At 37.7% G+C, this 64007-nt stretch overlaps 1 long non-coding RNA gene across 1 annotated transcript; it reads left to right on the top strand.

The window, feature by feature from the left end:
* Positions 1-22036: 22036 nt before the first annotated feature.
* Positions 22037-60396, top strand: LOC308657668. The gene is made up of 3 exons (XR_014024033.1): positions 22037-22205; positions 58610-58680; positions 59634-60396. It is a non-coding gene; the product is annotated as an uncharacterized lncRNA (long non-coding RNA).
* The last annotated feature ends 3611 nt before the right edge of the window (positions 60397-64007 follow it).

Below are 64007 nucleotides of genomic sequence, written 5' to 3'. Positions count from 1 at the left end.
CATTGCTCATGCCTGTCCCCAGTCAATGTTGCAGAAACTGTTCCAAGCCAGAGTGGCAGAGAAGTCTGGGCCTCCCTCCTCCACCAGCACCTACTGGGAGGGCAAACTGAGAATACTAGAATCCAGTCACCCGCTCCTTGGCTCTCTCTTAGGATGGAACTTCCCCACCAGGAGAGAAAGCTGAGAACAGCAGACACTACTAATTATCCCCTGTGCCTACTCATAGAACAGGACTGACACTAAGAAAAATGAGCCCTTGACCCCATCTCTGACCTCTGTTCTTCCCAGGGACAGAGGCAGGCCATTAGAACTGAAAACTCTGTAGCTCTCTAGGGAGACTTTATTTGTAGCAGAAAGAGGTAAGTTCAGGTCTAAGGATGGTTTAAAAACAAACATGGTAATCTTAATGGTGAGCAATTAAGAGAAGGCTGATAATTTGGGGATAGACCCAAGGAAAATACCAGACATCCCATTCCAGAAATTTAACAGAGAGAACCCCATGGAAATGAAAGCTAGGTAGAGCCCTCCTGGGGTTAGAAAGGCCTCTAAGACTACTTGGACAAGACTTTGATGGGATTAGATGGTTAAGCAAGTCCTATTGCTAGGACATTGTCAAAAACAATACAGCAATTGGATAGCAGTACAAGTTAATAACTGGATGGGATACCAATAGAAACAGACCATCTGAAACCTTTATGAGAAAGGGAACCTCAGTGAGTCAGAGAGCCTGGCAAAAAAAAATAAAATAAAATAAATTGTCATCCCACTGAGTCCTACCATGCTCCCTAGAAATTCAGCCTCACCTGCTTTGAGTTTTTCAGAAACTCATCTGAGAAGCATGACAAGATGCCATTGGTGAAGACTGCCCCGGAAAGCAGGAACCTTGAACTGCACTAGGAACATGGCTGTAGGCTTGCACTTAAAAGTAGTATTCATCTTCCCAATCTCTAGTTCTAAAAGTGGTTGATAAAGTTAAGTCTCAGTAAGTTCATCATCAGTAACAAAGAAGGCCCAACCTGATAATTGAATGTGATAGCAAACATAAACCAATGAAAGCACTTGAAAGGTAGCTGGGGTAAGGGTAAGGTGTTGTACTCTTAATACAAATTATACTGGTGTCTGGACCATATCTAGTAATTCAAGAAATAAGATCTAGATTCACCTCTAATCCTCCATTCATATATGTACCACACTGCTATCCAGGCTAAGAAGGGACCACATAGAGCCAAGTAAGCTGATACATGATTCCTACCAAAGGGGTTAAAACAACACTCTAGCTCCCAGGAAAATGGCCAAGAATGCTGATGTGGAAAGTAAGACCAAGGACTAGTCAGTCAATTTAATAAGGAAAATGTAGATAAAGAATTCCTAGCATGCCAGAAGCATGCCCATGACCTCTTGCTCCTCCAGAGTTCCTGCTCTCTACCTTGTACATTAAATCTATCAGACACCCAGATCTCAGCATAACCCACACTAGTAATTCCCTGAACACATAGTGCTCTCTCTCCCTTTTGTTTTCCTGTCTGTACAAATCTCTGCTTAGAAGGCCCTTCTCTCCCTCCCCTACTCCACTCATCTGGCCAATTCCTATGATCATTTTAAACTCTTAAGAGCTTTGCCTTCTCTTCAAGTCTCCTCTGATATCCCCACTCTGATTGGGGAGTTTATGTCCCTTTCATGGCATCCAGAGCCTACTTCTGTTGCAACCCATAGCAGAATTGTTGGCTATATATTTCTGATTACAAATGCATTCAAGACAAGAACTAATAAGACATTTCTTACCAGTGCTCTTAGAGATAATACTTGGCACAGTGCCAGGCATAGGGGAACTCAACAAGGAAGTGGAAACCAATGAATGAAGACTGGCAAAAAACTGCTGAGAAGAAGCCAAGAGGTTCCCCAAAATTAAGGCCTGACCACAAAAACAACCCAGATATCCTCACTGGGCATTCTGAGTCTGAAGGTTGCATGAATTGTCAGGACTTGATAATGAATGGACAGAGCTAAGCCTAAGGGTTACAAGACTTTCCTTGAAGTTATCAGGGGCAGTAGAATAATGGTGTCTCATAACATGAGTCCCTGGTAAATTAAGTCAAATAATGTGATCATGTGTGATGAATTTCCATTTTAAAAAAGACTTCTTGGTTGTTATGCCTTAACTCAAAGAACAGTGTAACAGTAGAATATCAAGCATAAGAGCAGCCAGGGAAAGAAGATGTTTTATTCATAAAAATTTTCCTTGAGGGCCTGTTCAAGCTGCCCCCCAATAGGTGGCTATCTATTTAGGGTTTCCAGATTAAATATAAGATACCCTATATTTTAGTATAAGTATCCCCCAAGTATTGGGTGGGATAGACTAATCCTTTTTTTGTAAAATAATTTGTTGTTTATCTAAAATTCAGATTCAACTTGACATCCTGTATTCTTATTTGGAAAGGGAAAAAAACTTCCAAAAAAGCATTATACGTTATTATAGGAGTTTTTCCAATTAATTTTAGCTTAGCCCTTTACATTAGCAGTTACTTCCTCATCATCTCCCCAGTGTGTTGGTTGGTTGGTTGGTTGGAGAACACTTTATATTCCACTCAGTGATTTACGCCTTTTTTTTTTTTATTGACTGTTCTGCCGAAACTCCATGATAACCACTGAAATATTGTCTTAGCATGCAGCTGAGAAAGCAGAGGCTCGGAAGGCGGGCAGCAGAGAACTCCCAGGCTGATCACCAAGCTAGCCAGCTCCTTAATATACTCTGTCACTTTAATATGAGTGTTACTAGTCACAATAAAAATAATTATATTCTCATTAAAGAAGACTATTTCTCATAATAGTATAATTTGATACTAATAAGGAAGTCATCCAGCAGTGACAATAGAAGGCACAGGGCTGTCGATCTCAATGGCAGTTTACTGGACACAAGGTACAGAGAATTCAATTTCCCCGTTCAGCATCACCACCACCTGTGACATTCCTAAGGCTTCTTTTGCAAAAATTAAATCTCCTGCTCTGGCTGGAAACAGTTCTATTCATAATGGTTACATATAGACACTGAGGAGAATCAAAAATCCCCAAATTTCCCCCTTGTGAGGTTTTGGGTCTTTCTTCAGATATATTTTATATAAAAGACACATCTTCATATTTTAGCCCCTGGTTTTAACAATAAAGTCACACAAGTACAGCTACCATAATCTTTCTAACATTTTTAATCATTATAAATTTTTCAGAAACCTAAATACTGTCTGCACACCCCTCCCCTCCCCCCAAAAAAGACATGTCTTTTGAATTTATCCTTAAAAGCCATTGTAGCACATTAAGAATAAAAGAATCAGTTCTGCCATTTAAAATTTGGTGGTAGAAGTTAAAGTGTTGCCAAAAATCTTCATTTGTACTTTTTTTGTTTTACATTCAACTCTACTGGTTATAATTTTAAATGTTCCTTTTACAAGAACACTTCCACTTCACCCAACTAGAGAGCTAAGCCCTGATATATATCCAGGTACTTCAGGCATTGTTTCAAAATCACCATGGTAACCCCTCATTAGGGGAGGCTGTGCTCACACAACTCGTTTTCTTTCTAAAGAAAACCTAGCACACCCATCTTGATTTTGTTGAGATACGTTTCAACCCCAGTAAAGTCCCTCCATCCCACCAAGTTCACATGCTGCCTCTTGCGTAACTTCACTGTGCCCCAAAGTGTTAAGCACATCCACCCTCTGTTTGGGGGCCATTAAAAATGGAAATGTCCACCAGGACAATTTGAATAGGATACAGCAATATCTGGGCACAGATCCATTCCACTTCTGCTATTCAATTCCGGATGACCTACAAGCACTGGACTGTAGTAGAATGTCCTCCCCAGAGAATGAAAAATATGGCCAATATGACTCCTCAGAGTCACATAATCCAAGGACAATATCTCTGGACTCAGCTCCCACACAACCACTGATACTAGCAGTCAGTGGGATTGGACAATTTTTCAAGCTAAAACTGACTCTTTGCATGAGGACCACCCAGGTCTCGTTTCATTCAGTCCCCAAACACCTTCTTCAAGGACACACCTTGTCCTCTTTCTCACTTCCCAGATTGAAATGGTTTCGGGTTTTCCTGTTTTTGCTTGTTCTCAACCCTCATGGCACATTAGGAAAATCCAGGGAGTTTTGTTTGAATGGTTGGCCTTTATTTCTGTTTTTAAGTACCAGTGCCCTGTAACCTTCCTGAGAGATTCTGATCGATTGGCCCAGAGCGAGGTCCAGGTACAGGCCTTTTATTACCACAATCCCACCGTGATTCTAATGTTCTGCCAGGGTTCAGAAAATCTGCCATTTTCGTTTTGTTGTCTGTTGTTCTGGCTCAAACTGTATATTAAGCTTCCTTCAGGGACTGCCCTTTGGAATCTCAAAAGGTTTGTCTTGGCTTTTACAGAACCTGGATCTGGAAAACAGAAAGCTTTGACTTTCACAGCACTGTTTCTCTTGTGGACTTCAAGAGTCTGTTTTGGAAATCACAAACACAACAGTGGTTGTTTCTATTTTGCTTCCTGCTATCACAATCCTAATTCTGGAGGAGAATGGCTGATCAGGAGTCATTTACTATGAAGGACTGAAAAAAGGAACACAGATGAGTATTTTAAGACATTTTGTCATTTGTTCCTTTCGTTTCTTAATTTTTCTTTCCTTTAAGCTCCTTTTAGTCGAGAACAGAATACCTTATTGATATTCCTCCCAGGAAGAATTATAAACTTAGGAGGGAGGGCATGACTGGTTCTCTCCAAAGGACATATGAAATGACCAGTATCACAGGAATTATTTAGGAACCTTTGTAAGGGTCCGGCAGAGCGTCGGAAGAAGAGACCACACAAGAGACTGACTTCATGCAATTGGCAGAGGGGATTTATTAATTCAGCATGCTGAGGTTCCAGGCTCACTCAGGAAGATAGAGCAGCCCAGAGCCCCGAGCAGAGGTCAAGCAGAGCTTAAGTACACTTTTTGGAGAGGGCGGGGGGCTTTGCAATCAATCATCATGAGGCGCGGGAAAATTGAACAACAACTCTGAGACATGATTAGTACATTCATTGGCGGGAACAGTCTGGGCAGGGGTGATTGGTCACTCCTAAGCGGGGTACACATTTAAACTGATTGGTTTGGGGGCCTGGATGCTTATGTGCCAAGCTACTTAGAGCCCTTAGCTATTAAACAACCAGGGAATCAATGGAAATATTTACTGGACAGTTCAGGTATTGTCCTAACAGCTACAGGGATTACAGGTTCCGGGGGTAGCAGAGGAATTTTAACAATACCTGGTCTTTTACTTTTTAGCCCAGGCCTTGCAATTTAGAAACTTTACAATGCCCAGTCTTTTACACTTTAACTCAGGCTTTTGCAGCTTAGAATCAGCTTAGAAATTTTACCTTTACACCTTGAAGTTCTGAGCTTTAGTCTGGTTACTACAAGGATCTCTGAAAAAGAAAATGAAAATATTATTATGCTGAGAGCCATAGCCAAGTAGGAATGACGCATGTTCTTTGTCATCCTACCTAATGTTGCTTAGAGGGAGGACTCTCCATTGTGGAAATGGGCTTGCCTTGGACCCAGGTCATTTGCAATGACATTGCATGTATGTTTGAGAAAGGTGACCCTGCTCAAGGACCAGGGTGGATCCGGGTTTAGGGAGGATCCTGCTGGATTAGGGTGGGTCCAGGTTTAGGGTGTATCCTGCTGGGAATAGGGCGTATCCTGCTGCCTCAGGCACCCAACCACTCCTTGAGTTCCCGCTGAGTTCTCGCGGGATTCAGAGAGTATTTTGGTATGCAGAGCCCAGTGGAGGTGTGGATTTTCCCAGAACGTGCATGTAGAGTGCTGGTGAGAGTTCAGGAATAAAGAATTGCTGTTGGAATCTACAAGGTGTGGTGGCTCGTGATTTTGTGCCCAGCCAGACTGCGGCATTATTACAAGCTTATAAGGAATTGAGCCTTGCCCACAACTGATTTTTAATCTATGCAGCAAATGGGAACCTGTCCCACACATGGATCTAAATAAAATGCCCTGCCTCATAAGTTTGGAGTTCAATTCTCCTCGAACATACCAATGGTTCTTAATCCTCCATTTGCTATCTTAGAATGTCTTCCTATGGTAACTCCAAAATCCCTAAGGACTTATTTTTTTCCATGGGGCATCTCCCAGAGAAGAAATGGAATATCAGTTCTCTGTTTCCCAACCGTCCCTGTTAATGTTGCTCTGTGATGTCACAGTGGAGAACAGGTGGTCCAGAAACTGCTGCAAAGAACAAAACTCAGGCTGCTGCATAAACATGGCAGAGTTTTCTCAGGTTCCCTGCAAATGTTACAATCAGCTAGTAACCATGCCTGAGAACATTCTACAGCAGGTATGAAGTCTGCTATTATCATCTGCCCTTAAAAAATTTAAAAAAAATGTTGGGAACTTTCTCCTCCTTCCTTCCCCATTTCCAGCTATCAAGGAATCATGAGAGGCTTGCTGATATTACAGATTGCTAATGACACCATGTTTTCAATTGAGACACAGGAAGCTATTTCCCTCAGTGTGTACTACAGACCAGGATACCAGGTTAGAAGGAGTTTTCAGCTTTAAGCACCCCTACATCCAGACCAGCCTTCCCCTACAACTTCAGAGAAGGCACACTAACATCCTTAGAACTAAACGGCCAGTCATGGTTTCCTCTTTGAACTGTCTCAGAGGGCTAGATCCAGTCATGCTTTGTTGAAATTGAGGTTCAAATTCAGAAGTTAATTCCTACGCTATTGGTGTCCAAGGGAAGAAAAAGAGATAACACTGGAGATTATGTAATAGCATTCACTCCAAATTTGCTTCCTCAAGACCTCACTCTACCCCAATCTGTACCTGGCTAATGTCTCCAACCCCAGCACCTGAACTAGAAGAAGCTTCCCATCACCACTCTCATTTCTACCCCAGGACAATGAAGCATGTACTACTGTTTTGTTTCCAAGGTCTCAAAAGATAATCACACAATAAAATAGACTGAAGAGTCTAATACCCAGACTAGAAACTCCACCACTGTTACCTTATTGCATTTCAGAGGACCAGTAAAATGTAGAATGGAAAATACTGATTTTGGTCCATGCCTTTAACATACAGAAGAGAAAACTGAAGCTAGAGATTCTGTAAGCATGGGTGAAAATTCACTAGACTAAACCAGTAATTTTTCATCTAAAAATATAGCTGCATGTCTATAAGAAAATTCCCCTTCAATTGGAAATTCCCTCACTATGGAACATGGATACACCAATAAAAATCTTACTGCTCTCAGCAAATGGCTTAATTGGGGCACAGAGCGTTAACCTGTGCAAATTTTACACAAACCCAAGGTGTGATTAACAATATCATCTGTATCATAATCAGCCACTGGACACACAATCCACTGAGATAATTTTACTTTTTTTTTTTTTTTTGGTAACCCTCCTATGGGTCAGTGAGAAAGTACAAGCACTCATTTAGAGTCCCTGTTACTTTGGACGTGCATGCCTCTATTTGATATCATTTCAATGTAACCTATTTAATTGTAAATTACGGGTTCTATGACGAGAGCTTTATTGCATTTCCCATTTGCAGTTGTTTACACTTTGCTATCAATATTTTCCCACCAATATGCAATTCAGAGGCTGTTATGCTGACACTAATGTTAATGGGTTATATTATGCTTCTGTTCCACTACAGTGCACGTTTTTTAAAAAACATAAAGAGCCCATTTTGCAGATGTTCATATAGCCTCACGGCACAGAGTTGCTTATATTCTGTGAAGAAAATAAGCCTAAACATGCTTTCTCCCCCAGTCAGTTGTAATTCAGAAATCTCAGAATTATCTGAATTAGTTGAAACCTGACCCCTTCACTACATATTCATGATCCTAATGAAGGATGAGTCTTGGTAGCCCTGTCCATGCAAATGAACAACGTGTGTTTACAGCAACAGCAAACCAAGCAGCAAAAGCAGAAGAGCAGATGTCTCCAGAAAGAATGAGCCCCAAGATCATCATTACTGAACTGCCCAGTACTGTGATGTCAGTGCTGATCACACACACACAAAAAAAAGAGGTTGTAAAGATCCAAAGCCACAGGGGCAGCACATCTGTCCCAGCAGCATAACTCAGCCTGAGACCTGGATGGGAGTATGACAGCTTGCTTCTAAAGGGAGAAGAATCCTCAGTGGAGGCAGAACAAACTTAATCTCCTTGGAGTTCAGTGCTAAGTCTAGAGAACACTACTTATTGATCTCATCCCACAACAAGGCACTTGTATTTTATCACCGGTAAATAGCCCTTGTGAGTTTCAGGGGCTTGAGGCAGCTAAGAGAAGAACACATTTTCCCCTAGTCCTTTTATTTAAGAATAAATTGTAGTTTTTCAAAAAAGTACACATACTGTAGAAAACTGTGAAAGCAGAATGTCCCAGTAGCTGGGTACAGAGCAAGCAAGCCTAACGACCACCACTGAGCTTTGTCCCAGGTATTGATCCAACATGAGACCTAAGGCAGGTTTCATCTCCTCCCGTCTGGGTGTCACCAATGGCAAGACCAGGCTGACAAAGCTGACATCATACCCCATGGGGATTCCGCAGAACTCGTAATGGGCGGAAATGTGCTTCGATCAAGAGGATTGTGCTGAAATGCTTGGAAACAACATGACGAATTAATAATAAACAGAAGTGAATTGACAAAGCTGAAGAGGCTATGGAGACCCAGCCATTCTGATTATGCCTCTGGAAAATGACACTTTCTTGCCAATTTTAAGTGACTGAGCTGGGGTCCAAAACCCCACAAGCTCTGGGTTTACTGCCAGTTCTCATCTGTTTTGTTAGCACTTGATGCACTTTACATTCACACACACAATGTAATGTATTTTCTTTTTTCCTTATAGTGTTTTGCAAGTTGTGATGACTAATTTTAAAAGCTCACACATATATCCAAAACAGCAAGCACAGAGTCTAGCTTCAAATGACATATCACCAGTTTGTTGGCTTAAAATAATTAAGGCAGTATCACAATAACTATTAGTCATTGCTTTCATCACTTGTTTATTTGGAATTATGCAAATTACAGAACCAAAACCGGCCAGCTGAAATCTGTCTCCCACCCCTTCTTCTACACCCAACTCCCAAACTTCCCTGCTTTGAAATAGCTGCATTTAAAATTGTAGGATGTCAATGAGCCAGATAAAACTAACACTTAGCATAGAGAGATCACTAAGAACTCCTATATATTCAGGTTTTTCCTTTCTCTCCCTCTCTTTTTTTTTTTTTTTTTTTTTAGGGCAAGAAGTTAAGAGTAGATGTAGGCTTTGTGGAGCCTATAGATTTATGCAATCTGGAGGGTTTTATGGAGAAGGAGAATACACAAAGTTTTTCACAATATATATTCATGGCAGTATTTTACTAGAGCCCTAAGAACTTGGAAGGAGCCTTGCAAATGAGAAGCCCTGACACTTCAAGTAAATCTGCCTCCAGCCCTATGTAACAGAGCTGCATGAGGTTTTCTGTGTCTCTTTTTTCCTTACACAGTACTGAGCCTACTTTCCATGATCCTCTACCATTTTTTTCTCATGATCCTTTCCTCCTTACTACTTTGTTCTTGAGCCTAGGCCATGGATGCATACAGCAAGCGTGTTAGAATACACCCTCTTTGTAGAATAAAGCCTAACAGGGACCAGCACTCTTTCCAGAAACTCCCAAGAAATGAACTGAAGGGAAAAAAGAACCAAGAACAATGAAATTCATTTTCCTGATTTGAACTTTCAAACTATGCTTACTTTTCTAATTCAAATCCTAGAGGGGAGAAAATCAGACATCAGCTAGGGTTGGTAACAATTAAGGAAACCTGTCAGTCCCATCACAAGGTATTCATGTTTATTCCTGAGAAAAATTTGACCAAGGACCTGGCAAACTCTAATTTTAATTAGAGAAAGGAGTGAATTAACAACTTTAGCTGCCAGCACAAACAAAAGCCTAGAGAAGCCCGCATGCTCTCCTTGCAGTCAGCAATGTCACCTATCTCCAAGTGTTTGCTCTCGCTCTGCATATAGAACAGCCATCCAGGGAAAAGCTGAGGAGGAGGTGGAAGGAAACGCAGCTGCTGTCAAGAAAGGAAGGTTGCAGCTTCTGTGGTCCCAGAAGTGTACCTAGACCAGGACCAACCAAGACAGTAAGTCCCTTAAATACTCCATAAAGAACCCAGCACACTCATTACAGTACAGGTCAGGAAATGGGCAGCTTTGGGGAGGCAACAAGGGACACGGACTGGCCCAGCTATGGAGCTTTGTTTCAGCATCTATACAAGTTCACTGTCACTGCTACACTGTCAACGTAACTTTAGCCCACCTTGACATTCAACCAGCAGATGGAAAAGTAATATTTTGGAAAACTGTTGGTTGCTTGATGATCTAGCCCAGACATTCTATAATAGGGATTCTTCTGGAATAATGCAATTACCTTCCCCAGCAGCCTCTCCCTCTCTTCCAAGCCTGCCCTTCCTGTGATCTCTCACTCTGCTACCCACAGCTGCAACCTCAGCCATTCCCAATTCCTCTCTTACCCACCATATCCATACTACCAACCATGTCAATTCCACCCTGAAATAATCCCCTGAATCTGGCTCCCTCCTTTCTATTTACACTGCTTTCACTGGGACTTTAAATACATTTTCTTCTGCTCTATTACAGATGCTGGGGCTGGAGTCACAGTTCTCCTTCTGTGACACTCACCTCCAGTCTTGTCATCACTGCGTGATTAGAAAGGGTACAGAAGGAACTTGGTAGAAGCAGTGTCCACAACAGTTGTGTTATTTCTCTCCACTGTTGCTATGGGGGTGATGTCAGATTCCCCCTAGCTATGCCCACTTGGGGGATGGATTGTCTGCTGGGGGCTTTTGTCCTCCCTTTTCTTTAAGTTGAAGAGTTCACCAACTAGGATGATGGCTAGATCATGGCTGGAGCAGGATGCAATTCCTCTCAGCTCAGCTGGGAGTATATTTCAGTAGCAGATGGCCCCCACCCAAAGTGTAGGAAGTCCTAGGCTCAATCCCCAGTGCCACAAAGAAAAAGGGAAAAAAAATGATTAAAAAAAAAAAAAGAATAACAACAGCAACAATAAAAGATGGGGAAGTATTATAGAATAAAATAAAACAATAATAGCCATAATATTTTTAAAAAAGGAAAAAAGACAAAATAATTAAAATCAAAGAGGAGAAAGAACCAAATGGAAAACAGGTAAAAAGTAAAAAGAGGGGAAAGGAAAGATTTTTAAAAAGGAGAAAAGAGAGAAGGATAAAACAGCAACAATCAGAGTAGTATTATAGAAAATAAAATTTCCTCCCAACCAAGGTACTTGAATGAAGGGACAGTGGACACTCCAAACCCGCACCAATCAAAGCTGCTCTTCAAGACTTCTTAGGCTGTGCACCCAAGGGACAAAGTAAAGACTGGGTGCTGTTTTCTTTTAATCCCAGGCCTTTCTACTTTGGAAAACCCTTCCTTATCAGCAAAATCTATTTCAAATGTCATTTGAAATGAAAATTTCTATGAAATCCTCACCCTCCTTCAGGCTGAAATAATATATTCTTTCTCTGGGCTCTTTCATAGTAGCTATCAGTCTCCTTAAAATAAAATTTCCTGTTTATCTCTGTTCCTAATAGAGTAGGTTTGATTTATCTCTGTGTCCCCAACACCCAACATAGGTCTGGCATGGGCAGGCTTTTCATAAATAATGAACTAAATAATCCCTCCAACATCAAGAATTGGTGTATGGGGCAGATTTAGAGCTGAGGATTGGGCTAACTTTTTGGCACAGCTGCTTTTGAGAATACAAGGGCGCTACAAGGAGCTCACGTTGACCTATATCAGAGGAACTTTCTAAAACGTTTGGAGACTGGAAAAGAGAACTGTTTGTATCTTGAGGTTGTACTCATTTTGTTTATCTTGAGGTTTTTTTGTTGTTGTTGTTTGTTTTTTTTAATCCTGTCCCTGAACATGCCTGACTTGACTTTCTGGTCTGGTTCCTGTTGGGCATAAAAATTTCTTCCAAAGCAACGTCTCCTGAAAGACTGAGAAGACCAGGATTTCTCAAAATTGCTAAACCATTTCAGCCTTCAAACTCCCTCTTGCCTGTGAATCCCCAGCTCCTTTCCTCTGGTGTTATTGTCAGTACTACTAGATAGTCAGCCTCACCAGTCTCCAGCAGGTAAACCAGTAGGTTTACCACATTTCCTGCTTCAATTAAACAAACCGACTTAGCTACAGGCTGCAACCTCCAAAAGTTACAACAGGATACTCTCCCAGTGAGACATCCTTATGCCATTGTTACCTCATTGCAGAGTAGGAATAAAAGGAGCTGAATTCTTTTTAAAAAATTAGTCATCTGCAAATAAGCTCTATAATAGGTTGCATTATTGTTCCTGATCATTCATTACTCCCTTCCCAGTGAGAGGATTTTTCATTTCCACCCATTGCCATGTGACTTGCTGTGTGTCCTCGTGGGTGTAGTATATTTCCACTCCTTGCTTTGGCTAATGACATATGTGCACAAGTGACAATGCCAGTTAAGAGCAGAAGTTTTGAGTCATTATATATTTCCACCAGTTCTCTTTATTTTTCACCCTTCACACAAAGAAAGCAAGGTTTACAGGGTGGCTACTCTCTGAATTAGGATCCTAGAATGACACAGAAGACTTAGCAAATCCCAAAAGGGGTTTCACCAACCAGCAGCCAATGTTTACCTGACATTTGGAGGTCATCTGTAATTGTAACACAATTGGCGAATCTAAACATTTTTATGCAAATGAAAATAAAAATACTTTAAAAAAAACTTTGAAGGGCTGGGGATGTGGCTCAAGTGGTAGCACGCTCGCCTGGCATGCGCAGGGCTCTGGGTTCAATCCTCAGCACCACATAAAAATAAAATAAAGATGTTGTGTCCACCGAAAACTAAAAAATAAAATATTAAAAAATTCTCTCTCTCTCTCTTTAAAAAAAACTTTGATATTTAATAGTTGTAAAATATGTACATTTTTTCATGTTTTGAGCACAGAGATTTCCTTTTTCTAATCCATATGTAATTGCATATATTTTTAAGAGCAAATTAATTCACATTAATATACAATTATAACTTTAAAATAATTAAAGTGACAACTAATCAAGGGTGAAGATTTATTGGGTACCAAAAGATATTTTTGTTATTGGTTTTAAATAAAGATTTTTAAGACTCTTACAACCTCATGAAATAGAAAAGATTTGGGCTACAGCCTTAAAATAGTAAAAGCTGCATAAAACTGACCTTGGAAAAATGATGTTTTCAGTGGCATAAAGACCCTCTATCTGATATTGTATCTTAGCAAGAACCACAGAGAGATTTTCAAAAACAAAATGTAGATGCAGAATTTATCATCCTATTTAGAATAAGATATATCCCATGTTTGAATAAATATGTCAAAATATACTCTCCTGTCATATATAACTAAAAAGAACAAACTTTAAAATTTTTTAATTTAAAAAATTAAAAATAAATAAATAAATTATATTCATGCTATTAATTACAAAATTAAATTTAATTTGGGATAAATTTAAAACATATTAAATAGGAAAAGGGATAGTACATAAATACTGTACTTTGATGAAAGTAATTTGGCAATATGTATAAAACACCCTAAATTCTTATTTTTGCCATCCTGCTTTCCAAAATGGCATCTCAATCTCTAATCCATGTGGAGTACATAAGGTTCTCGTTTCCTTTTATCTTCACCTGTAGTTGATAGTACCTAGCTTTTTCATTTTTGTTCAGTGGAATTGTTTGTAGTTACATATTAATTTGCATTTTCCCCAAAATAGTGATGTAGTGAATCTCATGTACTTATTAGCCATATAATTTCCCCATTTTTCTATTGCATTTCTCAAGCTTTTCTCAATGATTTATAAATATTTTCCCCTATTCTTTCACCCAGCTATTTGTGGTGTTCTTCAATGGACAAAAATCTTTGATTATTTTTGTGGCAAATCCATCAATATTACCTCAAGTGGTTTTGGCTTTTTGTCTCATTAGCAAGTCCTTCCACATCTCAAGGCCACAAAGGAATTCTATATTTTCTTCATTTGATATTTTCCTTATCTGGAGATCTTATTCTAAATAATCAATCCCTTTCCCTTTGTATTGTTATTGGTTTATGTGCTGGTTTCAATACCAGTTCTATTGTTAATAACTAGGGTTCTGTATTATGTCTAGTAAGGTATTCTTGTGTATCTGTTATTTTTCAAAATTACCTTAGCATTGAATTTAGAGAGTAATCTGGAATAAAACTTAATCTTTAACATGATTACTATGATATATCTATTTATTATTTTTATGTCCCATAATAGAATTTTTTCTATTTTTTTCCTATTTATTTGCTATAATCTTACTTTATTTTGTGACCTTCACAGTTTTTGTTATATTTCAAATGATATGTATTATATTTTTTAATTGATCTTTACTTTCATAGGGAAATACTAATGAATTGTATAACCAGCAATCTTGCTAACATCTCTTGGATTCTTTATAAAATAACCAATTTATCTATAAATAACCAAAAAAACACTTACTGCTTAAAAAAAAAAGCCTTAACCTTTAACTTATTACAGTATCCAGAACCAATAGTTTTATGTTGGACATTAGCATTCAAAGTGGTCATCTTTGTCTTTTTCCTAGCATTAAGAGGAATATATTCTAAGTTTCTCAGTTAAATGTAAAAGCTCCTGGAAAAAACTTTTGTCATCTAGACATCCCTTTTAGTTTCAGTTTTCCAAGAAGCATATTTCCTAGGGAAATACTGCATAGATGCACAAGAGAATATGAGAAGTTTTTTACAATTAACAGTCTGTTAGTGAAGTGTAAGAGATCACCTAGATATTCATCACTATCCATTCACATCACCATTTCCAGTGTTCCTTATTTCTTTTCATATATCCATATTTACATCTCATATAATTGTCCTTCTGCTTGAAGAAATTCCTTTAAAATATCATTTAGTGCAGGCTTGATGGTGATTTTTTTTTCACCTTCTGTATAAGTGAAATAGTCTTTTCTTTGATTTTAAAAGATATGTTTGCTGGGTATAGAGTTCTAAGTGGACTTTTTTTTCTTTCAGTACTTTGAGGATGCTACACTGTTTCCAAAACAAATCTGCCATCATCCTCGTCTTTGTTCCTCTGTACATGCCCCGACATTTTCTCTGCCTGCTTTTAATATTTCCCCTTTAGCACTTGTTTTGAGCAATTTGATTGTGATGTTCCTGGGTGTTGTTTTCTTATTCTTTCTGTCATTAAAGTTACTTGAAATTCTTAGATCTGTGGGAACATAGTGTACATTGAATTTGGAATTTTTTCGGCCATTATTTCTTTAGATATTACATTTTTCTGCAGGTTACTGATTCCAATTACATATATTAAACTACTTGAAAATGTCTCCCAGCTAACTGATGCTGTTTTCATTTTTTTAATGTCCTTCCTTCTGTTTTCTTCTGGAAAGTTTATATAGTAATGCTTTCAAATTCACTAATCTTTTCCTCTGCAATATCTGATCTGGAGTTAATCCCAGATAGTGAAATTTTTACATCACACATTTTGATTTTTAACCCTAAAACTTCAATTTAGACTTTTTATATCATCTCTTCTCAACTTAACTTTTTGAACATGTGACAAAGTATAATAGCTTTTAAAATTCTCATCTAGAAATTTTAATTAACATCTGTGTCAATTCTTGTTCCATTTCAGTTGAGTAACTATGGATCATATTGTCATCCTTCTTTGAATGCCTGGTAATCTTCAATTGGATGCCAAATATTCAATTTTATCTTATGGGATACTAGATTTTTTAGCACTACTATAAATGTTGATGAGTTTTGTTCTGGGATGTAGTTAAGTGACTGATAAACACTTTGATCATTTCAGTTCTTGCTTTTAAGATTATTAGCAAAGAATGTGGCAGTGATGATTCTAAGGCTAATTTTTCTCTACTACTTAAGTAAGACCCTTCTGTGTACAGTACTCAATATGGTGTAAATTATGAGATTTTCCATACTTATTCAATTAAAATATTAATAATACTTTAGAAAAAATAATATATCACATCAAAGGAAGATTTGTATTAGGAATACATAATGACTCAACTTTTAAAAATCTAAAAAAAGTCATTGTCACAATAATTTTACTTTCCAAAATCTATTCTAAGCAAACAACAGATAATTCAAAAGCTTTATTTGCAATGTTCATAGACAATTATATATAGCAGAGAAAAATTAGAATTAAATGCTTACTCTCTGGTTAAGAAAAATTCAGCCACTCAATAGAATACTACCTAGTCATAAAAGGATTACAAAGAAAATTCTACAGTGAGTATATCCTCGGCATTTTCACCCTTTAAACCCCAGTAAGACCTAACCCAGTCACTCTATTTAATCGTGCTTCCTAGTTCTATCCCCTAATATACTCTTGATACTCTGGATCTGCCTTACCTGCCTCAATTTTTCTTTTTTTATGTAAAATTTACCATTTTTAACAAGCCAAACAATTTGCATTTTATTGTTGACAAAATCACCTGTTTTCTCCTGTTGCAAAATGATCTTAGTAAAGAAAAGGTTTTGTTGGTTTTTTTAAAGTTGGTTTGTTTGTTTGTTTATATATCTCAAATAACCTGAGAAGGCCCTAGAACATTTTTTTCAAATTTCAAATTAATTAATTAATTAAAAATTAGGGATTAATATTATTTGAAAGTGACCTCAAATCTGTGACATATGAAAATGTGTTTAGACATTAATTTGATTCACAGGCACTATGAACTAGATGTAATGGGGGATAATATGTAGGAAGTGAATGACATCTGAATCTCAGAGTACCTTTGTTGTTTTCCATACTTATGGAGAAAATTACTTGCTATATAGCAGCATACCACTCCATGATAAAAAGGAACAAATTACTGATACATATAATATGACGGATGAGTCTCAAAGCATTATGCCGAGTGAAAGAAGCCAAACAAAAACGGGTATATGTGTGTATTGTAGGATTTCTTTCATACAATGTTACAGAAAATGCACCGAATGGTATAAAATAGAACACTGATTGCCTGGGGAGGGATAACTGTTAACAAGACATGATAAAATGTTTGGAAGTAATGGAACTGTTCAATATCTTGTGATGGCAGTTTCATAAGTATTATGTATGTTATATCTCACCAACTTATCTACTTTACATATGAGAGGCTTATTGTACAAAATCATACTTTATAAGTTAGTAGCTTTTAAAAAGGTAAAAACATACACTCATCATATGAATGTATTTAAACATTATTAAATGTTTCAACATGAATCTCATGAATTTCAAGGGTATTCAACAATGTTAAATGAAAAAAAAACTGGGGATAAAAAAAGCACATACATATTATATTTACAACTATATAACCATCACCAGGAAAAAAGAGTAAAAGAAAATACACTAAAATGCTAATATTGTTTGAGATTCAAAGATGATGACTTATGGGTGTTTTATTCCCTTCTTCCTGACTTACCTACACTTTTCAAAGTTCCTCTAAGAGAATGTATTATTTTTATAATAGAAAAAAATCAATATATTCATTTACTTTCCTACTCAAGCATCATTTCTGATCCATCTTTTAATTCTCCACAGGACTAATCTTTCTGAAATATTCACTTCTCTGCCCAAAAATCTATGGTGGCTTCCCACTGCTCAACAGATTAAATGTCTTCATTCTGGGGTACACAGTTCCATCACAACCTAATTTCATTAGTTTTGCTAAAGTTTCCAGATTTGAAGTAAACAACTCTGTGCTTTTAGACTATAACTAAACTAAAAAACAAACACTTTTTAAGTGTCAGATACATAAATATTGAATTGTCTACCAGCCTGATCATTGCAACCATGCATTAGGACTGAATATTTTTCTTGTTTAAATTTATAATTCAGGACATACTTGTATTTTTTGCTAACTTTCACACTTGTCCTTTTGCATTATCCTTTAATTTAAGAAATAATTGGCAGCTACATTTTTAAAAGGACATATACAGTATATTTAAAACTATTTTTAAACAATATTTGGGTTTGAAACTCTTATGAATAAAAGAAAAATAATATGTTTCAGGTTGAGAATTTCACTTACTTATAGACTTGGTGTTCTGATTTTTTTATTATTTTATTATTATTCAATAGTATACACTGTGGCCTGTAGAACAATGTGCATACCAGAGCACTCAAATATCCAAAGTAACTGCCTTTCAAAAGACACCATATGATGTTCTAAGTGTTTTGAGTTTAGCTGCCAGTGAACAAGTTCCTTCTTTATTAATGAAATTAAAATACACATGCTATCATTATGGAAAAAAGAACTCCCAGCAAGTTCTTTTTAACAAAAGTCAGTTACTTGGACATGATGTTCCCCTGCAAGAAAACATTTCTTTAAAAATGGAAATTTTTTCCAGCAAAGAATTTGCCGCTGTAGACTTGTTAAAACTGGCAAAACAGTCTGTTTTGTCCCTATCTGAAATTCTTGTGGAGAGAAAAGAAATTTAATGTCATAACTAATCAATGAAACAATTAAACCAATAGACTTTTTTTTTTTTTTTTTTTTTTTTTTTTGGTGCTGGGGATAGAACCCAGGGCCTTGTGCATATGAGGCAAGCATTCTACCAACTGAGCTATTCTGCCCAGCCCAAACCAACAGACTAATTTAATAAGAAACTATAGGTTTGGGTTCAAGTCAAAGGATCAGAGTCATGATACAGAATAAGGAATGCATCATAAAGATGAAACTCTATGCACTCCTGTGAGCTGTTGTTTCTGCCTCTAGAATTTGGGCCTGAGGTCAGCAGGGCCAGCAGCACAGAAGAAAATCTGGTTGTGAAGCAAGGGAAAACAAAACCAAGTGGAACTTGTGAGGAAGAAATGAACTAACAAGGACAAACTTGAAACCTCATTTCTCTCACTGGTTCCATCCTTTTTGATATGACTTGCATAGGTATCCTTCACCATAGAGCCAAAGTGTAGACCTAGAGGGGCCAAAGGCAGGTAGAGGAGGGAAAAGAGGAAAAGGGAACAGATCTATCCTGTCCTTTGACTCACACTGACCAGGGCTGATATTATGGTTTAGATATAGGGTGACCCTCAAAAGCTCATGTATGAGACAATGCAAGAACACTCAGAGGTGAAGTGACTAGGTTATGAAAACCTTACCCTAATCAGTGAATTATACCCTGATGGGGATGAACTGAATGATAACTGAAGACAGGTAGAACGTGGTTGGAAGAGATGGGCATTGGAAGAGATGGGCACTGGGGGCATGCCTTTGGTGTATATATTTTTTACCTGGCAAGAGGAGTCTCTCTCTGTTTCCCGATTGTCTTGAGCCACTCTTCTCCAACATACCCTTCCACCAAGATATTTGGTCTCACCTTGAGCCCCAAGGAATGGAGCCAGCCTTCTATGGACTGAGACCTCTGAAATGATGAGGCCTCAAATAAACTTCATCCCTCCTAAAATTGTTCTTGTCAGGTCTTTTGGACACGGCAGCAAAAAGCTGACTAAAATTGTCAAGCAATGACAGGTAGCCCCACCCTGGTGACTGGCTACTACGAGACTTCACCTTCCAAATCTTAGTCAAATTTATTTTGTGCAGCAACCATACCATAAAAAGAATTCTAGGGAACATTGTTCTGCCATACTTAGGTTTTCAGGGAACAAGTCAACATGGAAATCGACTCCTGAGCCCCCTTTCTCCTCCTTGCTCCTCACATCCTTTACTCTCTCTACATCTTATACTACTATGGGTCCCCAAGTTTGATCTACTGCTAGTAAATCAAATTCCCTCTCACTTCCAAGATATTGCACAAATTTTAGAATGCTTTTGAGGTATCCATGAGATAGTTAGATTATATTGTTTTACAGTTTGATACTGGAGTCTAGAACTGAAGAAAAACACACTGGAGGTAAAGAGTTTTGAAGTTCTTAGCACAGATGACATCATGCTCCCTGGGCATAGGGATGAGCTCTCCCAGGAAGAGTGTGTGCCCAAGGAAAGAATAATAATAGAGTCTTTAAGAACACCAGTGTAAAGCACATAGACAGAGAAAAGGAAATATCTCTATCCTGTACAATAAATTGGACATGTCCGCATTTGGGGGTTCAGTGAATTTCATGAATAAGTTCTAAAACTGGAACTTCATAACTCCTCTGTGTATACCTCACATTTTTCTCAGTAAAGTAGCCTGTGGCTCCCAACCACTTTCTTTGTTGTTTTTTTTTCCACAGTAACTTCAAGGCTACCAAGAGTCAGAAAAGGGCACATTGGGAGAGGAAAGATGAGAATGGCTAACAGAGTTAGTGACCCAAAATTCTCATTTGTTCTTCCTTCCCCCAAAATGATAGATCCAGGAGCATCTGTCATAAAACTATGCTTCTCAGAAGTAAGAGAGCATCTCTCTAGACCCCTGGTTTCTCCAAATGCAATACCTGTAGCTAGGCCTGGTCTGCAAAACCAACCATGTAGAGACTGGGAAAAATCAGTGAAAATCCTAATCAAAAAAACTCTAAACTAAGACCTTAATAAGGAACAATCTGCACTGGAATACAAACTCCTAGAGGAACCTGAGATAAACCACATACCAAGCAGCATCCAAGCACTGGGTGGATAGGAATAGAGGACCCAGGTCATATGGAAAGTTGATGACATCTTCAAAGGAATGGCCTGCTTGTTCCTCCCAAGATCATGACATTAGTTATGTGATACTGAAATATAATAACAAATGTATGTTTGGTCTTATTTCTGGATTCCTGGAACAGAGCATCTAAAACCCTTGAAATTTCCTAGATGCTAAAGGTAAGAAGAGCATCTTTTGTTATCATGGTTATTCTTTCAACTGTAAATTTACAATAATGAGCTGACTGGTGGTGGGTCCTAGATAGCTTCAGGATGAGATTTGTTGCCAAAAGAATAAACCATGTGATTGGAACAGTCAGCCCCACTATCAACCTCTAGGAAAAGAAGAGGAACTCAAGCCTGTGTTAACCACTGATGGCCGATGATTCAATCAATCATGACCAAGTAATTTAATCTCCAAGAAATTTCTAGACAATGGAATTTGGGGAGCTTTTGGATTGATAAACACATTTTCATACTAATAAGAAGGAGTACTATCCACAGGAAAGAAGTTCCTGTGCTTGGGATCCTTCTGGGCCTCGCTCTATAGACCTCTTCATCTAGCTCATGATTTATATACTTTGTAATAAACTGGTGACAGTTAGTATTGTGTTTTTCTGAGTTATATAAACTATTCCAGAAAGTTATTAAACCTGAAGTGGAGGGTATGAGAGTACCCAACTTTGCAGCCAAGTTGAACAGAAATACGGGTACCTTGGGTACCCGTACTGACATTTGAAATGAGGGTGGTTTGGGGGGGACTGAACCCTTGAATCTGAAGACATCACGGCTAATTTTGGGTAGCTGGTGTTGGAGTAGAACTGTAGGACACTGGATGTCTGGAGAGTTGTAGGATGGGTATTGGTATGGGAAAGCCTCCACACCTATGGTATCAACCATGTTATGAGTTGAAACACTTTAAGAATTACTAACATCCCTCCATGAAGTGAAATTTAAACTCATCATCAACTTTCCTGAGGGTTGCTCGGCTTTTATCAGCAAATATATATATGATGCTAACATCTAAATTACAAAGAACAAGAATCCACTTGGGTCATGTCATAAAGTAAAAGAGTTCATTACAAAAATGCACACAGATGGAAGAGGAAGTAGTCACAATAATTCTCCATGTCTTTCTCAGGGACTTCATGACCTCATCAATCACAAACAGTGCCTCAGATTCTCTGTGTATATTTATTTGTTCCCTTCTCTTTACCAAAAAGCAGCTTTCTCACTGGACTCTCTTCTGTTCCATCATCATTTGAACATGGCTTTGTCTTGCTGTTGCTAACCCTTAATTCATGCTCTCATTTTTTTTTCAGCTTTCCTGATAGCTGGAAAACTTTCCCTGTATTTCTAACTTTAAATTCTTAAGGGAAAATCTACCTTATTCAACATCTCTTTGGAAACAAAGACACAAGACATGCATTGCTGGCTAGCCCTATGTGATGACCATCCTTGGGTAACATACCTTCTCCTGATGTCCACTGAGTAGGTGAGTTTTCCATAAAATACAGTAATAATAGGAAAGGCTTTTACTATGAGTAATGGTTTGCCAAAGAGAAATAGAAACGCTCTCATTTTGATGAATTTCTTACATTAAGTTCTTCCAACATTAACAATATTGAATTAAGTTCAGTATAATATCAACAAGATTTTTTAAAAAATTGATATCTGTAAAAGTGCATTGAAAGTTCTTACCACCATATGGATATGAGGACTGTTATCAGATCTTCAAGGCTTCTTTCATTTACTCATTTAATAACTAGACGGTGCCTCCTATGTGCCAGACACCATGCTATTTTCTGGGGAAAGCAGTTGTCGCTTTTAAAATTCCAATTGCACTGGTCCCTGTGATATAAAAGCAATTAAATGATTTTACTTTTTTCAAATGAAATCTGAATGGCTAATCACAGTTACTTATCATCTCCTAAAACCTAAACAGTAGTCAAGCTAGTCCTTCAGTAGAACCTCTAAGAAAAACACAGTGTGCTTTAGGAAGGATGTTGCTAATTTAATGAAGTGGCATGCACTGCTTTGCATCAGTGCAGGCGGGATGCTCCAATACAGCATCAGGAAACCCTGCTGCTGACAGCACTATATTTCAAAGGTACTTTAAAACCAACTTCACTATCCCTCCTGGCTCCCAGATATTCCATGGCTCATATATTAGAATTCTGCAGGAATAGATATAAGGTGAGCAAATCCTTTTATACATACAATTCCTCCCTTTCAGATTCTTCCTAGAGTATTAACATAAGGTTTTACCTTTTTTTTTTCACACATACACCCCCCACGCACACACACAACATTGTGTAGCTTTGCTGAATGATACTGAACAGCTGCAACTTGCTACCCAGTGGAATTGCTGAAATTTTTGGCAATTGCTGAAATTACTCTGTGTAGACACATATTCACACATGTGGAGATAGAAAAATTGTTTAAGAACCAGGGGAACCATTGGAAAGAAAGATGCCGGCTAAGTGCTAAACATTATTATTTCATCTGAAAGAAGAATGAGGCAGAGAAAAATAATTTCTGGTAAGGCTGAAAATGCCTCAGAAGTATTATGTTAATTATCATCTCAAAAGTTCATCAGGAGCCTCCATGCTCAGCAAACTTGACCAGAAATCCATTTCCCTCCTGACAATCTTTTAGCCTGTATGAGCATTCTTGCTTCTAATTACTTCAATTAAAAGTGCTTTATAATAAAATGCTGTCATTTCTCTTCCTCAGACCTTAGAACTATGGAGATAATTGTCAAATTGTTCTCTCACACTCCCAAATGAGACTTTCTCCCCAGTACAGTGAGCTGCTCCATTCCATTTTCTACTTTCAAAGAAGACAATAAGTAGTCTTTCTGAAATACTGAGCAAAGATTTACCTTCTTGGATGTTGGCTTGTTAAATAGTATGGGAAACTGAGAGAGGCAGTTATTACACAGATAGATTCTCCTTTTGTATACAGTCCTTTCATTACCAGGACTGTTAAATACATGTGCAACTCCCATGTAGCGGGAATGAGTCCTCAAGATGTGAAAATAAAATTATCAATAGAATCAGTCTCCTGCTCTCTACAATGGACTATTTTGTTGTTTCAATCACATCTGTAATATGAGTTAATGTTCAACAGCCAGAAAACATTTGCTGTCTCAAAGAGGGACTCTAATAACTGAATTGTGTCTCAAGATTCCTCACAGAGGACGTGGAATAGCTGGTAATGATGAGAACCGAATGGTGAAGTTGACTTGGTCAATTACCCTCTGCTGAACTAAGGTCTATACAATGCATTTCACACACATAGACTGCTTGGGAGTGACAGGAAAAGAGTCATATTTAAACTTGCCAACATGATAGGACATAGGTCTCATTTGAGCAAATTGGAATTTCACCCTATTTTCCATCATTTCCTCCCATTAAAACAATAACACAAATCTTTACTGGCCATGTAGGCTCGTTTACAAGACAACAGTTTCTACTCGAGTTATAGATCCCTAGTTCTTCCCTCTCTATATATTGATATAATACTACTCAATGTAAATTTCCTACCCATAGTTCATTAGAAATAAATCATTAGAGAACAGCAATCATGGCACACCCAGAGTCCAAATATTAATTACCTATATCTTTTTTTTAATTTTATTTTTTTATTGGTTGTTCACAACATTACAAATCTCTTGACATATCATATTTCATACATTAGATTGAAGTGGGTTATGAACTCCCAATTTTACCCCAAATGCAGATTGCAGAATCACGTCGGTTACACATCCACAATTTTACATAATGCCCTATTAGTAATTGTTGTATTCTGCTACCTTTCCTATCCCCTACTATCCCCCCTCCCCTCCCCTCCCTTCTTCTCTCTCTCTCTCTACCCCATCTACTGTAATTCATTTCTCTCCTTGTTTATTTTCCCATTCCCCTCACAACCTCTTATATGTAATTTTGTATAGCAATGAGGGTCTCCCTTCATTTCCATGCAATTTCCCTTTTCTCTCCCTTTCCCTCCCATCTCATGTCTCTGTTTAATGTTAATCTTTTCTTCCTGCTCTTCCTCCCTGCTCTGTTCATAGTTGCTCTCATTATGTCAAAGAAGACATTTGGTATTTGTTTTTTAGGGATTGGCTAGCTTCACTAAGCATAATCTGCTCTAGTGCCATCCATTTCCCTGCAAATTCTATGATTTTGTCATTTTTTATTGCTGCATAGTACTCCATTGTGTATAGATGCCACATATTTTTTTTTATCCATTCATCTATTGAAGGGCATCTGGGTTGGTTCCACAGTCTAGCTATTGTGAATTGTGCTGCTATGAACATCGATGTGGCAGTATCCCTGTAGCATGCTCTTTTAAGGTCTTCAGGGAATAGTCCGAGAAGGGCAATAGCAGGGTCAAATGGTGGTTCCATTCCCAGCTTTCCCAGGAATCTCCAAACTGCTTTCCAAACTGGCCGTACCAATTTGCAGTCCCACCAGCAATGTACAAGAGTACCCTTTTCTCCACATCCTCGCCAGCACTTGTTGTTGTTTGACTTCATAGTGGCTGCCAATCTTACTGGAGTGAGATGGTATCTTAGGGTGGTTTTGATTTGCATTTCTCTGACTGCTAGAGATGGTGAGCATTTTTTCATGTACTTCTTGATTGATTGTATATCCTCCTCTGAGAAGTGTCTGTTCAGGTCCTTGGCCCATTTGTTGATTGGGTTATTTGTTATCTTATTGTCTAATTCTTTGAGTTCTTTGTATACTCTGGATGTTAGGGCTCTATCTGAAGTGTAAGAAGTAAAAATTGGTTCCCAGGATGTAGGCTCCCTATTTACCTCTCTTATTGTTTCTCTTGCTGAGAAAAAACTTTTTAGGTTAAGTAAGTCCCATTTGTTGATTCTTGTTATTAACTCTTGTGCTATGGGTGTCCTATTAAGGAATAGAAAAACTAGGGATAACAGGAACTTACCTTGACATTGTAAAAGCTATCTATGCTAAGCCTCAGGCTAGCATCATTCTGAATGGACAAAAGTTAAAGGCATTCCCTCTAAAATCTGGAACAAGACAGGGATGCCCTCTATCACCACTTCTATTCAATATAGTTCTCGAAACACTGGCCAGAGCAATTAGACAGACGAAAGAAATTAAAGGCATAAAATTACCTATATCTTATTGAAAGAAACTTGTGTCATTTAATCTCATATTTTTAATAAGTAAAATTTTAAACTTCCCCCAATATGATTATACTTTTTTTGTACCAGGGATTGAACCCAGAGGTACTTAACCATTGAGTCATACCACCAGCCCTTCTCATTGTTTATTTTGAGACAGGGTCTACTAAGTCACTTAGGGCCATGCTAAATAACTGAGGTTGTCTTTGAACTTGTAATCCTCCTGCTTCAGCCTCCTGAGCTGCTGGGATTATAGGTGTGTGTCACCACACCTGGCTGTGATTGTACTCTTTTTGGACTAGAGGTGTGTTACACACTAACTAGCGATGAATAACAAATTCACAAAACATGGGAAACCCTAGCAAAACTCATCCTCAGACTGAAATGACTTTACTTTTATGCTGAGCCTTTGAAAGGAAATGTGGAGCAATGAAAACAAAGATCAGAAAGAGCTGGAGTCTGAGTTATTAATGATACCATTTGCCCCTCACACTAGTTCTGCAATGTCTTACATACTATGTGAGATTAAGTCATATATACATACTTTTTGTCAGGCACTGTGTTAGTTGCAGCCAAACACATCCTAATTTCTAGGTACTCCCATCTTTTTACTCTCCTTTGAGACCTCAAAAGAAATCACCAAGACAGACAAGAAGTCTAAGGGATTAAAAGCTAAAATATTTAGCTCTATGAACTCTTCCAGGTAGAGGGACACTCAGGAGTACAAACTCTGGATTACCAATGCTTCCCTACCTTTATGCTGAGGCTTAATAGATTGCCATTCTCACATTCAATTACAAAATCTCTGTAAGGACAGGAACTTGGCCTTGTTTATATTTCTATCACTTGGCACATTGCCTGGCACATAGTAGGCAACCAATGAACATTTGAATGCATGAACAATGTGGAGTGAGTCATCTGATTTTGTTGCACTTGCTAATGCTTAGAACTGTGGGGGCTGCAGACCTCTGTGCAACAATTTGACTTGGAAATGAAGCCAGAAAACAAGAATGTCATTCTATACTCTTTCTGCTGCAAACAGCTTCATAATGGAGACCCACGATATAAATGCTCAGTCTCCCCAGTGCTCCAGATAAAGCTGTGATTTTCTTCCGATTCTCTATTTTTAAAAAGCCCAAGACCATGCGTGTGTTTGTGTTTCTTTGTGTTGACTGTAGGTTTTGATGTTGTTGCCAATTCCCTTCTCATACTGTCAAATTTTGTTTTATGTTCCCTTATTCTTTCAACCATTTCGGGGGGGAAATGCTAATTACCATGGGCTTAATAGCAATTCTGAACTGCACCAGAACACCAGGGTCTCACAAATACCTGTCACTGCAAAAGTTTTCAATTACCATAATTCCATTCCTAATTCAAATTACCATAATTGCCCTCCATTAATGCAACTTTCTTAAAGCTGAAACATCAAAGAAGCTGGCACTACATTAGCTTAGTTGACTACTTGCAAAAATAAACAGCGTCTGTCCATTTTGCAAATAGGATGAAGTTAGCCTAAAAAAAGATAATATGTATCAGTGCTTGGAGTTCACAAGACCCAGTATATTATATTATTCTTTCAACATTTATGAAAACTGAATACTATATGTTTTGGTTGGCTTTTTCACTGCTGTGACTAACGAATCTGACCAGAACAACTATAGAAGAGGAAGAGTTTATTTGAGGGCTCATGGTTTCAGAGGTCTTAATCCACAGAAGGCGGGCTCCATTTCTCTGGCTCAAGATGAGGCTGAACATCATGGTAGCATGTGTGGCAGAGGGAAGCAGCTCACATCATGGTGATCAAGAAGCTGAGAGAACATCTCACTCTCAAGATACAAATATATACACCAAAGCCATGCCCTAAATCCCACCTCCTCCAGCCACATCCTACCACTTCAGTTACCACTCAGTTAATCCCGAATTAATTCACTGATTGGATTAAGACTCTTACAACCCAATCATTTCTCCTCTGAACCTTCTTGCATCATCTCACACCTGAGGTTTTGGGGGACACCTTACATCCAAACCATAACACCATCTATATCTCCTTTTTTCTATTCTGTATTAAGTACTGTTCTTCTGATTGTTTCAGCATTTACCACAAAAAGAAAATTTAGTCTATAAGCTTCCTAAATTTGCTCTTACAAATCTATCTATTTGGATAAAAAGTAGCTTGCCACTCTATAATCTTCAGTTCCAATTTTTTTGTTGTTTTTGTTTTTTACCAGCACATTGTATTTTTTAAAATTAATTAATTTATTTATTTGTTCTAATTTGTTATACATGACAGCAGAATGTTCCTGAATAAATCACACTTGTTTAATCACTTACTGGCATGAAACAAGACCACCTTCCAGAGTTAGGTAGACTCGGTGCTATGCCATTTCTACACTGTCCCTGGCATTTCACAAGGAAGCCATAATTTTGTAATTGAAAATGCAGAGACTTCTTTGTACTTGAACTCTGAGGAACTGCCAGAGGAAGCAGGCAGAGCAAAAGGTCACATTGTTAGTTGGACTTAATATATCTGATTCCAGAGAGACAAGTAAACAGTCCTTTAAGTCAATAAGTGAAGCAGTGATACTTCAATAAGTTTACCTAAGTCAATTCTTATGATAGATTTTTAAAAAATGTCTAAATCAGCCCTATAATAATAAATTCATTTTAACTTCCCAGCAGATGATCAAAGTCATGGGTAATTCTCAGTCCTGCAGAGTCTCCCTGTGGTGTCCAGCACTTTAGTCAGCCATTCAAGAGCCACAGTAGCTTTGAAGGTTGAAAATTCTGCATTTTCAAATGCCACAGGCACCTTTCAAATTTAGCTCCAGGCTGGACCAATATAGTACTCTCTGTGGAAGACAGGAAACAGAGGATAGTCCAATTCGTGGGAAGACTCTGAAGAGCTCAAAAAGACAGTCTGCCTAATTACCTACATCCAATCAATAAAAGACCTAGTATAAATGCTGAATCCTGGGGGCTCTCTCACTTCCTGTGCTCCCAAGTATGCTAGTATATGTTTAGATTATTATTGCAATTTTCTCCTCATGTTTGGGTAGAAAATTAACTCCCTGTGGTCAAAGAGTTCATGATACCAGATAGAAGCAGTCTCAGGATAATTAGAAATGATCTTCAGAAAAGAAAGGGAAAAAAAACTTGTTTCAGAGCAATTTACCAGTGTCCAATATTCCCAAATTTACCAGTGTCCCTTGCTTAAGTTCCATAATTTTTTGTGGCTAAAAGACAACAAAGTTCTTTGGTGCCTTAGACTAGCAGCAGAATACGTTATAATAGCGATGCCATTACAAGACATTTAGCCAGAATTTGGAATGTGAACAAATCAAAGACCAGTTCCTGCACTTGGCTGGATTCTATTCAGTCTCAGTGTGAGGCTCTTTGAATCGGATTTTCAGACATTTAAGCCACAATGTGTAGGCCTGAATCTCAAATCTGTCATCTGTGATTTGGAAAGACAGTACCCTAGGGGCTATTGATAGGATAAGAGATCAGAAAGTATTTCCTGTAGAGATGCACACTTGTTTTCTCTCTGCTCGACTGAGAGGACCACCTAGGATAGTGAATAGAAAAGGAAGATGTTCAATAACTCTGTAGCATTCATTATTAATGGAAGGAACAAATAAGTTATCAATGCTCTTACCAATGTGGAAATATCTGCTATATTAGATGGTTCTGCTTATCACATTAAAAATAGTTAAGGTTTCAAACAAGTCAAAGATCTCTGAGGGTCCATTACAAAAATCATTTAGTTCACAGACCAAAGTGTATTTAAAAATGTATATAAAATGTGCCGGGGTCTGTGCTAGTTTCTTTCAGGTATATAACCCCACTCATCCTGGTCTTCCTCACTCACTTCCTTCTCTTATTCTCAGTATGCATTTCCTTTTGACTCACTTCTTTCCCTTTTCTTCTATTTACCTTTTTTATTTAAAATGGATTTAAAACTGAAGAATCTTTTTAGTGTTTTTCACATTTTTTGAATGAAGTCTTAGGATTACAGTGTTTAATTTTTTAAGTAGGTAATTTCAATATTTTAAATGACTTTTTCCTTAGGAAAAAAATTCTGAATATGATTAGTTTCACTTTTGAGGAAATCAGAAGCCATTTAGTTTAATTCTAAAAATTAAAAAGTTTCCTCCTTTTGATTTGGAAGGCAACCTGTACTACTGTATCTCAGACTCCTACTGCCTTTCTCATTAGTATCCCAGACAGCCTTCTGAATCGTCTCTACATCCGTCACTCCACAGCCAGCATTATGATGTCACCTCCCAGCAAAACCTTAATATTCAGGCAATGAGGCAAAAACACCCACCAGATTCTGGAGCTCTGAACCCTAGTCTGGTTTCAACCTCTTTCCAGCAGAACAAATTGAAAGAAATTGCTTAGGATGAGAGAGGTGTATTTCAATGGCTTAAAAACTAAAATGAAGATAGAAATAACTGCTTTAGTGAATTCACAGGATTATTATGAGACTGAAACAAATTAATGTAAATAAAAGTATTTCCTATATATAAAACACAAATATCAAGTACTACTTCATGCTTACCTTTAAGTAGTAATAAAAGCAATTTATATAGCCAGACTGACACTCATTACCCATATGAACCTGACCATTTAAGACTTGTGCCTCAATTTCCTCCTCCACAAAACTAGAACAATAATTCTATTTATAGAGTTATTGTGAAGACTAAATGAGTCAGTGTTATAAAAAGCACTTAAAATATTCCCTAATCCAGAATAAGTGCTCTATAAGAATTCATTATTATGCCAAAAAATTATCAAAAAAAAACCTCTCTGGCTCAAATTCTATTGTGACTTCTCTTTCTGGCATTCATAGTTGTCCGTGGTTTTCTTTTCATCCATTTCCCATCTCCTCCCAAGCAAAGACCAGCTCTGCTCCAACAGGACCAGTGTCCCCAGTGCCCTGCATTCAGTCTGAATCAGTGCTTCATTCTTTTAGCATCATTTCTCTGAAATGCCCTTTTCTCTCTGAACTCCCCATTAATCAAATTCCTGTTCCAGTCCCATTTCTCCAATAACCTGAGCCATGCTCTTTCCATTTTGTGAATTACAACGGTAGTTTTCATCCTAACGGTTCACCTACAATTTCAATCATGTGCTTTCTTGTACTGCTATTTGACCCTCTATTGTCTTGTTTACCCACAGAGTTATCTTCCCATTCTTCTGAGAAATGTTCCTTCATACTCTGTGGCTCTAAATACTGAGGTCTGCTTCTTGATCATATAACCCTCATGTCCAAATAGTTCCTCATTGGAGTACAGTCGTCACTCAGTATCAAGGTGAATTGGTTCCAGTACCCCAAAGGATACCAGAATCTGCTGGTGCTCAAGTCTCTTATATAAAATGATGTGGAATTTGCATTTAACCTGCACACATCCTCCCACATACTATAAATCATCTCTAGATTACTTATAATACAATATAAATGCTACGTAAATAGTTATTATGCTGTATTGTTTAAGAAATAATGACAAGAACAAAGTCTGTATACGTTCAGCAAATTTGCATTTGATTTCAAATATTTTCGATTCAGAGTGAATCTGCGGACACAGAACCTGCAGATACAGAGGGTTTGCTGAACTGTGAACTTGAAAGAAGAGAGCCCTCTCCATTTCAGCACAGGGATGTTAGCCTGTTGATGAGCCTGGAGCTGCACTAGCCATGGCCCCAACTCCATGGGAAAGCCAGTCTGAGAGAATGAAGGGAGCACAGAAGAAGATGTAGATGAGAACTGGAAAGTGGGATCAGGATGGTGATCTACTCACTGGTCTCAAATGTCCCTGAAGCTAGCTCTACTTGTTCTTCCAATTCTTTGGTTATTGGGCTCTGTCAATGAAGTCATCTTTTGTGCTTTTAACTAGTTTAACTGTTAATAGTCTGGCATAGATGTTAACAAATATATCTGTTTCCTATTGACAGACCTCTGTCCCAAAGCCAGGTTATTTTCAGCTTTAATTATATGACGTGTCCTTGTTCATTATCCATATACCATTGAAGAGCAACGCAAGTAAGTGATTCATTGCTGACACATGGCATTTCTTGAGCAGCCATTAATTAGCAAAATAGCACTTGAACATAAATTGTTAAGAAGTGTCAGCAAATAAAACCGTAATCAGAATTTTTTTTCTCTCTTCTTGTGTATGCACCTTTGTGAATTGCAGTAGGCAATTTCCAACTTTAATTTAGAGCTTATCAGGAAAACCGAGTATTACATTAATCTTTAAGAATTGAGTCTAAGTGTGATTTACCCTCTCCGTTCTCTCTTCCAGAAACAAGAGATGACCTGAGTCATGTACATTTATCTTCTCTAGCCTGTTGAGAGTCTCGAACCCTTGCATGCAATAATCACATAGTGAAGCTTAGATTCATCTTTAAGGATTCAGGAAACGGTGACTGAGTACGAACTATTTGCCAGGCACATTGTAGGTCAGGCAAAATGTAAGAATGAAAAATATAATTCAGGCCTGAGCAGCCACTGTTGGCTTCTCTCCCCACACACTTACATTTTGAATTTTATCAATTTGATGTATTGCATCTTCCATCTGCAAGTATCTGAATCTCTGAGCCTAAGGAATTATTCCAGAAAACTAATCTTCCAGAGCACAGCAATCCAGCAGTGCACGGGATCTACACCTCCCTATTCCTCCTATATCCCACCTCTCACAGCCACAATGACTAACACAAGTGGGTATATAAACATTCTAACTCCCTTGACACTCGGGAGCATAGTACTGAGACACAATACTATATAACCAACTTAATCATGGGCGGTTTATTGACCTCCTCTCCTTTGCTCTATTACTTTTCTACTTCTCTGTCAGTGTTCTCCATACCTCCCCTGAAAACAAACAGAACAGAAAAACTAAATCTTTACCTCACTGTTTCCAAACTAAGATAAAACCCTTGAATAATGTATACTTTCATGAAAAAAAAAACAGCCTCAAATAATCCACCTTTAATAGAGAAGCAAAGACTATGGAAACAGAGAGAGAAAGAAAAAATATATTCTTTTTTTTAAAGAGAGAGAGAGAATTTTTTAATATTTATTTTCAGCAGACACAACATCTTTGTTTGTATGTGGTGCTGAGGATCGAACCCGGGCCGCACGCATGCCAGGCGAGCACGTTACCGCTTGAGCCACATCCCCAGCCCCCCAAAAAAGGTATTCTTATTGACTCTGTGAGCTTCTTCTCCATCCATAGGATTCATAGTAAATGGATATCTTGGGCAAGGGATGCTGTAGGCCCTGACTTTTATTATAGCTGTTATTAATGCCTTACTCTCTTCTGCCATATTGGTCTCTCTTCCCTGTGACCAGGTTGAGTCCTTAACTCTATCCCCTAAAATTGAGATTTATTCAAGTGGCAGACTTTCCAATAGAATTCACTGATATAATAATGATACTCCAACATGATACTTCTCTAGGATAAGATATTTTTTAAACCAGACCTGACATAGGTAGGGGAGCACAGGATATATGAACAAAAGACTTTAATCTCCACCTTCTCTACCTTTCAAATCAGGGCATATTCATGACACTTCACAAACTCGAGGTGCATTTTTCAACTGGGACCTAAATACTCCCATTGCTTCTCAGGTTGAGCTCTTTAGGAAAGTGACTCAAGCAGAATTCCATGTGCAGTTGTTCTCTTGGAAAGAAAAAAAATGTAGGATTAGGGAAGAGAAAGAAGTCACACTATGAAGCAGACCAGTTTCAGAGGTTTGTCAGAGTTGTTCTGTGTGGAGCCCATATGGTCCAGCCTCCATCAGTCATTGGCCCTGGGCCACCTGGGAGGTTGGCCTTAGGTGAAGGCTGTTCTTCCTGCAAAGTTGGTGCTTAGAGATGTCTGCGGAGAGCTCTCCCAACAGCTGGGGCTACCAGCCCTTCCTTGAAAGGCAATCTGGAGGCAGAGACAGGAAGATCACAAGTTCAAAGCCAGCCTTAGAAATTTAGCAAGGCACTAAGCAACTCAGTGAGACCCTGTCTCTAATAAAATACAAAATAGGGCTGGGGATGTGGCTCAGTGGTTGAGTGCCCCTGAGTTCACTCCCTAGTACCAAAAAAAAAAAAAAAAAGGAATCTGATGACACATCCATGTTACTCATTATACATTGGGATGTACCTGATTTCTCTTTCTTACATTAACCTTCACAGGAGCAATTTTTTAAAGTTATAGGTTGGAAACTTACCTCATGTCAATTGATTCCCCCTGTTTTCTCCTTTCCCTCCCCTGAAGTTCCCCAGGCTTTTGCCAGCAATGTCCAAACTCCAAATTCACTTTCTAACTATTATCAGTTAAACCAAAGCACAAGATTGGGATTTAATGGCATAAATAACAAAATTTAGGATTAGAGTTAGGGTCAGGCTGGGAAGTAGAATCAGAAAGCCCAGTAGACTCAGTCCTGGCAGTAGGGTTCAGGTCATCTAGGGCAGTCGGGTTATTTGATTATTCAATGAACCTATCAAATTACCTGCATTTTTTCTGCCTTGGGAACAAAATTCTTCTACAACATTTGGAGGAGTCTCTGGATGACTGAACCACTCTAACACTAGAGAAAGTTCTTTAAAAGTGACAGCAAGTATGGTAATCTTTTACCATCCTACTGCCTCCATCAAAGCCCTGCTATGATCTGAGAGGTAGGGTAGGGGCTGGGTAGATACCCAAACTGCCTACCACCTGGGAAGTGGGTTGAGCATATCCAGATACCTAACTATACCTAAGGGCTCTGAAAAGTGTAATTCAAACCAAGTCTGCACTCCCAATTGTGTTCATTATGCTTGATTACTGCTTTATAAAGATTCCCTCTGTTCCATTGTGGAGGCCCTTGCTTTAAGCAAAGACACACACAGGGGAAGAGATGAAAAGAAAGAATCTGTGCCTTTAACAACACATTGTGAAATTTAAAATTATCTAAACAAAATAGACTGTCGTTATAACTAATTATGGTTTTGGTTTGCATATGAACTTTGTCTCTAATTTGAAGTGAAAAATTACATGCGCATTTATCATTTTCCAGGGTACACACTCTGTACCATTTCACATTCTACATTTTTCTCAAGTCTATTCTCTCTTCACCAAAACAGTCAGACAAAACAAACATAAAGATAATAGCACAATAACAAAGGGACATGAATAATTGGAATGCCTCCTCAGTCAGTACTTTTGCTTCTACTAAAAGATTACACTATGATAAATATTATTACCCTCAAGATCAATGGAATGAAGAATCTGCCAAATCTAACTCAATGCCAGGAAAATCTATATTGTATTTACACATTTCAGGTGGAACGATCCAGTATTCATAGCACAAAGCATTTGTATTCTCTTTTCTACACTCTCACCTCAATTTCCTTCTAGAACCAACACTATTTGCAAGACATATTGGCAGAAAGCTCCTTGTTCTTAGAGCTGATACAATAATCACCACACAAAATACTTTAAGGATCGTGCACCAGTCATCCTTAAAGCCAAGACTCAGAGAAGACACTCATCCTGCACCTATTGCTTCTTTCCTTTTGTGCCATTCTCCCTGAAAGAGTTAAATATATTCACCCTTCCTATATTGTAAGCAGATAAACTGAGTAGATCAAATGGATTTGTAAACATTTATTGGCTATTTTGGTAGAGCTGTGCAATATAATCATGGAGTCTGAACTCTGCCTTTATTAGCCATGCAAAATTCCCCAGGTCAGTATTTACATTTTAGCAGCTTATTAAGCTTCTAGATACTATGATTCAATCAGCTTCACAGAATCCATTTTGGTATGGCTATGCTGACACAGAAATGATGGAGGGCAAATAGATTCAAATTAGTCAGACTGCAGTCACACTGGCATACCACTTCACCCTTCATTTACTTCTGAATTTGGACACATCCCATGCAGCCTTATTTGCATCCAGAAGACCCAGAATGTACTCTGATAAATTGAGCAACCCAAATGTATCATGGCTATTCAGAGAAAAAGTTATGAGGAATCTTGTTAAGAGCTGCCTGTCATCAGTTCCCAAACTAACACAACCTTACTACACATGTGAGGGGGTCAGTGACCCCCAGCCAATGATTCAATGAACAGAAACAAGCCTTGCACTTTGGTAGAATGACTGGATCATGATGACAATATGTGAGTATAACCAAGACAAAGACAGATCATTTCCATTTCAAGGAGTCTATTCTTCACCTGATCCCAAAGAAGCTCAGAGGTAGCAATTTTCAGAACTCTTTATGTACTTTCTCTCTTAAGCAGAGTAGAAAATACGTCCAGAGAAGATAACTGTGACATCACATGCTATCGTGATCCAGTTGAACCCACAAGGAGTTTCTTTCATTCTATGCTATATTCCTCCCCCTAAACATCTATTAACCTAATCAATACAAATTAAGATCCACTCACTGATGTATTTTATTCATCTTTAATATCTCTAAAAGAAAAATTTTGTAAAGAGCCAGTAAATATAAATTTGTTCATGTCTTTACTGTCTACAGAAATATCTATATGCCCAGATGCTTTCTTGGGATTTCTGAAATAATGAACCCTTTCAGCTTACATGTAGTTAAACATTTATCAATGGTATTAACACAACGGTCAATACAAAAAAAACAGTGATACTGAATGGTTTTAGAAAACATAGAGTCCTAGAACTGTATTCTTATGCCTGAACTCTGGGTTTTCATGCTTGTTTTAAAATATGGTAATGTAGATTTTTTTCCACTGAAACATTTATTTGGCTAGATTTGAGTAGACCTAAATATTAACCTAAGAAAGCGGGTCTGGGTCTATATATATACATAAAATCATTATTTCTTGGTCAATTACCACTAAAAATTCCACATGTTAATGAAAGAGTGATATGAAGTATGATTGATATTAAGCTTATTTTCTTGAAATATAACTGAATAGAAACATGAAAAGACTAAATCAACTGACAGTTCATGTATTTAAGGGGAAAAAACCCAAACTACACAGAGTCTTTCCTTAATCTGCCAATTACTGTATCATAGTCTAAGAAAGCACCTGAATCTCTGTACCTAAGGATTCTCACTGTGAGAGACTAATGTCTCAATAACCCTATGCTATGTAACAAATATTCCCCAAAGCAATGATTTTAAGCAACAATGACTTATTATTTCTTACAATTTTGTGGGTTTGATGGGGCAGGTCCTCTTTGAGGAGCTCATGCATCAATAAAGCAGTTAACTGGGCTCAAAGGTCCAAGATGGTATTGGCTGGAGTATCACCATTTGCCTCCTCGTGATCTCTCATCCTTTGGTAGACTAAACTATCTTTTATATCAGGGAATCACAGGGAAATGTATCAAAAGAAAGTACATTAAAAACAAAAAAAAATCTAGGATTCACACAACATAGCTTTTGCCACATTCTGTTCATCAAAGCAAAACAGATCTGGCCCGAAATCAAGAGGACAGAACAAAAGATTCCACCGCTGGATTAAAGGATCATAAAGTTATATTGCAAAAGAGCATACAGACTGAATGGAAATAAGGAGCCTTTCAGGAAATATAATTTGTTTCTAAAACCACCAGGAGACCATCCTAGTCCTCTCTGCCTCTGTCTCTAGATTTCTTTTATCTACAGCACAGGAGATTCCACAGTCACAGTTCAGTCAGATTGAACGGTTGGTTCAAGACTGTTCCTCTGCACTGGCTTTTGCCCACCTGTAAGACACACTCTGACTGCCCAAACTTAACAAGGATAATGTACTGTATTCTGATGCTTGCACTTACCTAGTATCCATTCCTTGTTTCTCTTCTTTGAAAACTGCCTCATCCTTACTCTTTGTACTTGTGGGTTAACTGAAGCCAACCCTAACTCAAGTTTGAAGGTGGGCATTTGATCTTATTGAAAGCTAATTAGCATATTCACAAGTAGGTATATAACCTAATTGCCCCAAAACTGTCAGTCATAGGGCTTTTTAGCACTCTTGAGGAGCACTCATTTCTGAACAGGACCTGCTTTAGGAGCTACTGACTGTCTTACCAATACCAATAGCAAACTAGCCTGAAAGTGAAACCAGCACAAAGCAAGCAGAGAGGTGAGAGAAACTAGGTCTGAATGACAATGCTTGAGGCTCTATCTCCCTCAGACTTTTGTTGTTGTTGTTGTTACATATGCTAATAAACTTCTCTTTTGCCTTAAGCTACTTTTAGTTGGATTACTCTTCATTCATGATTGAAAGTGTCCTAACCAACACAAAAAAGGAGAATGCAGAGGATGTGGGAGTGTCTTGGAAAAACAGGACAGGACTTGACAGCAAAATAGCTGCTGACTTTTTCAGAGGAAGAATGAAAACGGAGTTGCTATGTGTTTTCTTGCCTTCTCTGCCACTGAGCCTAAAATCCATCTTACCTTTCAACAAGCAGAGCCAGCAGCACTAGTCTTCTAATATGGTGAAGATATATCAGGGTTCTATTATAAATAAGGATGGAGAATATTATATGAATAACTCTGGAACATAATTTTAAAAAGTTCTCTTTTAGGACCAAAATAAAAGAGAAGCATCTTGGTATTTACAGAGCATTAAAGAGATAGATAATAGCACATGATTATCTAAAACATCAGACAAGATACTTCTTGGGTACAAATATTCAAGGTTCAAATGCTGGACTAGAAAACAAATGTGTCACTAAGTGTATTATAGTTCCCCAGGGAAATAGAAGATAAATACATATATACATATATCTCCCCTATTGCTGCATGTATGTACATATATGGATAGAGAGAAAGAGAGGTAGGTAGGTAGGTAGGTAGGTAGGTAGATAGATAGATAGATAGATAGGGGCAGGGATTTTAAGGAATTGGCTCACAGAATTATGGAGATTGATAAGTCCAAAATCTGTAGGATGAGCCATCTCAGTGAAGACCCAGGAAGGCCTCCCCATGGCAGTTCAAGTTCAAATGGTTGGTCTCTAGTTTCATTCAGGGTTTCAATTTATTGGATGAAGTTCACCCACATTATGGAGGGCAATTTGCTATACTCAAAGGCTATGGATTTAAATGTTAATTTCATACAAAAACACCCTCACAGAAACACCCAGAATAATGTCTGACCTAGTGGCCCTGCCAAGTTGACACATGAAATTAACTTTTACACCAAGTATAGGAACAAGTCTTAATACATTTCTCCATGTCATCATCTGAACTTTTTTTCTGGCTTATAAAATCAAGATCTATAGGAAAGTGACCTACCAGCATGCTATCATTGACTTTCAAGCCTGAAATACAATGGAAATATAGGTGGATATAACAGAAAGAACATTATCCCTGGAGTAAGATCTGAGTTCTAACTTAAACCAAGTCATTTCACCAAACTTGACCTCAGTTTCCTTACCTACCAGGCTCAGTTTCCTGAGGCTGGTAGATTTGGTGATACTAAGGCAGCTTCTAAATCTAACATTCAATTATGTCATGGTTTCAATCTCCTCTTGTTAAGGATAAGCAAACTCCCTCCTTCCTAGAATCTTTACAATCTATATATATAATACTTATTCCAAATGCCAAATTGGATACTCTTCTCTTTTCTAGCTCCAACCTTTATTCTATTTAAATAGAAGTGGGACATGTGCTGCTGAGAAGGACAACAACAGGGGTCCGTGGGTGTTGGCAGCAACCTATCCAAGGTAACACTGAGCCACTAGAGGCAGCCCACATTGAGGAATTTTCTCAGCTAAATCAGGTGAAAGTTTTGCTTTTCCAGTAGAAAACAACTTAGATTCCAAAGACAGTATTGATGACAAAAACATCTTCTAGCCCTTCTCTCAGAGCTAATTACATTCTTGAGAAATTTCTGCTCAGAGAAAGAAGATATTTCAAGATGATCATGAAAAATTTGACAGCAATAAAGTTAGCAAGATGGTAGAATCATATGTCTCCAAAACAATAATAATTTCACAGCCATCTATGGACATGAGTGATTTTTATGGGAGCTTTGAGATTTGGGTAGGAAGCTATGAAATTATGCTGGAACCCAAGACTAGAAGGGCCATTTTGAGGGGTTAGACTCGTGCCCTGGGTTCTGATCTAGAAATAGTCTTGTTTCCCAATGGACTTGGCTACTGCCCTGTTTGGCCTGGTTCTGCCACTAGAATCATCTACCAAGGGAGTCATTTCTATGCAGGCCTTAGATTATAGACCCACTGATCTAGACCCTGGCTTTGAACCCTGAAATGACCCTGAAACTCAGATCCAGCATCTCTCAGTGGCAGCCTGAGAGCAGTTTTGCCTATGTAGGGACGAGGAGGGAAAGACAACCATTCATGACCCTGCAGGCCAACCTGATGACCTGAATCCCACACCAAATCCAAAACAGCTTTGTAATTCTGATCCATCCTCTCTCAGTTACAGTCTGGGAGCAGGTTTCCCACTCAAGGACCTACCAGGAAATGCCTTTTGCTACCCCCAGAAGCAAGCCTGCAAATGTCAGTCTTAGATGTGAACCTTGAGATAGTAGCCCTGAGACTTGGTCCCAATCCCTCTCATTCTTGATACAGAGTCAGTCCTGTCTGTTTAATGACCTGCAGGAGTTTTATCAGAGACCAAGAAGGAGCTGTTCCATCATCATACACAGTAAATAAAAGGACCACCATCTATGGACCCTTAAGCAGACCTTCATCCCAGCATTAGCCCTCCAAGTTCTCAGAGGCAATCCAATTCACCAAGAACCATAAAAGAACCATGCCTGTTCAAGCCCCTGTTAATAGCCCACCAACCATGGAATTGACAGTTGACCCAACAATGCTCACATGACCCAGTTTGAATCCCATTTGATCACAATTCCAAAGGCAATCCCTTCTGCCCAGGTGCCCAAGAAGAGAGGGTCTTTGCCTGTGGAAACCAGTCTGTAAATCTGGAAGAGGCATTTGCTTCTTCAAATGCACAGATACCAATGCAAGTGTTTGTGGAGCACAAAGAATCAGCCAATCATGACACCACCAAAATAAACAAATAAAACCCTAGAAACTAACCCCAAAGAAATGGAGATCTACAAACAGCTGACAAAGAAATAAAAATAATCATCTTAAGGAAGTTTAATGAGATGCAAGTAAGGACAGACATCTAGACAACTAAACAAAGTCATAAACAAAATGTAAAATCTAGAAAAAAAATGGAAATCACAAAAAAAGAACCAAAAATATCCTGGACCTGAAGAATACAATGTAAAACTAAAAAAGTTTTATTTCAATGGCAAAATTAATCCTGCAGCAGAAAAAAAAAATAGCAAACTCAGAGACAGGTAATTTCAAATTATAAATTAGAGGAATGCAAAGAAAAAAGAATGAAAAGGAGTTAAGAAAGTTTAAAAGATAGGTGGAACACTAGCAAGCATACCAAATATGAGTTACAGAAGTCCCATCTGGAGAAGAAAGAAAGAAGAAAAAAAACTTAAAGAAGTAATGACTGAAAACTTCCAAAACCTGTGAGGACACGGACATCCAGATCCACAAAGCTCAAAGGATAATGAGCAAGATCAACCTAAAGCAATTTGATCAGGTGAATTACAATCAAATGTCCAAAAGTCAAAGACCAAGAATCTATGTGCAGCAAAATAAAAGAGTCTCATCACAGAAAAGGAATCCTCTATAAGACTATCAGCAAAATTAGAAGAAACCGTACAGGTCAGGAGGGAATAGGATAATATATTCAAAATGCTAAAATAAATAAATAAAACCTTGTTTTAAGCAGCTTTTTGATGCTGTGACTAAAAGAAACAACCAGCACAACTATAGAGAAGGAAAAGTTTTTTTAGGGGCTCACAGTTTCAGAGGTCTTAATCCACAGACAGCAGGCTCCATTCCCTGGGGATAGAGGTGAGGCAAGACATCATGGCAGAAGAGGATGGCAAAGGGAAACAGCTCACAGGGTGATCGGAAAGCAAAGAGAGACTCCATTCTCCAGATACAAAATACATTCCCCATAGTCACGCCCCCCCAATGAACTGCTTCCTCCAGCCACACCCCACCAACCTCCAGTTACTTAAACTCAGTTAATCCCATCCCGGGTTAATTTCCTGATTAGGTTAAGGATATAACCCAATTATTTCTCCTCCAACCCTTCTTGCATTGTCTCACACATGAGCTTTTGGGGGTCATCTCATATCTAAACCATAACAACCTGACAACTAAGAATATTATCCCCAGAAAAGCTGCCCTTTAGAAATGAAGGCAGATTAAGATATTTAAAGGCCAAAACAAACAAAAACAGAAACAAACAAAAAAGTGAGTTCATTGTTACTGGCCTGCCTTATAAGAAATACCAAAGGAAATTCTTGAAGTTGAAATAAAAGGATGTTAAGTAACAACATGAAAACAAAAAAAAAAAAAAAACCAATTGGTAAAGAAAAATAAATAATCAAATTCATAATATTCTAATATTGTGATGGTGATACAGAAATCACTTTTAACTCTAGAATAAAAGTTAAAAGACAAAATGGTTAAAAATAACTATAGCTGCTGGCACTTGCCTGTAATCCTAGCAGCTCAGTCCAAAGCCAACCTCAGCAAAAGCAAGGCACTAAGCAACTCAGCGAGACCCTGTCTCTAAATAAAATACAAAAAAAAAAAAAAAAAAAAAAAAACCCTGCTGGGGCTGTGGCTCAGTGATCGAGTGCCCTTGAGTTCAATCCCCAGTACCCAAAAAGTAAAAAATAAAAATAACTATAGCTACAATAATTTGTTAACGGATATAAGAAGTAGTATGACATCAATAGCATAAAATGGGGGAAGGGAATAAAACAGAAACTGCAAAGTTTTTGTAAAATAAGTTGTTACCAGTTTAACATGATGCTTTTATAATAAGAATTTTCTTATCAGGGATTGAACCCAGGGGCACTTAAACACTAAGCTACATCCCCAGTCCTTTTTTTATTTTTTATTTGGAAACAAGGTCTCACTAAGTTGCTTAGGGCCTTGCTAAGCTATTGAGGCTAGCTTTGAACTTGTGATCCTCCTGCCTCAGCCTCCTGAGCACTGGAATTACAGGTATGGTCCACCACACGTGGCTGTAATAAGATATTTTATGTAAGTCTTATGATAACCACAAAGAAGAAACCTCTAGTAGGTATACAAAATAGAAAGAGAAAATAATAAAAGCAGACCATTACCAAAAAACAAATAAACAAATTATAAAACAAGACAAGTTTATGAGGTCAAACAAATTATCATACAGAAGCTCTCTTTGAAAAACATCTTAAAGAGATATACTGCAACGCAACAAAGTGTGAATCCAGGAGGAAATAAGGAAGTGTGGAAAATAAGAAGAGGCAAAAAATTTAATTTATTGTTATGTAATAAGCAATAACTATAAAAGTATACCCATATAAACCTAAGAAAAAATTCTAAATAATCATAATATAATAATGAGGTTTGAGGGAAGATACCAGAGAGAAGTAAAAGAAGCTAAAATATGCTAAGGTTCTTTTCACTTTCAGTAAAAAAGTATACTGATATATATCAGTAAAGTATATATAATTATACATATATATATATGTGTGTGTGTGTGTGTGTGTGTGTATAATTGTCAGTAAATTTTTCACTGTTTTGTTGGGAAAAATAAGTACTAATATAAATCTACTAAGTTGGGAGTATACCACAAGAATAAATAGAAGAATATATATAAGAATATACAGCTTCCAAAATGGAAGAAAATTTTTCATCTTCCAAATAGGGTGCATAAAAGAATAAATAAATGAATGAAAAGGAACAATAGTAAATAGAAACCAAGAACACAGTATTATAGATACAAATCTTAATAAAAGTACCATGAATATAAATGGATCAAACTCATAAATCAAAAGACAAAGAATCCCCAGATAAAGATTATAGGGGTAAAGAAAGCAAGTAAAGAAAGTATATAGAAATGTTGATGATAATGGGATGGAAAAAATATATATCAGTAAAATAAGAACTAAAACAAATTCAAGTTACAGAACTAGAGGTGAAAAAATGTCTTATGGGAAAGAGCAACATCATATATTAAAAGGAATATAAGCCAGGTGTGGTGACACAACCTTTAAGCCCAGCAACTCATGAGGCTAAGGCAGAAAGATTGCAAGTTTGAGGCCAGTCTCAGCAACTTAGTGAGGCTCTAAACAACTTAGTAAGACCCTGTCTCAAAATAAAAAAAGGGCTTGGGATGTACTTCAGTGGTAAAGTGCCCCTGAGTTCAATCCCCAGTACACCCCTCCAAAAATTATATAGTATTACGCAGATAGAATTATGAGTACATGTATATATGTAGCCTTGAAATGTATTTTTAAGTGAGTAAAAATAGGAGACAAATACATAAATCAGTACCTTTAGGCAAAGGTTTTAGCATATTGTGTCAGCTTCCCATTACTGTGACAAGTTACAGGAAACACTCAACTTAAAAGGCAGAAAGGCTTATTTTGACTTGGCCCCATTGCCTTTGGGCTGCAGTGAAGCAAAACATTATGGCAGGAAATATGTTGTGGAGCAAAGCTGCTTACCTCATGGCAGCTGGGAAGCAAAGAAGACAAAAAGTGACCAAGATCTCATCATCCCTCCAAGGGCACACCCCCAATGACCTAACTTTGTTCCACTAGGCTCCACCTTTAAAAGGTTCCACCACCTCCCAATAGTGCCACAGAATGGCAACCAAGTCTTTAACCAAGTCAGCCTGTGTGGAATACTCAAGATCTAAATTGTTGCACATTCTGTTCTCAGAAACTGCTAGATCAACAGACAAATATATCAAATGAAAGACAGATTAATTCCATGAAACATAAGTTTAATCCCATAGACTACTGTAGCCAGAACACTGATTGCATAAACATTTTTTGAGTCTGCAGGAAAACTCACAAAAATTCATATTTTAGAATATTTTTCCAAATTTAAAACTCACTAGGTTGGCATTTTGCTTAAAATTCAATGTCTCAGACTCCCTCTTGAGAATTTCATAATCTCTTTTCAAAGAGATGTCCTTTAAGAACATAGGCTAAAACTAAATACTAGCTTATATGCTATTTTATAACTTATCTTACTCTTCATTTCTTCTATTTCACTTAAATTAAGAAGATAACCACTGCAATTATGTGGTATTGTCTTATATCTACCTCCCTTGAAATGGACATTACAACCTGAAACACATTTTTGACTACCTCTGGTTGTGTTAAATTATTATCTTTGTTATCATCAAAGGTTATCTGGTGTCATGAATGGTGAAGAAACTGGGTATTTTGAATCATGAATATGTTTTGACTTTAAAAGATTCATATTTACCCTAGAGTCACAATCCCACCCTCACATATCCAACAATAAGAGTGGGCAGTGCCCTATGGACTGTGAGATAGTTTTGATGCCTAATAAGTTCCAAGGGAAACATATTCAATTTTTGAAATAATTCTAGGTAAAATATTCACTATATACCAAGAGGCTAATAGTAATTATCTCTGGCGATAGTATAAGGGTTAATTTTTTTTTCTTCTTTGTACCTTTTTTTGCATTTTTAACATTGTCTATGATGAATATGAGCTATGTTAGTAATATAAATGTTAACTTAATTTTTAAAAATCTACCTAATATCCCTAGGTCTACCATAAAATTCTCCAGTCTAACATAGCAATTAAGCCATTTCAATAAAGCAATGGGCAGTATGAGAACATGAAGCATCAAAATTCAAAACACATAAAAACCCCATGTTCTCTGAACTAAAATTTTTCAATTCTCTCTTAAAGTCACTAATTTCCCAAACATTCAAGATATATTTTTTTAAAAGAAAGAAAGAAAAGAAACAGTAAGGGAAATGTGAACAAGCACTCCTAAATCAATCCTGCTATCAAATTCTATTCCCATTCAAATGCTCCCCCAAGAGCTTTAAAACCTCAGTGGTGAACAGTGTTCTCCAATAAAGTGCACCATTTTGTTCAGTGCCAAAAGATTAATAAAACTTAACCAAGATAATTACTTAAAAGTAGTCTCCGTTGAGTGAGTCAGGGTGGGAAAAGACTCATTCCTGTTAGCAATAATTATCCCTGGGTAAATTATTTCCTAACTATTCTCTCTAGGGTACCTTCTTCTAGAGAACTCTTACAAAGAAACCAGTAGACTGCTAGGGTTTATTTTAAGGTCATAATCCTCTCGCCAGTCTATGTCAACCTAGAAGTTTTCTTTCATATCCTCTTTTTTATTTTTTTAGACCTTCCCAGGGTATATTCTTCATTTTCTCCAACTAAAAATTAATAGCAATGACATCAGTAACATTAATGGAATACTTAGCATAACAACCTGCATATAAACAGTGCTCTTTAGTCATCCATTTATTTACTTATTGTTTTCTTCCCCTAACACATATTTATTGAGTACCCACCCTTGCCACACACCATACTAGGTTCTTAGTGCACCTCAGTGAAGAAAGCAAATAGATATACCTGCTCACATGAGTGTCCATTGCATGGAAGATACAGAATAAACTGAACAAATTAGTGAATTTTATAGTATGTAAGGAGGTAGCAGTGCCAAAGAAAGCAAGCAGGGAGAAGAGATTAGGAGTGCCTGGCAGGGGGAGGGAAAGACAGCTGATACATACTGCCTTGTTAAATGGGTGATCAGGACAGGCTTCATTCAGAAGGTAAGATTTTAAAAAGGTTCGAAGGGAAGGAAGTTCAACAAGAAAATATGAAGGAAGAGCATTCTAGGTAGAGAACATGGTTAGCACAATGCCCCAGAGCAAGAGTGTAAGTGATCCATTCAAGGAATAAGAAAGCTCAACAGCCTTTGGCAGGGTGAAACAGGAAGGCCACAAAAGGAGATGAGGCCAGAGAAGTAAAGAGAAAATGGATTGCCTAGAGCCTTTGTAAGGACTTCATTAGTTTTTTAAGAGAAATGAAATCCACATTAAAATGATATGATCTGACTTGGAGTTTTAGGGATTTCTTTGACAAACTCAAGGCAGACTAAAATTGGAGAGGGAAATGCCGGAACCAGGGTAGAGGGTGAACTCAAATCAAAATGGTATCCACAAAAGTAGCTGGATTCAGGATATTCTTTTTAGGCAGAGCCAAATGGGTATGTTCTCTGAGAGAACAAGGTGACTTCAAAAGTTTTGGCCTTGGCACCTGAATAAAGTTGCCATCACTGACATGGGTGGGCTATGGACAAAGCAGATTTGGGGGGAAGATCAAGTCTTCATTTTTGGACATGCTGAGTTGGAGATATCTTAATAGCCATCCAAATGGAGAGGTCTAATAGGCACGGGATATATGGGTCTGAAGTTTGGGAGAAAGGTCTGTGTTGGAGAGAAATGTAGAAGTCATTAGCATATGGGTGGTATTTAAAACCATGTGGCTGGTTGATGAGAGAAAAAGTAAGACAAAGGTAAGGAATAGAGGGAAGAAGGAAAGAGGGGGTGAAAGGAAGCAAGATAAAATCTGAGCCCTAAAACCCTTCAATATTAAGATCCCAACAGGGAGAAAGAACCAGTGAAGGAACCAAGGATTAAAGATATATGAAGCAGAAGAAAACTAGTGTAGTGTATAATCCATACGGTGGCCAGGTTCTGTTATTATTTCCATCTTATGGACAAGAGGACTCCGAAAAGTAGACACAAAAGATTTATGCTGTTCAAGGTCACATAGCTCTGTTAACTGAGTTTGACTCAGTTTTATGATTCTGTAATTCATATTCCAATCCAGAATACTAAACTAATACCTACCTAATCTTCAAGGCAACCTCTTCCCTGAAAATAATTGCCTTCTTTATACACTTCTCAAATGTTCATTTGCTGACAGCCTGTTACTTTAGGGCTCAAATATTTGGATATCACTGTCCATTTTCCCACTGTTTCCTGCAGATATTCTTCATTCTTTCTGCTCTCACTTTGTTTAAATGTGCCTTTACTTCTTCGAGGTACATTGCATTCTCGGTAACTCCTTCTAGCCTTCTATGTTATCATCATATGTTGACCTGCAGGTCACTTCTCAAGATCCCTTGAGGACTAAGAAGCTGAGTTAATTTTTTATCAATGTGGATGATTATCTAAGCCACTTCCATTTATAGGCTCTAAGATGCAAACACTTTGTCCTGAAAACTCAACCTCCTGGACTTTTGTATGGCTCACTCTCTCAGTCCCTCCACCTTCTGACCCTTCCAGGTTCTTTTCTTTGGACACCTTCAACTGTGCAGCCCTCCTGCAGCCATCCCCTTCTCTCCTACCTCTCAGCTGAAAAGGATGGCTAAGGGAGTCACAGAACTATACCCACTGCCGCCCGTTATGCTTCCCAATCTCAAAAGGACCCCAGTGTTTCCAAGCGATATTTTTTTTCTTCTTGTCTTTGTTCAGTTTTCTCTCCCTGAGCAGTTATTCCACGCTTTCATCACTCTAATGAATACTCACTCACCATCGCCACTACGTGCTCCATCCCCATCCAGATCATCAGAAAACCTTAGCTCTTTCCGATTTCAAAGAGAAAATAGAAGCCATCATACAAAAAAAAAAAATCCCTCTACCCCCAAACTCTGGCCCTGCAGATTAATTCATTTGCATCTATCTCTATTTCTTCCTTTCTTCCTGCTCCAGAGGAATAGATGTCATGTCTTTTGTCTAAAAATGATCCCTTCACTGTGTTCTAGATTCCATCACCTCTTACCTCTTCCCTAGTCACACTCCATCACTCATCCCATCTGTCTCCTAGGTCATTAACCTTTATCTCTCCTTTGCCTCCTCCCTGCAGCAAATAAATATGCTCTAGTGGAATAAGACAACCTAATGTACACGTGTACACAGACTTTTCTTCTAACTCTTTTGATCAGGAATGCTTTCTCTTCTACCTCTTCAAAGAATCCTACTATTTATTCTTTACAGAATTGGCTCAAAAATTCCCCATATTCCCTAGTTTTGGTATAATCCTTAGGTTACTTGTCTCATTTGATATTATACTATAGTTTGTCCTTCCTTCCTTTGTGTTTTCCTTTCAACAAACACTTTCATATAGCCCTTATAATATCTCAGACACTGTTCTAAATGAATATTAACTACTACTTATATGAACCATTATTATTAAATCATTTCATAATATCAATAATTTAAAATTTTGCTCATTTGGATATTTGTATATATATTGCTGTATTATATAACAACAAAGTCTTTTCAAAAGTCATAATGGTATCTCTTGGCCTTTCCCTATTACACCCTCCCAGACTGGGTATGCACTTTGTTCATAATAGGTATTTTTATGGAGGTGAGCTGAACCTCTTACAGTCTTCATGTCAATGTTGAACATGCCATATCCTGTCTCATTCTTTAAAGTGAAGATACATCTTATCTGATCTTATGATGGACTGGAAAAAATCACATAGTCAAATCTATATTTGAAAATCTCTTAGAAAGGGAAGAGCTAAAGTCCTTCACATTGTCTTTCAGTTCATTTAGAATACCTAGTGTTCTCTCCACTATTGTAAGAGTTTTCTATTTCATCTCCTGCATGCAGGAAGTATGTTCTAAGACAATGATATATCTTTAAATCCTAGAATCACTTTCAGCGGGTAAGATAACTTATACAATGAGAGACATGTGGGAACTGGCACTGAGATCAACTGACAGAACTGTAGATTCGTATTTCCTAACCTGTAATCACTCACAAGATATGCTTGTCAAGTGGAATGGCAGGTAGAATTGCCCAAATTGCTGGTGCTACCATGTCTCATTGAATCTGAAGACATTAACTGTAAGACAAAATTGTGTGTGTGTGTATATATATATTAAAGAAATGTTAAATGCTACCAATCAAACTATACCATACCATCAGTTGTAAGAAGAATTCCAATTTTAGGGATGTTAAAAATTTGTATCTTAGGGGCTGAGGTTGTGGCTCAGTGGCAGAGCACTTGCCTCGCATGTGTGAGACACTGGGTTCAATCCTCAGCACCACATAAATAAACAAAATAAAGATATTGTGTCCATGTATAACTAAGAAAATTTTTTTAATTGTATCTTAGAATCAATAAGTACAGTATTAACATTTTTAAAACAACTGCAAGTTTCTTAAAAATAATAAACTTTATTTTGTATACTCTACAGATCCCTGTATATAGATCATTTTATTTAATTGAATCAAATTATATATATATATGCTATTTATTTATAGATAGATTTTATTTATATATACATAAAATCACAGTTTTCCAGTGGGTTATGAACCCTCTCTCAATGCATGAAGAGTTATAATGAACCAGTAGATTACAATGCTATTGCAATTTTAAAAGTACAAAGGAAATTTCAATCAAGTACATAAAGAAAATTCCTTGTTACTAGAAATACAAAGCCTGAAGCAGAGAGCATTTTGATCCCCCCAATGTAAATAAGTGTAATCTCATTAAGCTATAGTCTAAACACAATCTGGAATGGAAGGCAACGAATTCCCTGAGAATTATAGCTAGAACCGAGAAGGTAAGCAATCGACCATGCTTGGCCCATATGCAGGACTCCTGCCTATGCTGTCAATACCATCCACACTCCCTTACCACCTGAGCACTCTCTGTACACACACACACACACACACACACACACACACACACACACACACCATTCCTCAGTCCTACTAGGAAATGGATGCCACAGAAGGTTAGTCAGTCCAAGGCAGAATCTGGACCCATTTCACAAGATCAGGATTGCTGAAGTGAAATTAGACACCCTAATTTCAATTTACGTACAGTTAGATGAGTCAGATTTGGTTTACCTTGAAGATTATCTATCAGGTGAGAGCTGTTTAGGCTTCCAAACCTAAGTCTTGTGCTCCAGCATTTATGAGGCAGGACCATCAGTCAACTATTCAGATAATATTTTCTACTTAAAATTACTTTTTGGCCAGATATAGTGGTCCCTGCTTATAATCCCAGTGACTCAGGAAGATAAGACAGGAGAATCATAAATTTGAAGCTATCCTGGGCAATGTAGCAAAACCTTGTCTTTATAAAAAAAAATTAAAAAGATTAAAAATACTGAGATTGAAGTTCAGTGGTAGAGCGCCCTGAGTTCACTCCCCAGTACTACAAAAATAAATTAATTAAATAAATAAAGTAAAATTAGTTCTTAGTGCCTGTGTTCCTTCTTTTGTAAGTCCTAGAGAGTGATGGCAGGATTCCAGCAATAAAACTCAAAGCAAAACCCTTAAAGTAATCCTCTCTTATGATTTGGATGTGAGGTGTCCCCCAAAAGCTCACGTGTGAAACAATGCAAGAAGGTTCAGAGGAGAACTGATTGTGAGAGTCTTAACCCAATCAGTGATTAATCCTCTGATAAGGTATTAACTTAGTGGTAACTGAAGGCAGGTGGGGTGTGGCTGGAGGAAGTGGGAATTGGGGGAGTGGTTTGGGGGTATATATTTTGTATCTAGAGAGTGGAGTCTCTCTCTCTCTCTCTCTCTCTCTCTCTCTCTCTCTCTCTCTCTCTCTCTCCTCTCTGATCATTATGTGAGCTGCTTTCCTCTGCTACATTCTTCCACCATGATGTTCTTCCTCACCTCGAGCCCTGAGGAATAGAGACAACCTACAAGGAATAAGACCTCTGAAACCATGAACTCTTAAATAAACTCTTCCTCCTCTACAATTGTTCTGGTTGGGTTCTTTCAGTCACAGCAGGGAAAAAGCTGGCTAAAACAGCCTCCTTTCCCCAGCCCCACAACCACCCTACTGCTTTGGTGATGCACTATGGTTTCAAATATCTGAGTCTACGTCCATTTCATCTGAGTCCTCACCTTGCCTCCTTTCCCCAAATACCCAGTTGTTATATGTGGGAATACTGGAACAAATGCCTAGATTTATACCATGCAAACAGCTTTGACTCACACACAAAAAGTGAGAAGTGAGCTGTATGCACCAAGTCATTAATACCGTTAAGAAACTGCATGGAGATTCCTTGGAAAACTGGGAATGGAAACACCTCAGTCTATACGCAAAGGACTTAAAAACAGCATACTACAGGAACACAGCCACATCAATGTCTACAGCATGATAGCTAAATTGTGGAACCAACCTAGATGCCCTTCAGTTGATAAATGGATAAAGGAAATGTGGTGTATATATATACAGTGGAATATTACTCAGTACTAAAAGGGAATAAAAGCATGTAATTTGCAGGTAAATGGGGGGAGTTGAAGAATATAATGCTAAATGAAGTAAGCCAATCTCCAAAAACCAAATGCAGAATGTTTTCTCTGATATAAGGATGTTGATTCATAACAGAGTTAGTGGGGGAGGGGAGATGAACTCTAGATAGAACAAAGGGGAGGGAGTTGAAGGGAGAAGGCATGGGGGTAGGAAAGACAGTGGAATGAGATGAACATCATTACCCTGAGTACATATATGAAGACATGACTGGTGTGACTCTACTTTGTATACAACCAGAGAAATGAAAAATTGTGCTCTGTTTGTATAATATGAATTGTAATGCATTTTGCTGCCATATATAACAAATTAGAATAAAAAATAATTTTAAAAAAAGAAACTGCATGGATGGATGGACAGACAGATGAAACTGTAGTAAAACATAGAATGAGATAAAAGGACTCTTGGTGGAAATAAATTCTGAGAGTAGACCTTTGTCTTCATGGGTAAAGATTTATGTCAAACATTTTTCTAAGCTTCAGATTTTCTTGACAATTTCGCTATATATCATTAACTCTACAACATCTGCTGAGATAAAATTAAAACAGACCATCTTATATTGCTTTTCAGAAATACACAGGCTTTCCCTTCCCTAGAATCCTAGACTTTTGGAAATGGAAAGAATATTGGTGATCATTAAACCTACTCCAAATATTTTATAGATTAGGAAACTCAGATGGAAGGATTCTCCAGGACTTGACTAACTATATTCAGCCACTGGTTAAGAATCAGTGCATTAGGTAAATATGCTTTTACTAAGGAACACAACAACAAAGCCTGATCAGAATTTAAAAGTAGAAAACAAGAAAGAGAAGTCTCACTCTTTTGTTATTTGTGTGCAGGGAAGGTGTACAGAGAGAGAATGTGAAAAAGCATAGAATATATACAAATGGAATGTTAACAGGAACACTTGAAATAGTATATAAAGAAACATTTCAGGAAGCTGGAAGGCCCATGTAGTCATTGTTTAAGGAAACCAGCTTGATATTTCAGTGTAAAAGCAAGAGTGCCTGAAAACTGGGCAAGCCTCTCATTAGAAACCACTCTTCAATTCCACTTTTCAAGCCTCATCAGAATATCAAAGGAAACTGTACTTTTTTTTTTATTTATGAACTATCAGATATTCTTTTGTGGTCATCCTTGATTTATTCTGATAGCAGCTAAGTATTCTAAGTGCCAACTTTATCAGGTATATATATCCATATTCTGTACCTGGACATGCATACATTCAAATATCTATCTAAATATACAAATTTTTATTATAATTTGGTGTTTCAAAAACAGAGAAACTAATGTGGTGATGCAAATTTGAGTACTCTTTTTCAAAGGCTGCTGTGTTTACATGGATTTCTACACAAATAACTTGGGCTGATCTTTTAGAAAAAAAAATTAATCCCTCAGGAACACTCCTCTTAACAGAATCAACTTAATTTTATGTGACACTGTCCTTTCCAGAACTGCAAATTCAATGAATGCAGCAGGTCCTGATCTTGGTTTTTAACAGATGGCCTCAACAATATGACAGTAATAACATCTGACATGTGTTGTTTCAATGATCTCTCTTACTCTTGGAAAAGTAGGGAAGCGTTAGATCCCGTGTGTTCCTTCAGATTGTTATTTCTGGCACGATCTTCTTGGCATATGTTACGATAAACCATTCATAACAAATTAAATTTTCATTAAGGTAAAAAAAAAATCTTCATAATCCATAAGCCTACAATTTGTCTCAGTTCCCAAGGTAACATTTTCTGTTCAAAGGGACCAGTTATACAAATAATCGAGGAGGGGGCTGGTTTGTTTTTCAAGAACTAGCTGTTTTACTAAAGGGGGAGGAAGATGGGGCTCTGAGGCCTAGTATCTCAGAAATGGAAAAGGGACAAGATGCCTGAAAGATTCATGGCCGTGCTCTCAAAGCATTTTCCAGGGACACAGTAATCACAGGATCCCAGGAAGCACATCAAAAGACGCTAAGCCACACGATGCTTCTTGAATGGCACCACATGGGCTGGATATAAAGACCAGCTGGAGCAGACAGAATTCCTGTACCTTTAAGGTAGAGCTTTAGAGCTGATTGTCGCTGTAATTAACAGCTTCTTCTAACTGTGCAATGGAATTTTCCTGAAGGACTCGGTAGTTTTACTAACTGGCGGGTTTAGTAAAATGGGATTTCAGGCAGCACAGAGCTTTCAAACCAAAGTAGCTAAATCTAGTTAAAGCAGAAACATCAATGATTTTCAGTAAGCACACATCATAGAAACACCCGAGCATCGTAAACCACTGCTGATTGCTTCTTTCAGAAGCATGCTGAAACTAAGTGGGACCAGAGAAGACGGAGAAAGCTAGCCTAGGCCTCTCTCCTCCTGAGCTTGCACTTAAATCTCATATAAATTTTTTCCTATAGCAATGTATTCAAGCCTACTTAGTAACTGATTTCAAGGTACACTAGACATATTGGCTAACACCCGGGAGAGAATTTGAACAGGATTCTTGACCTTGCCTCACCCCTTAGCACAACCTTGACTTGGGTGAAATTTCAGAACCTGCTGTGAGAAAGGATCTCATCCTACATGAGCTTTAGGCTACCAGTGTGCTTCATTAGCCTCTTTTTAATATTTCCAACTGAAAGTTGACTATTCACAAAAAGAATATTATAATGTGTAAGTTGAATTCTGAAATAAGGTGGAACAAACAGATTTACTACTGAATGTCTTCTTATAATGAGTAAAAAAATTTATCTATGCTTATGAAATATAAACACCTCCTTTTTTCCCAAGTAGTGTCACATAGTAACCAAAGGAGAAAAGAAAACTAAAAAAAAAAAAAAAAAAGAAAAGAAACAAAATTATGTGAATATAATGAAAAACTAGGAGTTGGACAAGAATTTTCTGTGCTTGATGAATACCTAAAAGAAAAGGAAGACTCAAAGACCCAGTAAAAGGGGAGGTCACAGGACTATACACGGCCACACCACTGTGGAATATTTAACCCAAAAGGAAAGTACCAAGAAATCCATGTGCATAAAATTCAGTACTTCACAGATGCCATCAAAGAACTCACAGAAATCAGGGTTTGTGAAAGGAGGTGATGAGAAGAGCTGAGGGAACCAGGAAGCAAACACTTAGGGGAGCATCTAGGTTGGAAAGAGCAGCAGGTTGGACAAGGGCTGAGAAGAGGGCCATGTCCTGAGAAAATCCTGGAGACTGTCACACTAGCCTTGGCTGCTTAAATCCCTTGGAAGCAGCCAAATTCCCTTGGACCAAGTCCAAAATGAAATCAGCTTTTGTCACAGTCTGAGCTAAGTTACGTGGCTCTACAGCAAATTTTTACCTAAATTCACTTGAAAATTCATATGTAAAAAGTGGCACAAGGTAACGTTCTCCTAAGATTAATTTTGTGTTCAGTATATTTTCAAAAACATAGCAAATTAATCATCCTTTTAAAGAGAATGATGATTCTTCAGTGAGGCAGATCTGGGCGAGATAGAAACTCTGATAGGAATTTCTTAGATAAAGTGAGGTTTAGAGAAATAGTACTTTCATCAAAAGAACCAATTTTATACTAAATACAAATATCAATAAATGGATAAAAGCAAAATTTGGAAAGACTTCATTTTCTAACCACAATGCAATTAAAGAAGACAATGACAAAGATAGAATTTGCTAGATATTTAAAAATAGTCTACAAAACAAAGTTGGGTCAAAAAGGAAGCAAAAAGTATACTATTGAGGGAAACCACTAAAAACTAAAAATGACAATCTAATCTAAAAATTAAAATGACAGAATGCTGTCAATTTTTTTAAATTCTTCAATGAACTTAATTCAGAAGTGCTTTTGAAGTAATCAATGGCAAGTCATTATTTACACAATCTCTTTAATTGTCTGATGTGTTTGGGGCTAAAACATATTATATGCATGAGAAATAAGATTTTAGAGTTATACCTGTACTTTTTGGATTATATTAAATTGAAAATTAAAGGAGACTACAAAATAGAAACCAATCAATGGGTTCATAAAATCTTCCTTATTTATTTCAAGAAAAATAAACAGATAAATCATGGCCTATTTTCAGAATTTTGTGATCTCTGTACATTTCTGAATGTTCCTGAGCCTCAGATAACCTATTTCTTTTTTTTATTTCTTTTTTTTAAATTTAATTATTCTAATTTGTTGTATATGACAGCAGAATGTAATTTAATTCATATTACACATATAGAGTACAAGTTTTCATGTCTCTGGTTGTACACAAAGTAGAGTCACACAATCATGTCTTCATACATGTATTTAGGGTAATGATGTGCATCTCATTCTACTGTCTTTTCTACCCCTGTGCATCCTCCCTTCCCTTCCCTCCCCTTTGCCCTATCTAAAGTTCCTCTATTCCTCCCATACTCCCCTCCATCCCCACTATGAATCATCCTCTTATATCAGAGAAAACATTTGGTTTGGGGGGATTGGCTTACTTCACTTAGCATTATATTCTTCAACTCCATTTACCTGCAAATGACATGCTTTTCTTCCCTTTTAGTGCTAAGTAATATTCCACTGTGTATATATATCACATTTTCTTTATCCATTTATCATCTGAAGGGCATCTAGATTGGTTCCACAATTTAGGTATTGTGAATTGTGCTGCTATAAACATTGATGTGGCTGTGTCCCTGTAGTATGCTGTTTTACGTCCTTTGGGTATAAACTGAGGAGTGGGATAGCTGGGTCAAATGGTAGTTCCATTCCCAGCTTTTCAAGAAAACTCCATACTGCTTTCCATACTGGCTGCACCAATTTGCAGTCCCCCAAAATGCTGCCAATTTGAAAAGAAATAACGAGTGAACTATTTCAATGTAAGAAATTAGAGGAAGACAGTGCCTAAAATTCCTCCTGAAACTTGTTCCTTCCCCACTTCACCATCGTGGTCCCATCCCAACTTGCTGCGGCTCCAAATCTATGTGACATCCTTAATTCTGCCCTTTCCTTGTGCTATTAACTCCAATCTGTAGTTCAGTGTCAGTTGCACAGGACAAAGTCCATCATGCCTCCCTGAGAACATGGCAATGAACTTCCCACTGTTTTGCCCTGCCCCTGCCCTCTTAGAAATGACCCTCTCTATCTGGTTGTGGCCAGGAAACTTTTTTGGACTATTGATGAGATTTTATCATTCCTGTTAAGACAGGTCATGGTTTCCCCACTGTGTGCACATGAAAATCCAAAACTTCTTGTTAGCATTTCACCTCCAGACTACAGACTGGGACCAGAAACAGAGTTTGACTCACAGGCATGTTTAATTTGTCTTATGGGATATTTCAAAAGATTTTTGATTCATAGACAATATTAAGGAGATAGTGATTGCATATTAAAAACAGAAATTTCTGGGTTTTCTTGAAAGCTTGAAAAATCTGCCAAAGCAGGGCCCACATTTCCATGTGATAAGTGAAAACCTAGATGGGTCTTTATCATCTCATTTTGTCTTTACCTCACCTGGGTATCAATAGTTCTCTTTTTTTCTTTCCAGCTTTATTAATATATAAGTTACAAATAAAATAACCATGTACATTTGTGATATGCAACATTGTTTTGATAACCAACATCCTGTGTAAATGAAACTTTGCATCCCTTGACCAACATTTTCCCATTATCTCCTTCAATAACTCTTTGGTTAAATGTAAAGTCTTTTTCATGCCATAGTCATACTTTTGTCTATGTACGTATCTTTCAGTATATGAGAAGATGAAATCTGCACTGAGGGAGCCACACGTTTCCAACCCCTGAGGCACTTTGTGATACTTGCCCCAAACCTGGATTGAAATGAACAGTCTGCATGATATTCAATAAAATACCAAAAAAAGATTTCCAAAATTCCAGATGCTTAACAGCATTTGAATATTTGGCATCACAGAGGAAAAGAAAACTTCCATGATTAAAAAAAAATTTTTCACTTTTCATCATGATCAGTCAATATCAGGAGGGAGGGAGGGAGAGAGATGGGAGGAGGAGTTGGATCCTTGGTCAGTACTTCCTGTGTTTGGCACAAATAGGACACCAAAAGTTAATGTATAAAGTAAGGTTCCTATAAGGGCTGAAAACTGAATCAGAGAGAGAGAACATATGAAATAACCATAAAATAATTAACATCAATATCATATTCTATAGATAACTGCAGTAATAATTCAAGAAAGAAGAGAGCAGGAAGGTTGACAAGATCAAGGAAAATTCAAGATTAGAAAAGGGTCTTGGATGTAGAAATTCCAGTCAAAAACTTCAAAATGCACAAGGAGAGGAGGGGTGAAGCACAGAACACAACACATAGTTATATAATAAGACTCATCTGATCACGGGAAGGGGACCAACACAGTATAACGACATCTTCTCTGTTCATCACTTACATACTGATGTGTGTTCATTTGCATTTCTACATGTATGTGCTGGGGGAAACCCGGTCAGCCAGCCACAGACTATAAGCTCTCAGAGGGTGGGGACTACCTTATCCATGATTCACCTGAGCCATTTGTAGCATCTTTCCAAACCTCCCCAGACACCAAGCAGAAAGAAATGGTAATAACAATACATTGTCTTTAGATGGGGTTCTTTGTAAAGGAGTTGGAAGAATCTTACAACAGAAATTACATGGATTCTTATGTCTCCATAAGGTAAGTGGATAAAGAGCTTTTTATCTGTAATTCAGACAGGATGAATAAAGGTGTTAAGTGGCTTGTCCATGCCGTGTTTCTGGCTAAATTTCAGGTGACTCTCTATAATTATTTAGCTTTTCTGGAGGCTTTGGAAATTTTTCATCCTCTATCCCAGCAGTGTGCTTCCATTGTCTTCACCTCTCCCACTGCAAGCTAATCGGTCTCTGATAGTAGGCTGCAAGGGTGTCATTAGCCTCTCCCTACTCCATCAGCTCACCTCCTGCCAAAAAGAGCTTCAGAACAGTGGGCTACAAGTTTCCTATTTGACTTTCTTTCCTGATTTTTTTTTTTTAACTTTAGCCCGCTCTGGTTTTCCTGAACTAAGACTGTACATGGAAAAATTTGACTGAAAACCAATGATACCGTTTGATCCGTTCATCTATCCTTTGGTGTTTGAAGTCACATCAGGCACAAATCAGATTTTTAACAACCTTTGAACAAAGGAACCTAATGTTTCCGGTGAAATTATCAGTCAAGCCATGTTTTTAGCTCAAGTGAGGTATTGAACTTGTAGATCCTCTCCTTTTCAATCAATCCATGTAAATAACATTACAATCATTGCTGTTGTTTCAGTAGTAAAATAAACCTACAAGCCAAGAAAGCTGAGTTTTAGATCCAACTCTGCCATGACTTGCTAATTAATGAACAAAAAAAAAAAAAGAGCACAGGCTTTCAAATAGTACATACCTGAGCAAAAACACTAACTGTGATGTTTCACACAGAGGAAGTGTCTTAGCTTCTCTGATCCATCTGTAACATAAAAATAATACTATTTAATGTAGAAATTACATGGATCAGATGGGTTAGCTTATAAGATGCAATTAACAGTGCCCCATGAAAGAGTTGAACTAGATGAGTTTTAAGGTCCCTTCTGCTAACTAACATTTTATGTCTCTATTATTTTTTCCTAGGCACTATAAATTGTATCCCAGCCTGGTTCCTTCTCTTATCCTCCAAGCTGTATGGCTATAAATACTTCACTCCCACCTGTAGTCTCAAAATAGTAAAGACTCTGAGACTCTTATGACCAAACCTCCACATTGTAACCTATTTTCAAGAACTGAGTGGCTGCCTGATTTCTTGCCCTGTAAGGATTTCTTCATTTCCTCCAATTTCTCTCATGAGATAGAGGCCAGTCCTGAGTCTTATTGCCATAACATGGTCAGAACTACCTGCATAAGTCCTCCCTGCACTGACCACCTGCCTGCTTGGACACTCACTGCCAGTCTGCTGCCAGTTTGACAGCTCTAACCCACCAGCTAGGACATCTGTCTACAGACCACACTGCCAGGCCTCTGGATCCCAGCTACCCACCTCGAAGTGCTCCAGAGTGGCAGCCCCGCCCTCTTTTCTCCTACCCCTGTGGAGCCTTGTCCACCTGTGGGTCCTGGACTCACAACCTGAACCTGGACCTGTCACAGACAAGACCACAGACATTAACACAAAGATACAATATTGCTAATTATTTCTGAAAAGAATGCAGTTGCCTTATACCCTTGAGATGCACTATCTTCAGCTCCTCTATATTTAGACTATTTTATAGCCTATGTTTTTATTATCTAATTTGTTCCTTTCATTACTTACATCTTTATGGAAATACATATGGAGAAAAGAATACAAAACATAACTTCCTCTATAGCTCAGTGTATTATTACAAGACAAGCACATGGAACCACAGCAAGAGGCCTTCTCACCATGTCCTCCCAAGGTAGGAGAACAACTCCAGGGTTTCTCCCTCTTCTTAGAAGATGTCAGGCCTGTAGATTCAATCCCCATCTTTCTGACCTCATTAAAACCTAATTACCTCCTTAAGGTCCCATCTTAATTACAGTCACATGGGGGCTTCAACATAAGAATTTGAGGGGGGTATAATTTTCAGTCAAGCAGCTGTCTCAATACACAAAAAGAACACCAGAGCTTTGCCCTCATCTAACCCTCCAACATCCTGTCAGGTAACTACCATTATGATCCACTTTTTGCATATAATAAAAAAGTTCCCAGAAAGGATAAATAGTAGAAATTTGTAACATGTCTTCCTGCTGATTAAAATTCCCCAAAAGGCTTCTTATTATTCTTTTTTTCCCCTTCTTCTTTTTTTTCTATTATTCTTAAAATTATGCCCAACATAGTCTTCACTGTGGTGAGCAAGGTCTCCATTACCTGTCCCTGTCTGATTCTCCTCCTCATCTCCTACCACTGTCCCCTTATAAGGCTTCCTGCACTCCAGCTACAGGAGGCCTCTTTCTGAACTCCATTCATGCCGATCATGTTCCCCTCAGCATTCTGGCACTTATGATTCTATCTAGAATGTTCTCACCACTTCTTGCACATTCAGCCATTTTGTGATTTAAGTCCTAAATGAAATGCATCCTCTCAGACCTGGATACACTACCTTCTGCTTCCAATGAACCTTCAAAACAACGATTTATTTTTGTTTTCTTCACTACACCATTCAAAATTATTCCATTTTGCTGTTATTATTTGTTTCATTCCATTTTTTATTGTCAGCATGTGTTATTAGAATGTAAGCTCCACAGGATGAAGGCCTTTTCTTTCTTCTTTACCTATTTATCCTAGTTCCTAGAATCTGGCACATAACGATACCTACAATACCAAATGAGTACGAGGTAGATAAGTGCATCCATGATCATGATTAAGCAAATGGTAGACCTTAGATTCTAAACCATTCATTCCTGTTTGAAACACTACAAAGTCATATCTGAAAGAATTTGTTTCAAAGTTATATGTCAAAGTTAAAAACCAAGGAATAAATCAATTCTTGGAAGGATCTGATTCAATAATAATTATAGTCACCATTTATGGAGGCTCAGCCTGTGCTATGAATTCTGCTAAGTGCTTTCTAAGCACTATCTATTTAATTCTCAAAACCACCCTATAAAGCAGCTGTTATCATCCTCATTTTGCAGTGAGGAAATTGAGGTTCATAGAGGTTGAATACTTTACCCATAACTTGCCTAACAGGGGACTGAATTAAACTGGAATGAAGGTCTATCTGTCCAGAATTCAAGCAATCACACTCCATACCAGAAAAAAAATTTAGCCCATTTTAAAATAATGTGTCATATGGTATACATTTCCTGATCTAAATATGTATTTATTTAAAACTTAAAAAGTAAAATTAAAACCACTTGTATCCCAAAAAATAATGTGCAAAATTTGTCGCCCCTCCTGACATTGTCTCCTCTACAGTTCTTTTTCCCACTAAAGAACCAAGATGTTATTGATGGTGAAATTTTCCCAGCACTAAAATCTAATATGTTATACAGAAGGGCAGTTCCACTAGATAGAAATTATAGATGGCAGATGTCCAGGGCTAATTCATTGCCTTTTAAATGAAATAGCAAGAATGTCTTTGAAGGGACATTTACACTACCTAATAAGTAATCTTCCAAAGTGTGGTATGTTCGCAATTATTAACCAGCACAAACTGCGGAGGTTAATGAATACTGCTAATCTGAATCCATCTGTATCAACTTTTACTCAGAGTTTTTCCCCTGAGTTTTCTCTTGAGATGGCTATTTACAAGATAATGTAAAAAGCAGAGACTTGCAAAGAGATATCAGACACCTACACTCTTCAAACATCGCAGATGCAAAATACTGACCCAGACATGGGAAAAACAGACACTGGAGAAAGTCCCTTGACTGTTTTTACCCAAATAAACTGTCTCCAGCAGGCCTGCAAAACCAGCTTTCAACAGATGGAGACAAGTTATTATTATCTGTTAGATAAATGATTCCAGAAGGGAAAGGAAAAATCAACAAGATACAAACAAAAAAAAAATCTATAAGATACAAACAACCTGCCTAAGCAACCCCAAAATAAGAAAGCAAGTTGGTATGAGTTGCTAAACTGTATACTATTCTGAAGCAAGTAAATGAAGCAAAGACTAAGTATTTCCATTCAAAAAAAAAAAAGAGGACAGAGGGCATTAAGAGTCTGAAGGTCAAGGGGCTGGAGGGAAAGGAAGGAGCAGGGGTTTAGCAAGGATGGTGGAATGTGATAGGCATCATTATCCAAGTACATGTATGAAGACACAAATTGGTGTCAACATATTTTATATACAACCAGAGATATGAAAAATTGTGCTGTGTATGTGTAATAAGAATTGTAATGCATCATTTATTTTTTTAAAAAAAAAGAAAGAAAGAAAAAAGAGCCTAAGAGAAAAATCTTATGATTTCAGATCCTGCATATACTTCCACAGCACCCAGTTTCACAAACAAGAGAACATCCAGTGGCAACATCAAAATTAATTTTTTGTCATTGTTTTCTGAACAAAAAATGTCTTCCATTTTGTCCTGGACATTCATTTTTTTCTCTAAACTACAAGTGACAAAAGATCAGATTCAATAATGTAGAAGTTCTTTGGATTCTCTGATCCAAACCTAGATCCAAATAGCTCCTTATTATTCTTCTTTAATACACAAGCAACATTAAAAATTCATCTTTATCAAAGACAAGATAAAGAGTATGGAAAACTTTTCCTACCCTTTAGCACAAAGTACTTTTTCTTGTTGAATATTTTCCTAGGTGGACAAACTTGGTCCCCAGCCTCTGGTCAGTCCCCCAACAATACCCATCACACCTGCTCCTATTGAAGGAGTTTACTTCCCCTCTTAAATTCAAATATAAACATATCTCTTGCCTACCCCAGACCTCCAAGAACATTCTTACAGAATAAATTCCAAGTTCTCTAGCCTTGCCCTTCAACCTTCTATTTTTTTTAAAGAGAGAGAGAGAGAATTTTTTAATATTTATTTTTCAGTTTTTGGTGGACACAACATCTTTATTTTATTTCTATGTGGTGCTGAGGATCGAACCCAGTGCCCCGCGCATGCTCACGCTACCGCTTGAGCCACATCCCCAGCCCCTCAACCTTCTATTATTTGGCATTTTCCTAACTTGAAATATGTGCCTAATAGACCCAATTGTGTTTATGTCACACAATTATACTAGTACGCTCAGTTCCTTAAGTGAACTCCAGAGCAACTTATTTTTATGCCAACATTCCTCAAACACCAGTGCTCCAAGGGGCTCTCCAGAAGTCTTCTAAGAAGTAGAGCTCCGTCCTTTGCTCAGGCAGTTCCTTCTGCCCTTTCTCCTCATGTTCTAAGTGCAGCCTTTGGTGGAGGTCCACATTGAAGCAAATCTTCAGCAAGAAAATCAATGAATCCCTTTTCCTTATTCTTATAGATCATGGGGAAACTCTCTTTTATTATTTTATAGACCAACATCTGTACAATGCTTTATGGCTCACAAAA

Source organism: Spermophilus citellus (assembly GCF_964194105.1).
Source record: "Spermophilus citellus genome assembly, chromosome: 10".
NCBI classification, from domain to species: domain Eukaryota; kingdom Metazoa; phylum Chordata; class Mammalia; order Rodentia; family Sciuridae; genus Spermophilus; species Spermophilus citellus.
The sequence above is the reverse complement of the archived record's forward strand: the minus strand, read 5'-3'. Positions and strand labels throughout refer to the sequence as shown.